This window comes from Molothrus ater, chromosome 2, assembly GCF_012460135.2.
Source record: "Molothrus ater isolate BHLD 08-10-18 breed brown headed cowbird chromosome 2, BPBGC_Mater_1.1, whole genome shotgun sequence".
NCBI lineage: Eukaryota > Metazoa > Chordata > Aves > Passeriformes > Icteridae > Molothrus > Molothrus ater.
In genome coordinates, this window is record NC_050479.2 from 30,955,015 (window position 1) to 31,026,507 (window position 71,493).

At 43.4% G+C, this 71,493-nt stretch overlaps 1 protein-coding gene across 2 annotated transcripts; it reads left to right on the top strand.

Moving 5' to 3' along the window:
* Positions 1-18,032: 18,032 nt before the first annotated feature.
* LONRF2 (LON peptidase N-terminal domain and ring finger 2) lies at positions 18,033-52,150 on the top strand. Of its 2 annotated transcripts, XM_036382057.2 has the most exons (12): positions 18,035-18,987; positions 32,647-32,765; positions 35,955-36,077; positions 36,996-37,157; positions 37,615-37,840; positions 39,824-39,920; positions 40,277-40,391; positions 41,613-41,734; positions 42,551-42,709; positions 45,648-45,810; positions 47,767-47,916; positions 48,262-52,150. In XM_036382057.2, exons 1-12 carry the CDS (start codon positions 18,228-18,230, stop codon positions 48,418-48,420), a joined length of 2,355 nt encoding a protein of 784 aa, XP_036237950.1. In that variant the 5' UTR covers positions 18,035-18,227; the 3' UTR covers positions 48,421-52,150. The 2 variants fall into 2 exon arrangements, 1 of the variants encoding a protein (XP_036237950.1); XR_004980102.2 differs by lacking the exon at positions 45,648-45,810 and having other exon boundaries at positions 18,033-18,987; positions 48,262-48,360.
* The last annotated feature ends 19,343 nt before the right edge of the window (positions 52,151-71,493 follow it).

A 71,493-nucleotide genomic window follows, 5' to 3' on the forward strand; every position in this document is an offset into this window, starting at 1 on the left:
ACTCCAAAGCAGACCTTTATTTATATGCTGCTTCCATTAACAGCATCTGCTTTCATTATCTTTTCAGTCTAGTTCTTTGCTGTAAAACCCATTGGGGTACATATTTGTGGTTAAAGCTACAGATTTCAAAATGTGTAAGCTGAAAGGCATTAGGAAGAGTGTTGCAGCAGGAAAGGAAGAAACAGCATGAGGAAAGGGCTTCTACACCCCCTTTCACAGTTCCAAAGCTTTGGGTCCATCTCGTATACTGTTGTTTGACAGCTTTTAGGACAAAGGTTCTTGGCCTTACAGGAAGGTGGTGTGTAGCATAGCTGCCTTTCTCAGTGTCTTGGTTGCATGCTTGCACACGCTTGCTCTTCCCTGATGGAATCAGGGAACATTCTCATAGGTGAGACCTTTGTTCCATCAAGTGTTACAGTACTGCATAGCAAAGATGGAGCAAAGGTGTTATTTCCCCTTTCTGAGCAGTAACAGTGTGTTCCTTAATTCTCTTGACTACCAGAGAGTATAAACATGTTTTCACCTTTCTGGAAGATGACCAGTGATAACAGCAGTGTTTTTAATCTTAGAATGCTGTTCAAATGCATCTCTGTGTGACAGCAAGGTACTGCAGTAAATTGTAATTGGTTTTTTTTGGGTTTAGAGTTGACTTAATAGATCATTGGAAATGCCATTCTGATGGAAAACAACTTAGGTGCATTGCTTCTGTCTCCATGTAAGGATCTGTCATATGATTGCTTACCAGTCAGAGGAAAATAACTTCATTAGATAGCAATGCTTTTTTATTGTAATCCTCTTACTTGTGGATTTGGATCTTAAAATACAGCATGGTAGATTTGTCTTGTGCACTCCCCTCCTGTTCTAAAGTAGTATTGGCAGCAATTTCATACCTCTGTTATTTTGGGAACTCTTTTCTGCAGCTTCTAGTTGAAACTGTTTCAGGTTTAAGCACTTTGAATTGGAAAGTGTGTAATTGACTGTGGGTACCCCTGAAGGACAGTGTGAAGGCTTTCATGAAGAACTACCAGGCAGCAGTGTAACATGGCTCTGAGAAAGCTACCACCTGATTCTGCATGCATCCAGGGAAGTACTTCTGGTAAGTATTATTGGCCACACTACTGAGTGGCCAATTAATTTGAACATTGTGACTAAGGCTGTGGAGAGGCCTTGCCTTGACCCCATTTCCAGTTCTTGTCAGCTGTGACTCTGGGGAGCTGGCAGAATTGCAGAGCTGCTGGTGTTTGAATGTCCAGAACTTGTTCAGCCTAGGAAAGGAGAAGGGGGTGTAATAGGTGTCCAAACCCCTACTGGGACAAATGAAGTAGCAAGAGAATGTCACATCCAGAGAAGGAGGGGAGCCAGAAGACAATGCAGTCACAAAGACAAACCAGTATGAGTTGGCCAGGAGCCAGCTGAGACTGGAAAATAGGAGGAGGTTTCCTACCCTGAGGCTGCGTGTTGTCGTTTTGGTATATACAAAAGGAGCAAAATAATAACAGGCTGCTGTGCCACTGCCTGTTCAAGCAGCAGAGGCCTTGACTTTGAGACTTGTTTAGGTTGGAAAAGACCTCTAAAGTCATGGAGTCCAACCAGTAACCTAACACTGCCAGGTCACCACTAAACCATGTTTATTAGTGCCACAGCTACACAGCTTTTAAATACTTCCAGGGATGGTGACTAATGTTTTCTTGGGCAGTCTGTTCCAGTGCTTGACAACCATTTCAGTGAAGATTTTTTTTCCTAAAATTCATTCTAAACCTGCTCTGTCACGACTTGAGACCATTTTCTCTTGTTCTGTCACTCGTTGCATGGGAGAAGAGGCCAACTCCCAGCTGGCTACAACCTCCTTTCAGGCAGGTGTAGAGAGCAAGATGGTCTCCCCGACAATCCCAGCTCCCAGCAACCCTCCAGGTCCCATCTCTTCTCTCAGCCCAGCGAGCTGTGGCTGTGAAAACAGCAGGGCAGGGGCTGGTGCCTGAGTGCTGGGTGGTCTGAGTGGGAGAAGAAGGATCCACAGAGGCAAGTGAGGCCAATTTTGCACAACCACATAGATTCAGCTCAGTTTTGTATGCCATGGCATGGGTTATATATATCTGGGGAGATGTTGCCATCTCCTGCCCCCTTTTCTTCTTTAGCACTTCTTAATCACATTTGGAGATGGTAAGAGAAATGTCAAATTGTGAAAGAAGCCAAGAGCAGTGTCAATTCTTTGACATTTTCTTGAATGAAGATTTATAGTTCCTGTGGAAAGCTCATGCTGCTTACCCCATCCGTGTTTGAATTGATGTTTGATACAAACAGAAGCAACTTGGTAGAAAACAAGATGGGAGGTAAAAAGTCTCATGGAGTAAATTCTTCATTAAAGCTTTTGGGATCCTTGGCCTCTCTCCCTTCCTAATCCAAGGGAGAGGTTGGACAGCATGCTGCAACCAGACTCCAAATCCAGATATTCCATCTCTAACTGGCCAGACCAACTTGACTGTAGGCGTGGCAGAGTGCACATAGATGTCATTGCTCAGAAGGACCTCTGCAAGGCATCACTGCTGCAGGCTCTGCTGATCCCACTCTAACAGGTATCTCCTCTAGAAAATGAACCATGAATCTTCAATCCACCTCCTCTTTCCTGTCCCTGAAGAGGAGATTAAAGAGCACTTTTCTGCAGTGGGGATCTGCCATCGTTATATATGAAGCTGTTGCTGGAGGGGCAGCACACCAAATAAGCTTTATTGATGACTGAGCCCTATAAACAAAGCTTTTGGTATGAGGCAAAGTCCTGAAGGTATTAGTAACACGTTTAGAAAATGTGAAAAGTTCCTGTAGGAGACAGAGCAGAACAAAAATATTTATGGCTTTATTATCAGCAAACACCTGTAAAGAAAATTGTAACCTCTGAGTTCAATCATGCAGAGTGAACTTAGCATGTAGGCTGCCAGTGCTTACAGCTAAAACAGGGTACACAGAATACTGTCAAGAGCTTATTTTGATGCATGATTTTAATTTTTCCCTGACACACAAATCATCAGGGATGTACTTGCAATCTGGAGCAACCTAATGCTCCAGACTGCGGGCAGTATTTTGATTTGCCATCTGAAACTTTAACATGTATTTGAGGGCTTTCTTTGTAATATATTATTCTGAAACATACTAAGTCTGCTAGGCATTTCACTTGAGCTAAAGGCACAGAAAGATCTAGTGTAGTCTCTGCTCCACCTGAGAGGGCAGAGTGTTAGGGACTTGGACTTCCATACAGTTACCTGAGTTTTGCTTCGTTTAACATCTGTTACTTGAGGTAAGTTCTGCAAGGGCAGATCACCCCATCTTCTACTTGGAGGAGCTTTCAAGCATTTTAGGCCATTTGGCTGAAGTAGTTAGTTTTACAGGCTGTAGAGCTGATACTGCAAGGTGCAATTAGGTTTCTGAAATGCTTTTTTAATAAACCTCTGGCTTTGATTACTTCTAATTTTGCTGACGGTATCTAAGAGCTAAAGTGATTATGTGATTTCTGAGAAAACCCTTAAGTAAAGTTACTTGGGTTGTGTTGTGCCCTTGATGGAAAAAAATCTTGTGCTACCCTGGTCTCTTGCAAGGGATGAAGGATTTAAAATTCAGTGAGAAGGTGAAGTCACTCTGGTGTTTGAAATGTCCCCTTGCTGTCTCTGGGATAGAACCCCTGGGAAAATGGCAAACTTTTGAAGAGTACAGGCCATGCAACCCAGTAAAGTCCTAGAGCTGGGTGGCTAAATCCTTTATAGAGGGTATGTCCTGTCCTGGCCTGCCCATGGTGAAGAGGGCTCTTCCATCAATCCCTGCTCCTCACTTCAGCAGCCTACTGCAGCCTCAGATGCTACACCCACTGAGCCACTGGAGAGGTAAGGATAATTCAGGGGAGTTCAGCACATAAGCTTGAATAAGGAGAATGAACACTTAAGGAAGCTTTTGGGAGGGAAGAATATTAGTAGCAAATTCCAACAAGGTGGGAGGTGGAGTAGAAGCAAAGGACTAACTGTGCAGGAAGTCTTGCAATATAAGAACTTGGAAAGGATCCTGAGGGTGATGGGACTTTCTTTGTTTTTTCCCTTTTTTTTTTTTTTTGGCCAGTGTCTAGAAATTTACATTCAGTAATTGCTGAGTTTGCAACAGTTGGTACAAAAGGCTGGGAAATACCAATATTAGGGAGTTCCCCCATTCTCTTCTCACCCACACTTCTTAGCATAGAAGTTAATCTCATGACATTGTCACATGCTATTTTTTCCACAGAATTCATGTCTAATTCATTGTACTGGAGAAATGAGGCTCCTGGCTTGAGCAGGTCTTGAAGATGAGAAAAATGGTTCTGCTTTCTTACCTCTTGCAGAAGACAGGAGGTGGGTACTGAGAGAAGGGAGAACTGCATAAAGAAAAAGAATAATCTTGTAATCTGCAAGTTGCCACAAAAGTTTTGCATAATGTCAATTATGTGACCAAACCATGAGTCTCACAAATCCTGTCACTGGTTACAGGTTCCTCATTCTTTAACTGCAGACCTTCAGCTATGACTTGTGGAAGTCCTGTTTGCTCACAGCTGCAACTGAAGTCTGAAAAGGCTGGAGCCTCAGTTGGGTGCTTGGGTTTAGGTACCTCAGCTGACAGTCCAAAATGGATTTGTATTTTTTCTTTAGGCTGCTGTACAGTAGCTCTCCACTTATAAACCCAGATTGCTCCATCTCACAGGCTTATTTTTTGAGAAAGTAATTACTGGCTAGAAAAAGAAAACATGGGGACTTTCTCAGTCTTTCTCTGGGTAGTGTCATATAAACATGCTCTGAAGGACAAAACTAAGCAGAGAAAAGCTGCTCAGCCATGAAGGACGAGAGCCAGGCACAAAACAGATATGAGGGGACAAGTTAGGGAGCCAGGATTAGCAAGCACATTTCCCTAGAGACCAGGGTTTCTGGTATTAATGTTGGCTATGAAATCATAGATTGTCCAGAGCATGCCTTCATAGAAGTTATGAGGGGAGGTCAGGAACATTTCTGTGAAATAAAACTCTTACTGGCCATTCCTTTGATGCTGTTGTTTAAATGTCTTGTTCATGCAGCATGAAAACTGGGGTCCTCACAGGAGTGTGAACACCTAATGAGTCCTGCTGAATAGAAACCCCTCAAGTGTGGATGCAGCATCCCCATTTAGTGATCCTGTCTTCTGCTAGACTTTTTTGTCCATCTGATTAACATTACTTTCTTCAACCCCTTGGCATGCAAGCAAGACACCTTGCAGAATTCCTTGCATTCCAAATCCCCTCTTTGATACACAAAGTTAGCTTGGTTGTACTCTTGACCTCCTTACCTTGTTTTCCACCAGCACCTTCATACCCAGGCAATGTGATCTCCTGCTCACACGCTGTTTTCCAAGTAGCATAGACTGGGTGTGACATGCAGGGCAGAACACAAACAGCAATTTCACTTGTCAGGGAATTCCTCTGGCTTGACAGCTCGTGCTGTTGACTCACCAGGAGGCTTTTAACCTGGAGCACTACAGCTGTGGGACCCAGTTTTACTGGAGGGCAGTTCCTCTGGCACACCTGAGTGGCTCTGTGCATGTACTGTGCCTTTCCAAGATACACAGTAAGTGTCTGATGGCTGCTACGCATTGCCTTGATTGAAGCCTGACACCCACGTAGCAACTGGGATGTTCAGTGTATGCTGGGAAGGGAACCTACTGTTAGTAATCCTTCTACAGCTGTAGAAGCCATAAGGTATTTGTGTGAAGGTAATGAAATGTGCATGGAGAAAATCCTTATAAATGAGTAATGATTAGTTTACATCATTATTGCTTATTTGGCCATTCATGAGGGGTTTTGGTAATTTTATGGTTTGGGGGGAGGCCAGGGTCAGACTTTAGAAACAAAGAGAGTATTTTCTGTTAATTAAGAAAAATATGCTTGAGTTCTAAATTAAATCAGAATACTCTTAAGCTGCCCTGCTGCGAATGCTTCTATGCAGATCTTCTGGCACCAAGTTAAACATTGTCACCACTCCTGTGCCTACTATTTGTTATTTAGGCATGTGTGTGGGGATTTCTGGTGAAGACAGGACAATATTAATGCTGCTGTGCAAGCCCTGGGTGAAACTTCATCCAAACATGGGCAAACAACTCCAAGAGAGACTTCTGAACCAGAATGAGTGCAGAGAAACTTGGAAAAAGATGTATTAAGGATCTGTGGCCTAGACTGATTCATAGGTTGTACAGAGACTTTGTAGTCATCTTTTCTGACTTTCTGTATTACACAGCCATTAAACTGCACTCCTGGATTTACTCTGTTTTGACCACAGGTGTGTGTTTATGAAATGGGAGGAGGAAGGAATTTGACCTGAATTTACAAAAGTTCATTGACAGAGAAGTCATCGCAGCTCTTGGTAAAAGGTCTTAGTCTTTATAACCTTCACAGGTAATTACCTTCCATTATCATCACCACAGTTAAATGCTTATTATTCATTTCTACTCTAAACTTTCTTCAGGCTCCATATGTTCAGACTTGGGATGCTGTAGTTCACTACAGCCAGGAGATTGGATGTGATGTCTGTTCTGGCACAGATGCCAGTGGAGGATCCAGCACCTTACTGGAAGAATCAGTAGAGGTGGGAAGAACTGGGACTTCACTTGTAGCAGTGGGGTTTATAGCCTAGTATTCTCATGTATGTCACCACTCCAGTAACCCTCATGGAACAAGGCTCTGTTCCTGGCATGCACTGCAGAAGCATGGTCAGCTTTTCAACTTCTTTGACCTTGTATGTCAGCCCCATGATACGTGGGATCAAGAGAAATTTGCTTTAAGAATCAAATCAAGCTGATGGAGCCAGGAATTAACAAGAGAGGCATTAGGAGCTCATTTATTTCCTCGTGGTGTAAATCTAAACCCCTGGCATGGTATCCAGAAGACATTTAATTTTGTAGGTGAATAGCAGTAGTCTGTGTCCTTTTGCAAATCATCTCTTCACACTTAACAGCACTGTTGTTTGTTCTCTTTGACCTGACACACCAGAGATGAGAGGATTAGGTTTCCAGACACTGTGAGTGTTAGGGACCAATTTGAATTTCAGGCTCAAGTGAGCCAATCGACTGCCTGGTGAGATATGGCACACCTTGGAACTAATGAGCCTTGACTTTAGTTGTAATTCATCAGTGACACCTGCCTGTACTACTTTCCGTGGTTAGCTGGCATTGACTCTGCGGTATGTGAAATCTGCTGGCTTTGTTGAAGGATTGGGCAGGCTGCCCCACTTAGGAAACTAAAGACACTGAAAGACACCATCTAAATAAGGTTTACAGAGGATCTAAGCCAAGCAGACTGGAAAGAAGAGACTGCTGGAAGAGATCACTGGTGTGTAGTCTGCTGATTACTAGTTTAATAAAACCAGAGAATAGGTGTGTGTATGTATGCAGGGAGAATTAAGGTAGACTGTGTAGACTATGTAATGTGCACAGCTTGTTTGAGAGTAAGCTGGAAAAAGATCCATTCATGTAATAATCAGTGAATTAATGGTTGGCTTTAGAGGTCAGCTGTGGCTATCCCACAACAGTACTTTATAGGGATGACCATTTAAAATAAACCTCCCTATAGGTCTTAAAAGTAAGTACCGTGTATTTCTGTGATTGGAAACTACATGTTTTTGTTTATGTCATATGGATAGAAAAATGTGCTTTATGTATAAGCTTCACAAGCACTTGAAAGCTATATCTGGTTCTGCATGATTCTGCTAGCTGTTCCAAGTACATTTCACTGGAAACCTTAACAATTTTCAGAGACCTCATTCTAAATATCTTGATGGAAGATATTCTTAATATGTTCTTACTCATTCTAATCATGGCTGCTTTTATTTAAAAATATTTTGAATGAAAATGGCTACAAACTCCCTACACCTATTTTTGTACTCTTGAACAAAATATTTTCTTGCATGCTAGCTAACACACTGCAATTGCAATTAATCACAGAAGTATTTTTCCCTTCTTGTCTTATTTCTTTCCAAATAATTAGTTTTAACTTGAAAGACGGTGATTATTACACAAGCACTCACTTTCCAGTGTTCTTTAGGTCCTGGACAGTGATTCACAAAATATACATTTGTTTGTGATGGAGCCAATACCTACATGTTGCTTCTGCAGTTCTTTTGATAGACAGGGATGTGTTCAGCTATTTCATTAAAAGGGCTGATCCTTTAAGTTTTACTATTGGCTTCCTTAGATCTGTATCAGTCTTAAAACGAATCAGTTCTTAGCTGGGTAACACCCAATGAATCTGGATGGTGAATAAAGCAGCATAAAGGGTATCATTTTCGCAACTGAGACAACCTACATGCACATAAGCTTATTTTTGGCTGCCAGCTCCTTAAGTGATTTTGTTTTCTTCAGTATTAATGATCATCAATTAATGATTAATTCCATTGACATAGGTTAAAAAAAATCTAAGCAAGCATTTTATCTTTTCCTCCTCTACTTTTTCCATCCTCCTGGTCCTGTGGCTGAATCCAGTCTTTTTTGCTCAAAATGCTCTCCACTTGGAATCTTGCTTATTTCTTCAAGGCTAAAAAACATTTGAGAATACATCCCCAGCTTTTTGAAAGAGCCTGTTCTCTTTCACCCCCCCCTACAGCACTGCTGCTGTAGAAGCTTAAAACTTCTTGCCTTCCTCAGCCTCTCCTTCCCTGGAGACTGGAGCCTCTAATCTCCTGCCTCCAGTTTCTTACCAGCCTCTGTGGAAAACATCATTTCTTGCAGCTGTCACACAACATAGTGCTGCCCTTACTGCCTGCCATCTCTCACCTCCAGATGCCATCAATTTGCCACTCTAATTCTGCTTTAGGTCACTCCAGTATTTTTTTGTGTCCTACCCAATGTGTTTTTCAGCAACATCCTGTCCTGTGTGGAGACCTTGGGACCATTGCCTTCTGATTCCCTTTCTTTCAGATCTTAAGGCAGAACAGTGCTGTCCCTAAGAGCTTTCCTCTCCAGCACCCCTCTGAGAGATGGGAGCCCCAAACACAGCTTCAGCTGTTAGCTTTGTTCTGCCCACAGCTAACTCCCACAAACAGGATTCATGCTTCTTGGTGGGTACCTAGCACTTGGCTAGCCCACTTGGTCACAATCATCAGTATCATTGTACTTCTTCAACATCAGACCTGGAATCTTGGTTTCCTATGGTTAGATCCTAATGTTCTCTAGGTCTCAATATTTTTATTCTGGTCTGCCCTGTGTTTTCCAAACAAGATCTCATGTCTCTTCACACTCCTGTAATGTTTTCTTGGTCTCAGCCACACTGTTCCCATATGACTGCATAGCCTGCTCTCTGTCTCTGGCTTCTTTTCAGATGATGCCTATTTATTAGTCAACTGTTCAAATCTCCTTCCCTTCCTGTTTGTTTTTCTCTTATTTCTCCTTCAGGTTATCTTACTGCCTCACCTATTCTAGAGAAGGAAGCCCCTCAGACTTCTCCATAGCTTTGTTCAGCCCCACTTGCCTGGCTTTTGGGCTTCTGAAGTAGTCTGCTCTGCTATGCTGACCCAAAATCAGCTTTTAATTAAAATATGAGAAACCACTATACTCCTCCAATCCTTGCCTCTCACCCCAGAAAACCAATGCCATTGAGAGGTTTCTAGTGCTTGAATTGATGAGAGTAATGTGGCTCAAGGTGATGGGTCCTCTGTGAGGGATCCACACTGAACTCTTTACCAGGAATCACTGGTAGCTGCAGCAGGGACTTCCAGAGCATTCCTTGAGTGAAGACAGCGATTAGCTGTCCCCTAGTTTCCAGGGGAATCAAGGCATGGTGCTGCTCCCCACCTGTAAGAACATGATCTCTCCTCTGCCTTAACACTGTCAGCTCTTCACAATGTTTTTCCCATCTGACCCAGATTTAATTTTGCTAGCATAATGTCTGGGAGTTTTCATGAAAATGTGTCATAGGCTGACTCACAGTAAAGAAGCAATCAAAACAGGACAAGAAAATCTCTTTCAGGCAAAATAGTATCTCATGTATGCATCTAACTGATGTTCTTTGCTTTTTTCACACTAGATTGCCACTGAACAAGAATTTCAAAGTTGGGAAAGAAATGTGTGCTTGAGGCTCAGCTTTCCCTTCAGTGAATCCCAGGCAGCACTCCCTAAATGAAAGCCGTCACACCTGTGTTAATAAGGGTAGTACCTGGGCCTCAGCACACAGAGCATGGGAAACTGTGACCACAGACAGGATGCTCAAGCACAACAGCAGAATGTCCTCCAGTCTCCTAGAAAACTCATTCCAGAGTACAGTCTCAGAGAAGACTTGCTGGCATGTGGTGTCATGCCAACACTGTAGAACTATAGGGAATTGCTTATTAAATGGATTAAAAGTGCTTCATTTCAATGGATACTTTTCCAACTAACAGTAGTAGCGAAAGAACACGATGAAAAACATGCCATTTGAAAAGAGAGATGTAAGATTATATGTACTCAAAAGTCAAGTGTGACATGGATGAGAGAAAACATCTGAGAACATGATGGTGTCCTAGCAGCACTGGAGAGAGAAGCTTGTGAAAGTTTCTCCCCAACCACATTTGTCTCCCTTGAAAAAAGCTTCTCCCCAGCCACATTTCCAGGGGATGCCATCTCCCTGAAAAATGTTAGGGCAGGGCTGCTGGAATGGAAGAGGCCCCCAGATGCCAATAGACGTCTCTTGTCCCCATGGAGATGACACCTGTGGTGCCTACCATCACTGTATGACCCCCCTTATGGATGGGTGGCACCAGAGGGGATTTGGGATGCCATGAACTGCAACATGCTATCCTGCTTTTCAAAATGAGCTCAGTGCCAGATGCCAGAAGAGTCCCTTGCCAGGGTATGTGTCATCTCACTGAACTCTGGGATGCCCTGGTGCAACATGAGGCAGGGTGACAGTGCTTTCCACCCATACAGGGTAAATGCAGCTGGCTGTTGCCTTTCAGCCTTGGCCAGGTGCTGCTGCACTTCAGCATCTGCAGCAGCTCAGAGGAGTGTGAGATGTGCTTTCCTAAGCCACAGCTCAAACAGGGATTGCAAACAAGTGTAACTTCAGCCAATTTCATCATGGATTTGTTTGCAGAACCCTCTCCCCTCAGCAGGCAAACTGACCCCTGGGTATCAAAAGCTGGACGGAGATCAGTCATTAAGGGGATATCCTGCTTCAACCCTGTGCCTGACAAAGGCCCTGATGGTGCCAGCCACAGAGGGAAACCCAGGTCTTGATGTTTCTTCAGGTATGTGAACCAGCACAGTGGAAAATATCTGTGTATTATCCTGAAAATCCAAACTGATGTCTACTGAGCAAGACCAAAAAAATCCCTGATTCTGTGCTGGGAGAAAGCAAAGCAGCTGGGACTGGGCTGTCCTTCAGGTTTTTTACTTAAGCATGAACAATATCACCTCATTAGAATACAGTGTATAATGTGAACTAATACATAAATTGAAAAATTAATCCATTTTCATTCTATAAAGACTGATTCCTATCATAGCTAGGGAAGGGGGTTTTCTTAGAACTGCTTATCTCAGAAGCTATTGGAAGGGAATCCGGTAGTACACTTTAATTGGCTGCTTTTGCATCATAAGATGTGTTAATGATTTGTTGGACAATTATTAAGCTGTTTAATCTTCCCATCAGCCCATGCAGGATGTAGTTACGAATAACATCTCTTGTACAGAACACACGTGTGACTCTGGAAAGATGAGATCCATCTCCCTCTTTAGGATCTTGCAAAGAAAAATGAGAATCTCTAGAAACAGCCCTAGCTCCTGCAATTCACAGCAGCTGCATTAATGTATTACATGTCTTCTGGGGGGAAAAAAAAGACCTTTGCTATGTTTAACATCAGTAGATTTTAGCTAGTACCTTTTTCATCACTGGCACTTCCCTGTAACTTTCTTACAAAAATACTTCTGAAAGAAGGCTTTCTTGAAAAAAAAAAACCAACAAAAAATTACACTATTGCTATTTCAGTTGGGGCAAATTCATTAAACTGGCAAAGACTTTAGTAGTAATAATTACACAGTGACCTTTTCTTTTGAAAGCTTGTAATAAATGAGTCAGTGATTAGGGAAGGAGAAAGCAGTTAGGTGCTGGCTGGAAGGACTGCATTCAGCACTCTGCTGTAGGTGTTCTCTGTGCCAAAGTGTAAGACATTTGCATCATGCCTTGGGAGGTGGTGGTGGTGCTAACTGTGTAGCTCTTGTTTGCAGACTGTTCTAGCTGAGGCCCAAACACAGACTGAAGTCTCAGCACCTCTGTCCAAGTTGCAGCCCAACCCAAGGAAGATGTACTTCTGAAATAATCTGCATATGTGAAAATTCATATTTGAAATTTCATCCACTAAGTCCAATGCCTCAGGTTAGTGGCCACTCTAGACCTACCTCAATTTCCCAGTTCTCAGAGGGTGAACTGTTATTCCTTTTGACTCATACTCCTGTTGAAAATATAAACGTGTGCATATTTGTGAATATTCCAGTGCTGTACCCTGAATTTTACAGAAAAACACACAAGGAAATTTATAATTCTGCTACTGCAGCAAAGTAGGACTAATGCAAATTAAAAGGTGCAAGGGGACTGCACAGTGACCAGGGAGAGCATTACACTTTGGATGCCCATTAATTATCTTCTTTCCTGTGACTAAACCAAGACAGGCATGCATCCTGTATAGAAAATAGTATGTAATTAATTAAAATCATATCAGGTTGATGCATGAAGGAGATATTAAATAAGCCTACACAGATTTAATTATACTGTACCCTAATTTTCATGTCTTTGACTTTACAACTTCTGTAATGCTTTAGCATGGCAACTGTATGTGTGCCTGTGCATTGATAATACCCTAATTAACTTATTCTGAAACAATAAAAGACAGATTTCCTCCAAAAAAATCATCAAAACAAACTGGAGTTTAATACTTCAAACTACCTTGCAACAGAAAAGTGTTAGAGGAATTAAAAATGCCCTCCAAATATGTAAATTCTGTCACTTCAAAGTTACTTCATCTTCTCATTTCCCCTTCAAGCTCCAAGTAAATTCTACCCCGGGGAAAACCCTGAGGAAGCTGGGCCTCAGGAAGAAGTTGAAAATTAGGCTATGAACTTAAAGGAAACCTCATGACAACTTTGAAATGTGTAACTGTGACTCATTGGAGTAAGTACCTGTAATTCCCCCCTTGGGAAGTGGATGGACTTCTACATGTTGCTTGAGAGTGCATGATGAGGCCAGTCCTAAGGGGAAGCACATTACTAACAGGAAAATAATATTGCTAAAGGAGAGAGCCTCTAACAGCCTTTCATGGAGAAGCCAAGTTTGTGTGATGGGGCTTTTTAAAAAATGATGAAGGCAGAAGCAGTTTTGCCTGCTAGTGAGTTAGTGAGTACAAGAGGTGGTCCTTTATTTCCTGTGGTAGGCAACATTTCAATCCTATGCAGCAGCTACAGGTTTTCTTCAAACAAAAATTATAAATCAACTTGGTGTCTTGTCACCTCTCAGCTCCTTTATGGAAAATCCATTCTGTTTTGTGGCTGTTGCAATCAGTTGCTTGTAGTTTGTCCAGCAAGAAGCCATAGACCACATGACCGTGTCATGGGGCACCTGTTCCACTGGTCTTTCTTGGCTGGAGTCCCCATGTCACGTTTGCTGTGGTAGGCATACTACTGATAATTTCAGTAAGAAGCATGAGCTTCTTAAGTATACATTTTTAATAATTTTACTTTTGTTTCTTTCCCCCTGGTTCTTGCTGTTTCTTTGTCTATCATTCTTTCCTGATAATTATTAATACTTAGAGGTGGCTCAAGTGGTGAGTCCACATTTTCATCGTCCCTCCAAGATCTGCAGCTCAGTGAATTCTTATCAATTTTGCAAAAGGCAGCTGCATTAAAGTGGCTTTTTTGCTCAGATAAGAAAAAAGCAAATACAAGTGCAGCCAGATGTACAAATGAACCATGTTCTGGAGCAAGAAGGCCTGTGAAAGAACACAGCCCCAAAATAGGCATCGGGGTGAAGAGTGACGCAGGTGTGCTCAGACACAAGGTGGCAAGCAGTTCTGCTCCTGGGAAGCAGAGAAAAGCTGTGCCAGTTGGAACAGCAGTGAGGTAATTTTGTTCTCTTACAAATAAATGTCTTGGAAGAAAGCAGAGGCTGCGTGCCAAGAGGCTATTGATCACGCTGCTAAATAAAGTAGTAGCCTCACTTCATGGGAGGTTCCTCTAGAAGCACCTGCTAAGCATTGATGAGGAAAGGGCTGGAGCCGTCCCAGCATGCCAGCCTGGCACGACACCTGCACAACAGCAAATGGGGGCCATGTCCAGCACCAGCCCCTGAGCCCCTGAGCCTCCCAAATCACCGCCTATCAGAAGGGACAGATGGAGCTGAAGGAGCATCACACAGCAGGCCAATGACACGTGGGGAAAAGTGGCATGACAGGATGGACTTGCCTGCTGTCTCTTTCTTCAGGAAAGCAAGGAGGGCTGCTGGGGAGTTCCCAGCCAAAGAGCCTAATCACCAGATGAGTGGGATGGGGGCAGTCAGCCAAAATGCTGCTCTTCCATATTGGAGTCATAGGAATGAGAAAATAATGCCATGAGGTAACTCTAGCACTAAGTCCACATTTTCATCATCTGTCCAAGATTCCGTGGCTTGTCCTTGATACCACAGACTAGAACGAGCCACCGTGTTTCTGTCCTCTCTATGCTGTGAATAATGTCCCTAAATGACTTAGATAAAATGGCAATGGGATTCCATCCCATCTTAACTGCAAGTTAAGAACGTGTCAAGAAAGGGAATGATGAAATACCAACAGGATGCCAAGGTCACCTTCTGGGTAGAAGCCTTGAGCCAAGGAAGTTGGTACAATTGTTGGAGAAGTGAGCATTGCCCAAAGAATCAACTGTTAGGAACATGAACACTGCAAAATGGATAAGTCATGGAGCAACTTAGTGCAAACGTATTACTGTTCTGAAAACCAGCAATACTTCTATAGCCATCATCCACCTGCTTCTTTATTGATCCAGACATCCCAGAGTCAGTCTTGCTACAGTTTCTCATCTATGATGAAAGTAAGGGGAGGGTTTTACAGAGGTGCTGGAGGGGCTAGGATGGCTGGTGCTCTCTTGGCAGTCCCCGGGTATCCTTTATCTGTCATGAATGGCTCTGAGGATCTGAGGAACAAAGGTCCTGTTCCTTGCTGTTAGCTGGGATCCTTTGGTCATGCTTACTCCACTGTGAATATTGATGCTTACTTAAGCCTGACTGTGCAGTATGACATCAACACCATACATCTAAAGAAGGTTAATACCTTAGTATTGTTATGAATGAAGTTCTATATGTCTAATTTAATAAACAACAAAATTGAATTTAGCAGGAATTTGAACTGAACAGCAATTTTATATAAATTAATACAATCAAGTGTATTAAATATAATGAAGCAAAAAAAAAAAATTTGCAGTGATTAATTAACTATGATTAAGGTTCATATAAAGCATAAGCAAAACCGACCGGGGCACAGGGAGGGCTTCTCACCCTGCCTCATGTACGAAACAAAGGAATCCAAACTAAACTTATATTCCATATGCTAATACATATTGATCAATATTTTTCTGTAAATCCCCTCCTATTTTTGATTCTTGAAATCTACGTCACTATACTGCTTACTGCATGCTCCACTTGTTGTTAGGGGGTCTCCTGGCTTTCTGGTGGTCTTTTCAGAGGAAGGCTCACTGTCTTCCTCTCTGTCCTCTGAATAATCTTACAGGTTGCACATGTGCACTAAGCTTTGTGTTATGTAAGTAAGCATTATGTTCTAAATAAGCCTTATTATTTCATAGATTAAACCACAACTTAGATTCCATACTTGGAATCGTCCCAACTTTGTTCATCCCAAGGCTGATTCTGCTTTGGGATCTTGCTTATCTCAATACTACATCCTGTATCCTGTTTTTCACATGTAACGTCTGCAAAGTGGTCCATCTGCTTTGTAGCACTAATCACATATACTTTTCCTTAATTATTTTATAACAATTATTTTCTAAAATATTGATATAGTTACAATTTAATTAGCACAAATCATATCCATTTATCACACACAGCAGTCCAAAGACACGTGGAGAAAAGTGGTGTGACAGGATGGACTTGCCTGCTGTCTCCTTCTTCAGGAAAGCAAGGAGGGCTGCTGGGGAGTTCCCAGCCAAAGAGCCTAATCACCAGATGAGTGGGATGGGGGCAGTCAGCCAAAATGCTGCTCTTCCATATTGGAGTCATAGGAATGAGAAAATAATGCCGTGAGGTAACTCTAGCACTGAGTCCACATTTTCATCATCTGTCCAAGATTCCGTGGCTTGTCCTTGATACCACAGACTAGAACGAGCCACCGTGTTTCTGTCCTCTCTATGCTGTGAATAATGTCCCTAAGTGACTTATATAAAATGGCAATGGGATTCCATCCCATCTTAACTGCAAGTTAAGAACGTGTCAAGAAAGGGAATGATGAAATACCAACAGGATGCCAAGGTCACCTTCTGGGTAGAAGCCTTGAGCCAAGGAAGTTGGTACAATTGTTGGAGAAGTGAACATTGCCCAAAGAATCAACTGTTAGAACATGAACACTGCAAAATGGATAAGTCATGGAGCAACTTAGTGCAAACGTATTACTGTTCTGAAAACCAGCAATACTTCTATAGCCATCATCCACCTGCTTCTTTATTGATCCAGACATCCCAGAGTCAGTCTTGCTACAGTTTCTCATCTATGATGAAAGTAAGGGGAGGGTTTTACAGAGGTGCTGGAGGGGCTAGGATGGCTGGTGCTCTCTTGGCAGTCCCCGGGTATCCTTTATCTGTCATGAATGGCTCTGAGGATCTGAGGAACAAAGGTCCTGTTCCTTGCTGTCAGCTGGGATCCTGTGGTCATGCTTACTCCAATGTGAATATTGATGCTTACTTAAGCCTGACTGTGCAGTATGACATACACCTAAAGAAAGTTAGCATCTTACTATTTTAGAAAATCTGTACACTTTCATAGTATCAAGACTGTTTGGTACAATATTTAATGAATGAAATTTTCCTGATTAGCTGGGGGCCAGAGGCCTAACAAGAGAGGCAAAGCCAAAAATCCCCTCTGCTGTCCATCTGCAGCCCAAAAAGCAGCTGGATGTGGGTCTCTCCCCATTGGATTGACAGGCTTTCCGCTTCTCAGAGTAGTTTGTTTACAGCTGTGTCTAAAATAAACGTTGCCGAACTTATTCTTTTTTCCCCCGCTCCTGTTATTCCTGCGGAGCAAGTTGGATTCCTCTCTGACTCACGCATGATTAACTAACTTCCAGCTGCATTATCTTTATTGTTGCTGCCGATACACAAGCCAGCGCTCAGCACGACTCGTGGATCCCAAGCTGTGCTGGCGAGGCTGCCACTTAGAGAAAAAGATTTTTTTTCTAACAGTTGTGGTGTTTGGGAAATGTTATTATTTTTTTATTTGTGTATTGATTTATTTAAGAGACAGCAAGTACCTGCTTTCTCGGGGACCAGAGAAATTAAAATAAACAACCGATAACGCTCCCTGACTCACACGGTGCGGTGCTGCTGACGGAGAGGCCGTGTCCGGCGGCGGGGGGACACCGAGGGGTCCCGGGGCGCGGCGGGACTGGAGGCGACGGGACAGGAGGGTCCGGCGGCCCCGGCGAGGAAGCGGTTAACGCCGGGCACCAGGAAACGGGAAGGAAGAGGCTGAGCTCGGCAGGAGCCGCACGGCGGAAGCCCCCCCGGCCCCGCTCCCGCTGCTGGAGCCGCCGCCGCCGGACTGGGCGCACGTGCGGGCGCGGCGGCGCAGGGGCACGTGCGGGGCGGGCACGTGCGGCACCGGCACCTGGCAGCGGCGGCCGGGCGGGCACCGAGGGAGGGAAGGGGGAGCTCCCGCCGTGCCGCCGCTGCCCCCGGGGAGGGCGGGCGGTCTGCCGGCCTCCGGTGCTTTTACCCAACCACTCGCCCCTTACATAAGCCAGGAGCCGGTCCGTCCCCCCCCGTCCCCCCCTCCCCATCCCCGCCGCCGCTCCCCGTTCCCCCTTCCCCCTCCCGGGAGCCGCCCCCCTGCTGCAGAGATGTGACACGCCCCCTCTCCCTCCCTCCCTTCCGTCGCCGTCCCCTCCCAGGAAGAAGCCGGAGTCGGCAGCGCCGCGGGCCCAGCATGGAGTAGGGCGGCCCGGGGCCGGCGGCGCCGCGCGGGCATGGAGCTGGGCCCGGGGCCCTGCGCGCTGCCGCCCGCCGCCGGGGCCGGGGCGAGGGCGGCGGCGGCGGGGGGACCCTGCGCCGAGATGCTGCAGGTGGCGGAGGAGGCCTTCCGCGGCGGCAACTTCGAGCTGGCGGCCGAGATCTACGGTTCCGAGCTGGCGGGGCTGCCGCAGCCCGAGCGGGGCCTGTGCCTCCGCCGCGCCGACGCGCTGGCCAGGGCCGGCCGCATGGCCGAGGCGCTGGACGCCTACGGCGCGGCGGCGCGGCTGGCGCGGCTGCGGCCCGAGGAGCTGCGGGAGCTGGCGGAGAGTGTCGCTCTCAGCATCCGCGACAAGGAGCTGCGTCTCCCGCCCTGGGGGAGCGGCGCGGCCGGCGGCGGCGGGGCGGAGGGCGAGAGTCTCGGCGACCCGGCGTGCTGCCGCCCGCCCGAGCTGTTCGCCTGCCCGCTGTGCCGGCGGCTGCTGTGCGAGCCGGTGACCCTGCACTGCGGGCACACCCACTGCCGCCGCTGCGCCGAGCCCGGCGACTGCGGCCGCTGCCACCGCCCGCGCCGCCCCGCCGAGCCGACCCCTGCCGCCGCCGCGCTGCCGCCGGCCGCCGGCCGCCCGCGGGTCAACGTGGTGCTGGGCAACCTGCTGCACAAGTGGTTCGGCGCCGAGAGCCGGGCGCGGCGGCTCCGCGCCGAGGGCGACGCGCTGCGGGAGCGCCAGGAGCTACCGGCCGCCCTGGAGAAGTACAACCAGGCCCTGGAGATGGGTGAGTGGCGCCGGCGGGAGGAGGAGGAGGAGGGGGCGCGGCGGGGACAGCGCTGGCCGCCGCCACCGGGCTGGCCCCGGAGCCGGGCGGGGAGGGGGCATGCGGTGAGTGGTGGGAGAGGGAGCCTGCGGGAGGCTACGAGCAGGAATCCTGCCAGCGGGTCTCCTCACGCCCGCCCCCTGCTCCAGTGAATGGCTATTTTTGTTCCACTGGTATTTTTGTCCTTGCTCTGAAGGTGCTTGGCGTTTAGCTGTTCGCTGCCGATGACTCATTATGCAGTATTTCTAGAAAACCCGCTTTCCTATTTATGGGGAAGCCATCATTCAGCGTAGGATACGCAGTAGTGGTCGTGTTGAGCCGCGCCGCGGCTTCCTGGAAGAAATGAGTGTGTGGATCAGATTCATTCAGCTACGTGCAGCTGCACCTTTAGCAAGATAAAAGCTTTGAAAACATCTGATGGTATATCAGTAGGTGTAAAGGCTCAGAAAATTTCCTTTGTCTTGCACTGTGCAAAATTCTCAAGGTTGGAGAGACAGTCCACTCGTGTTTTGAGCGTAGCCTCTTTGTTGACAACGCAGGATTTCTGTGTGCATGGTGTTCTCTGAAAAGCTTGGCTTTAAATAATAATGATGCCTGCCTTCCTCCTCTGCCAAACCGGTGGCAGCCTTAGTTTATCAAAACTAGCTTGTTTTCAGGTTCTGCGCCGAGTAGTAGGTGGATGCTGCTCGCTCGGTTGTAGCCCTGTAGTAGTGGATGTGTGCGTGCGCCCGGCTGTTTGCCCTGCGAGCGGTGGGGGTGGTACGGCACCGGGCATGGCTGAGAGGCGTGCGGCGGGGAGAGCCGTGAGCTCGGCACAGCCCCCGCGATCTGCCGCTCCTCCGCTCTCAGCGAGATGGATGTCCGGTTTAATCGAGGAGGAAGGGGGGAGAATGCCTCCGTCGTTTTAACACTGACGAAATCCTGCGGGTAAATGTCTTTGAAAGACAAGCGTAGGGAAAATTGTGCCGCTCCTCTGTCAATGAGCTCCTTCCCCGCATTGACTAAAAATCACGTTCCTTGATCCTAGCTGTTACATGCAGGGATAAATGGCTCTGATTATTATTTCTTTTAATTTCTTTTGTTGTGGAGAGAAACAATTTCACCGTTATTCCAGTCCTTGACTCACTTTCAGTTTTTTGCCACGGCTTAACGATAGGCATTGGAGATAGAAGAGTTTGGGATGGGATAGCATAACATACTATCTACTCACAGCTGGTACTGGCTGTGGAAAGCATTACTTCTGCTGTTTCTTCCACTTTCCCAGCTAGATGTGACAAGTTTTCAGTCCTATCTGAAAACTATCCTATAAAACTATTATGTGGTTTAGCTGAAGTAATCCCTGTTAAAGTAGGGCAGGATGGAGCCCAAGAAGGAAGGTGAAGCAGAGGGAGAGGAGAGGCTTAATGTAGGTCACTGGTGGATACGGTGAGTTTTCAGTAGGGAAGCATCCTAATATTTTGGGTTCAGGGTCCTACTGCTGGGAAAAATAGCATCTCATCAATGAAATTAATGTTTGAAGAGTTTTTTAGAGAACTATTTCTCACTGTTGTCTCTGCTTCTTGCTGTGTCTGCATGGGGGTGAAAGGAGAGGGAAGACTGTGGTGTGCTGCTGGTGTTCTCACACAGCATGTGTCTTTCTCCTTCCTCTCCCTGGGGTACAATCTCCAGCCATGGCTGTTGTGCATCAGGGCCTCAAGGGCCACTCCTTTGCAGTGTCCTTATTTCTGTCTTCAGTGATTTCCCAAGCAGCCTGGGAATCCATTCAGAAGGTCCTCACTCTGTCAGTGAACTTGAATCTTTTCTTTTTAATAAAATTGTAATTGGAAATAATAACAGGTATCTTGCTAGCTTTTGAAATCCAAATTCCAGAGGCTTACATGTTGAAACTTCCCTGTAGTGGATCCAAATTCCTACTGATGAAGGGCAGCCCATGCCCCCAGCCCATCATCTTTTTTGATGTTTTGTGCGTGCTGGTGCTGTTCCTCACAAATTGAACTGCTGTGTATGAGCCTTGTGTTCTTAAATTCTTGCCACACGTTCACTGCTCTTCTGCATGCTGAAGTTGCCTTCTTGTTTTCCAGCCAAGTATCATGGTAAATAAGGAAAAACCCCACAACTCTTCCAACTGTTCAGTGTTGAAATGTTAGCATGTGAGTGACTAAAAAGCACAGGACAGCCCTAGGAGTCGCACCAGGTGCCTGAGAGCATTGTCCAAAAGCTTCCTGAACTATCAAGCTTGTGGCTATGACCATTTCCTTGGGGAGCCTCTTCCAGTGCCCAGCCACCCTCTGGGTGAAAAATCTCTCCTAAAATCCAACCTAAACCTCCCCAGACTCAGCTTCATGCTGTTTCCTCAGGTCCTGTCCCTGGTCACCAAGGAAAAGAAATCAGTGCATGGGCCTCCACTTCCCCTTGTAAGGAAGCTGTAAATTGTGATGAGGTGTCCTCTCAGTTTCCTCTACTCCTGGCTGAACCCACTTCTGATGTGTGAGAAGATAAGTGCCTTTTACAACCTCCAAATGCTTGTGTATTGCACAAGCGTGTCAAGGGCCTGGCTATTTGAATTTTTTTTTTTTTTTTTTAGTGACTGCAGGCTCATGAACACATTGATAATACAATTGTGATATAAAGTTAGGTAAAATTCCAGGTTTCTTGGCAGTACACATACTTCAGTGGGATTTTTTTACTGGTGTTTTTTGTGAAATACTTTCCTACTCTATTTGTTACAGCTAGCTTTGTGTGATGCAATATTAAAGCAAGTTTTCCTGTCATTTTGCTCGTTTTGATTGTGACCTTCTCTCGATTGACACTTTAGTTCTTGAGGTGCTTCAATTCTTGAATTACATTTCTGGTGCAATCTGGAATGTCTGGTACATATTTCAGGCCTGGGAAGAGATCTACATGCCTTCAAGTTGTCAGCTTTTTCCAGTTGAACTAGTTAGTCTTACAAACTCATACTGTCAGTGAGTATGTTCATCTTTTATCCTTAACTATCACATTTACAACAGCAGTGCTGCTCCCATGTTCACTACTGTAGTCTGATATGGATTCAGGTGTGGTTGAGTGGGGTTTTTTGTTCTTAAGAAAATCAGCTTTGCTATTTGATCCTTCCAGTCCTCTTGAGAGGTGATCTCTGCTGTATTATACAAAGTCACTACCTTTCTTTTTTCCTCTGCTGTAGACATTGTAATAGATCCTCCATTATTGTAAGGTATCTAATTACCACAGCTTCAGAGCAAGCACATGTCAAGCTGCTTGAAAGAAAGCATTTGTTTCCAGATGGATCATTTTTTGTGCCAAGCTTTATGCTGTTCAGCCATCATAATATCAAGTATTGTCCAAATGTTGCTCTCATGGCTGTTACCCCAGCTTTCTGAATTTCATTTGTGTGGGGTGGGCTTCCTCTCTGACATCCCTTCTCTTCTAACTAGCCTTTTGATTGGACTCCTAGGTTAGTTAAACTGAAATATATGATATATGTGTGTGGGATTGCTTTGTTTGTGGGGTTGTTTTCTTTTGTTTATTGGTTGGAGCCTCTTTGTGCAGTATGTGCTTTCTGCACCCTTTTTTCTTTAACCTGCTGCTCTTGCTGATGGAGGTACTCTCTGAGGGACTGTGCTTGGGAGGAGTAGTTATTTCCTTATATCAGGCATACAGACTCTTTAAGCTGTGTGCCTGAAATTAAAGTAAGCTAGATTTCAGTGACAAATAAATTTATTTTGAGGATGTGCTTTTGGGAGTGTGTTCTGGTTTTGTTTTTGTTTTTTGTTTTGTTTTTTTTTTTAATTTATTTCTCCAAAGCAGTTCTCAGTTACAGAGGCAACAGGTAGCTCTTGCTTCATTGGGAAGATTGTGAATAGAGCTTTTCCCAGGTACAGCTCTAAAAGAGATGAAGCTCTCGTTGGGATGAGGGTGCATTCATTAGACAGCATTCATGTTACAGGTCCTGGGTGGTCTCTCAAGCCTGCCCACAGGGCTGTGGCTCTGCTGGGAAGGGCTGTGACCTTGTGCCCACCTGACCCTAATCTCAAATTAGCTTCTTGGGGTGTGGAGGGGTGACCCTGCCCTGGCTCCTGTGATGTGATGTGTGGATTTTTTTTTGCTTGCTGTGTGCTGTACGGTTGGGTCCCAGCCCTGAGGGTGGCACACATCCTATCTGAATGCTGGTATTCTGGGACAGCTTGTTTCTACATGAGACATGTTGCTTCAGTGTGTAGTTACCCACTGCTGCAGAGTTTTATCAGGCTCGAGAAGATCATTGTTTCTGGAAGGCTGTAAGAGCTCAGCAAACACTCAAAGTGATTGTGTTTACTTCTAGTGTGATGGACTCTTTCTGAGCAGAACTATGTTTGTCCTGGGGCAGGGGGGGATAGCTAATGCATGCAGCCACTCACATTGCTCAGGATTTTAGTTCCGCCCCTGCCAAGGTTTCCAGAATGAGCATATAGGAGATGAAGCTCAGCTGTATCATAGAGTTTTCAAAACACAGTGACAGATTGAGGCCTTAGGAAGAAAGGGCTCCTTTGCACATACATCTGTGTGGGTCTTTGTTTCAAGTGGATAAAGGATGGTGTAGGAAAGGCCAAGGAGAGGAGGTGAGTTTGTACCAAGCCCAAAGTAGTGTTAGAGGTAGCAGTGCTACAGGGCAGGCAAGGGAGATGCTGCTGTGTGCCTGCTGGGGATGCTCTGGTCTCTGGGAGTGCAGAGCTGCTCACTGACCTCTGGCCCACAGCGTGGTGGTTGTGGTGTTGCTAGGAACAAAATGCAGATGCTTTTGTGAGCTTTGGTGGAAAGAGGAGAATCTGCCTCTCTCGGCCAGACCTTGGAGAGCCCTCCCCTCTCATCCCAGTGGATGATCATCATAAATTGGTCTGATCCAAAAGAAAGCTTATTGTGGCCACTCAACACTAATTACTTTTGTGGTCAAGCAATTAATGGAAATTTATCTGATGCCTACCAAATTCTCTCTTTGTAAGAATTGAATTAAGGGGGTGGGGCAAGCCAGGAGGCAGTAGAAAAAAGACAAAAGGAGCTACAGACCTTCAGTGTGAGTTGATTCAAGAGCAATTGCTGTAGATTTTCCTGCCAGGTAAATGCTAGATCGTGGGGTTGCACTCCTTCCTGGAGAGCATGGCATAGGTAAACTTCAAGCCAAGCATTCTTTGAGTTAGACTGAGTGCTTACAGCCATAAGATGGGTGTTGGCAAGTGTTCTGCCATGCCCCAGGAATAATTTGCTTGGGCATTTTCCTTCTATGTCTGTGTCTAAGTTGTTTCAGATAAGGGTGGGAAAGGGTGATCAGAATTTCTTGGTGGACTGGTGGTACACTCTTCAGGTGCTTTCCTACTGCAGCCCTGACTAGTGATGGATTTCTCTGTTAATCCTGGGTCAAGGTCAGAAGAAGCAAAGATCCCCAGTCTGTAAAGGGACTGAATTGTCTTTAGAGAGAGCTGTGCTTAAGTTTTTGTAGAGATTGTTGATGCCATTGTATGCATTTTATTAATTCTGCCATTTTCTAAGGTTGTACCCTTGTTAATGGTGCACCAAAGTCTTATTCAAAGAAAACTGCTAGAGAGCATCCATATGCACCTGTATGTGCATTATATATATTAGAATACTTTAACGGTCTCTTCTTTTGTATACCATCTATAGAAGGCTGCTATTAAAGATAAGGTCATTTGTCTTTTCCTGATATGATAAAAAAGATGTTTGCCAAATCTTCCTTCCTCACAGGGTCTTGGGTATACTTTCCTGTTTGCAGTAGTAAAGAAGTAAGTCTTTGATATTGTACCAGCCATTTAGCAAAACCAACAAAAAAGTCATGGTAGACAGCTGTCATACCTCCTACAACAGCAACTGGTTCAGTCATTTTAATAATTTATCAGAAGAATATTTAATTTTTTACCTCCTGATGTAAGGTGACTTTAACTGAATAATGAGAGGTAGTGTTTCTGAAATTACCTGCTACAAAAAATAGTAGTTGCTTGCTGCTTAGAGGAGTTGTGCTAAAAAAGGAACTTTCCCATCCCTCTGTAAAATCTTGGAATCCCTCTGTAAAGTCTTGGAATCCACTTAAAGTGTGTGTCCAAAACCTCTTTGCCCTGTTCTACATGGACAGAAAAACATGTAAAAGTAGGAATCAAGGTTACTTAGAGACTGTTGCAGTAATCCCAGAGTTATTTTTAAACTTGAAATATTTTTCAGAGTTCTGCCCCACAGTGCCTCCCCCACTTCTACCCCCCCCCCCCCCCCCCATTTTACTGTGAATTAGGGCTTGGAAAATAGTAGTAAATACTTCATGTATGTCACTACTGGAAACATGTCAAGTCATTTGGAGGAGAAGCTCATGTTACTCTTGGTTTGTACAGAGCTTGTGGCTGAGTGCTCAGGTCCTGTACTTGGATCTCTGGAAGGTTTTGCCTGCTTGCAGAGGGTCTGCTGAAGGCAGAGGCATTGCTGAGCTGCAAGACCAGAGCCAAAGTGGTCAGGAGGCTTATTCATCACTGGCAAAGGGGAGAAGGCATCATGTTGTACAGTAGACAGTCTTCCTTTGGGTTTTTGGGGTTTTTTTCTGTGTTTTTTAAAAAAGTAATTAACGTTGCTCATGTAACTTACCCCATCTTAAATGGTACAGAACTGTATTTTCCCCTCCCCCTTCATGTATGTAACCCAGATGTAATTTCCTATAAATAATTGAACTGCTTCAGCAATCGTTGAGAATGAACTATACCTACTTAAAGTCTGAAGATTTTTTGAAGTCTCTTCAAACAGCATACTCTTTTTTTTTTCTTTGATTAAGTATAACAGAATGTCTCTTGCTTTTGAAAGACATTTATAGAAGACTTGTGCTTCCTTATCTTAAAATTAGTAGGGTTTTGCAGTACTCTTTTCTTTTTTGCAAATGTATTGAGGGACCTGCTTGTTTTGAGGACAGAAGAAGTGAGGTAGTAACAGAGAAACAAGAGGGTCCTTTTTTGCAAAAGTCAGAAATTCTGAAACAAGCTTTAACTGGAAAAAGAGGTTACAGAGACCTGAAGGGTAACTTCAAGAAATGTAGCTTACGTAGTGGTTGTGTCAAAGCAGGCAACTATGTTGTCACTGGTAAGGTAGTTTTATGATAGAATATCTGGCTGTAAACTGATCTTGTTAAATAAACTGTGACTGTGGGAGATCTACTTGGCTGGTCCCGCCTTGTCCGCAAAGTACAATGGTGTCTTTGGAGTCTCCTTGCAATCACAGGTTCTTTTGCACCTAGCATAGGTCCCTGTTTCTTTGGGAAGATCAGAACTTTTCCTTGGGTGCTTTGAACATCTGGTGGGGGGTTGACCCCTTGATGTTTTTTGTTTTGGTTTTGAATCTTTGCTTGTTATGTCATACTTCAGTCAGTAGATGTCTTGATTTGGGGCAGTCTCTGTACCTGCTGTTTGAGAGGATAATTCCATTGTGACTGAGGCTTTGGTAGGAAACCTTTCCCAGCCTTGAACTAAATGCTGGGTCAATTAGTAAGCATTGAAAAATGAGTCATATTTGTGTACTTACTGTTTTTAATTATATGATGGCAAGAGGCCATAGATGACCTTGGGGTACATCATGTGAAGCAGCCCAAATGTCCAAAGGGTAGGAGTGGGAACTGAAAATACAGGGAGAGTGTGTTGTTTCATGTTGTATTATCTGGAAACAGTAGCAGGCATCTAGCAGAGTGTTGAAAGATGAGGATTTGCATAGGAGGGAGCAATGATCTCATATATTGTGCTTAGCTCCATGTTGGGACTTTCTTGAGTTTCGGACTTCTGCTGCTACAATTCATGACATGAATTTGAGAGGAAGGTTATCATTGGCTTTGGAGTTGTGGACATGGAACCTAAACTGTAGGTTAATGTAATTGGTAATACATTAATTTGTAATAATGTAATGTTAATGGGCATGCTTCCTCATGAGGCCAGAGCTACAGCACAAAAGCAAGGATGCAAAATGAGCTGCATCATCTGTAGCAGCTCTTCTGGGTAGCATACAACTTCCCTTACAGTGTATCTCTGAGTAATAATGGGAACAGTGATTAGCTGTGCTTAGCAGTGATGACAGTCCAGCTTTAAATAACATATGGAGCTTCCTAACTGAGGACTTACTGAGCCTGAAATAAGACTGCTGAGAATCTAAAGCATTTTGTTCAGCACACTACAAGAGCTGGGTTTTTAAGCCTAGACTTTTGAGCAGCAAAATACTGGGACCTGAGAGAAATTAGTATCATTCTTAAAATTAAATCTTCCTTAAAAATTGGTGGCATAGGCTCCAAGTGGAGGATGGTGGTGCCCTGTGCTCCTCATCCTCACCACAACCTATTTCAAGGGTGCCTAAGGCCATACACTACTGCCTGCCAGTGTTGGTCCCTTGGTCCCCCAGGGAAAATGCCTGCAGAGTCCTGTTCACAAGTGCCTGTCTCTAAGTGCTGTGGAAGGGTGCTGGGTTGCACAGGTAGATTTCTGGAGGAAGAGCCATCTTTTATTGCATTCTCTGTGCACTAAAAGCTCTTGCACATTTCCTCTGGGGTCTTTGGTTACTCCACTTCAGGAAAATGCCAGTGATTTAAATGCAAGAAGGAAAAGCCACGTTATTCAGAAAATATGTATACCTTTCAAAGTCCAGTTGTTAATCCAATTAAGGTGGACTGATGATTTAGAAAACATGGGTTTGCTGATTGCAAGTAGGTGGTCATAGTCATTGTCCCTCTTAATCGGGTTTGGGAAGCTGGTTTTCATCTTTGTTGTGAAATGAAGTTTTATTTTAAAGTCCTGAATGTCTTTACTACTTCTGCTAATTATTTTATCTAAACTGCACCTTTCTCTTTGCCACCCCCTCTTTCCCTACCAAACAATCCTGTGCATCCATTTTTTGTGTGTGGACTTGTCATGCTTACATGAAGTTGGAGGTGAAAAGCTAATTTGCTATTCAGCTAATTACTAGAACTTGCTTATTTCTCACTGAAAAAAAAAATATTATATTATTTTTCAAGCTTATTAAAAGGCTTTCAATACTGAATTGTTCAGAATTAAATGCATAATGTAGCAAAACAAACCAAGTTTCTTTCTCTCTCCAGGGCAGAAATTTCTTTAAAATGTGAGAGAAGTTTCTACTGAAATACTGTGCAGGCTGACTCTTACAAGCAATACTGAAAGGTTTCTGTGATGACACTTTCAGTTCTGTTCATGCCTTCAGGAAATACGCTTAGTATTGAAATAGGTTTGAAGAAGATGCAATTTTCTAGGAAGAATTATCAAATAAGGAGAGTTAGAGAGTTCTTTAAATTTGTTCTTTCTGTTCTGAGTTCCTGGAAGAAGTCACTGTGTAGTTTATTACAGTAAAACTTCTATCATAATCTATGGTCAGTTGGGCAAATTCTCATAATTCCTCTAGCTGCCTTCCAGGCACAAGGAGATTTTGGGGAGCCCTGTTCTCCTACCAGCCTCCCGAACTCAGCAGAATAGTTTTTTAAAAAACTTGAATTCTTGGGCATATCTAGAAAAGTAATTCTGGGTGATAGCTTCTGTAACATAGTATAAAAAATGTGCAGATGAGCAAACACACAAACATGGTGTGAGAGGAGAATTAATGATTTTGAAGAAATCCAAGCTGACAACCACACTCAGGGTAGGCAATATTTGGTGGTCCATAGGAGAGTCCAGGAGGCAAAGACCCAAACATTCCTCTGCTCTGGGCCCTGTATGGGCTAGGGTTTTGTCTGTTACAGTGAAATTATGGCTGGGGGGAAGGGAGATGCTTGGGAAGACTTCCAAGACTTGTGTCTTGGAGGAAGTCCCTGTGTTCCAGCTGCCCGAGCCGCAGATCATGGGAGCCTCAGTACTGCATCCCTGATGCTGACAAGGACATAAATTTTGCTGTGCAGCTGTAGATTCCCAGGAGGAGATGGATTCACAAAATGCCATCTGCTGGTATTGTGGAAACAGTAAAATTTTCTATGCTTTTCTTTTTTAATATGGCCTGAAATAATGAGCCATTTCATAAAATAAATCTTTTTCTCTGCTCTTTATCTCCAAAAGAGAGAAAGGGTGCATTATTTTAAAACAAACTTTTAACTATTGTGCAGCTTTTTCTTTTAGGGTTGTTTCTTCAGGTTTGTTTTGTTTGTTTGTGGGTTTTGCTTGTTTTTGTTTTGTCTTTTGTTTGATTCTTTGCTTGTTTGTTTTTTAATTAAAAAAAATAAACTTGACAGTTCTTATAGTGTAGAATCAAAATGTTAGGAGTTGGAAGGGACCTTAAAGATCGTCTAGTCCCATGGGCTGGGATGCTTTTCACTAGGCAACTGGATTGAGTTGCTCAAGGCGTTGCTGAGCATGGTCTTGAACACTGGCATACTTGTATACTGGCATCCAGCAGCTTTCACAAACTCTGTACATCCTCAAGCCCTCTCCTTCCACCTTCTGTGACTTATTATTTTCACCACAGCATTTGCTGTGGCATGGAACAACTCAATATCATGGTGCTCTGTAGAAACCCTGTAGTTATTTAGGCTGTGGGTGGGTATACACTTTTTCATCCCACTTCCATGTGAGCCTTGAGTTGGACAAAGAATGAGGTTTCAGTCCATCTGGCTTTGCCCTGATGGTATGCAGACCCTCTTGGGACAGTCCTGCTGATAGCAGGAGGCTGGGAACTAGGGATGCATGGGTTGGGTGTAGAGCCAGCAAGATTTCAGGCTGCACTGCTTGCTCTGTGAGTGAGGTGAGCCTGAATGGAGGTGGCTAGGCACCACTCTAGACTAGATGCTATGGCATCTAGTCTAGAGGCTTCCTCTCCCTGTAGAATACTTGTTACACTATAGTCTCATAAATACTGTTGTCTTTAGCAAAGTTGTTTGATTTGTTGGGTTTTTTTATCCTTTCTCTCAGTTAACTAAACATTCCCTGCCAGTTACTCATCAAGATGGGCCACACCTTTTGCTTGCTGACTGAGTCTCAGGGAACAAGAGGTACTAGCCTTGAATACATGTAGCTTTTCTGGCTTGCCTCCAGGTTGGCTTATTTTCCCTTTGTATTGTGAGACCCTTTGGACTGTGCTTCAGGAGGATCTGCTATTCTTCCCACACTGTTGTGCTCTGCAATGGCTTTTTTTTTTGCTTAAAACTCTTGCAGTGAAGATAAGTTCCTGAAAAAGAGCTGATGAACCTGTTCTCTCTCTGGGTCTGTTGGCACTGAAGAGTGCTGGAAAGCATCAGTGTGGTTAAAATGTGCAGTAGTGAATAGAAGCAGCAAGCTGACTTGCTTTGTCCCCTAATCTCACACTGCTTCCTTTCCCTGTGATGTCAGAAATACCCTACCCTGCACACTGCTTTCCTATGGAGGTGCCTAACTCTGCTTGCTGCTTCTACCCACCTCAGCATACCCTGCAGCTGGATACCCTAGAGCAGTTACAAAGATGGAAATATAGTATTAATTCCTTACTGTTCAAATGCAGCTAAATAATTTTGTATTTGAGCATTTACTAAAAGGAACAAAAAGCTTACTTGAAGATCTTAGGTTAATTGCTTTTCAGTTTCATTTAACTTGAAGTCTTTTTAAAAACTATCAGGTAGAAATGTGGATCCCTGCATGCAGCAGTCTGCCTGTGTAATAGTTAAAAAAAACCACAACAAACCACCATAAAACCACACAAGCAGAAACCAGCACAGAACCCCACCTTGTGAGCTTTTGCAGAGCTCTTTAAGTGTAGTCTCTAGCTGTCACTGTCTGAGAGCAGTTGGAGAAGCATCAGCCAGGGTATGCCATGCTGCAGTTAGTGTATCTGGCGTCAGTCCACGCAACAGCCAAAAAAGGCAGCGCTCCTTGCTGCTTCTTTCCTTCTCATCCGGTGTCCTGGCACTCAAGTTTGTGTGGCTGGACAGTGAACTAGTTGAGGGGAAACTGATCCTCTTCAACCTTTCTCTTTATTTGTTGCTGTTGAATTAACTTCCAGTCAATTGATTCTTTGCTCTGATTCTGCATCAGCCCAAGAGAGGGGAGGAGGTGGGAGGGGGATGTGATCTTGGGCCATCCCTCCTTGTAGGTCCTTGAACTTAAAGAGTGGTGGCACCTGCAGCAGTTGTGCTTGCTCTGTGTGTCCATGCATATGTGCTTGTACCTGGGCTGTGTATGGGTGATGTGTTCTTACTGAGGGTGTTTTTAGGATGCTGGTGCTGAAGTGAGATCCAAACAGTGAAGCCAAAGCAGGCCGAAGAGAGTATGGAGACAGGAGCCCTGTGTGTGAACACGCATAAGGGGATATTTGTTGGAAAAGTTTAGATGTGAGCTAGTTTGGATGTGAAGTTTAAAAGTTACAGAAACGTGGTACTGTCTTTCAGCACACCTTGAAGCCTTTTTAAAGATTGTTACCAGTTCTGACAGTTTTAACCAGCTCACGTTTGGGAAAGGATTACTGCACTTAGCTGCCAGCAGCGCCCTTCCAGCCTTCCAGAGGCCTCTCCCAGTACATGAAGGTCACCAGTGACCAAGAGTAAATCTCTCATAAATCTCATTACCTATGATGACATATCTGTTCTAGTGAACAAAAGCAGAGCATTATTTGGGATTTAGTGTGTATTTTGCAAGGATGCTGCCACAGCCTGCTACAGTGTCCTTGCCAAGCTGGGGACGTGGCAGGGAGGTGGAGAATTGACTGGACCATGGGCATGAGGTGATCCCTAGTGGCTTGGGAGCTGCTGGGCAGATGGCTGCCAGTGACGTTGTCCAGGTGTTGTTGGTAATGGGGTTGACACAGTTCAGCACCTTACTAACAGCTTCCATCACAGGAAAGAGCACATTGTCAGTGACACCAAACTGGGAGAGGAAGAAGCGATTCATGTGTTGAAGGGCAGGGCTGTCATCAAACCAACAACCTGGAGTATGAGCTGACCAGCAGTGCCTACTTCTGCAAAGGAAGTACACCTGGGACACGATAACTCTGTGCAACAGGATGGGCTGGACTAGACAGCAGATCTGCAGAAGAGAGCTGAAGGTCCTGGTGGACAGGCTGAACATGGATCAGCCAGTGTTTCTGTGAAATTAACATGTGTTCTAGAGAGCTTAAGAAAGGACAGATTAATAATGCTTGGGAACTTTATAATCCATGTGAACTGAATGATTCATGAATTTGTGGAGGCAAGGTGTGTGATCATGAGAGGTTTGCTTGCCCTGGGGAAGGCAAGTGGATATGAAGTGTAAAGACTGCATGCATTTTTGTTATTTAATGGCTTCTGGTAACGTTTTAGCTGAAGGTCTGCTCTGGTGATTTCTTTCTCCATACTGAGAGTAGAAACATTTGCAGCTTTTTTCTTTTTGCTTTCTGAAGTGCCCTGTAAGCAAGACAGGTAAATAAGCAGTGGCATCCTGTTTGTGGATATGAAATATGTCCTGTTAGATAAAACACAGCGATTGCTTCAGAGTGAGAAGAATATATTTTAAGCAGGAAAGAATGAAGGAATTGCCTTTTTTCCATTACAGGAGAGTATAAATGCAGTGGGTGGAAAGCAGTGACTTTTTTTGTTACTGTGGCTGGATATGAGGTTATAGTATTTAACATGTCCTGGTACTTCTTTTAATGAAGTTCCTTGCGACTGTTTTTGTTTTCCAGCTCCTTGCAAGTGTTCATTGATAGCACAGCGGGCAGAGCTCTGTACGCTGATGAAGAACTACCAGCAAGCTCTTCACGACGCCGACATCCTGTGCCGGAGCAAACCCCACTGGCCTGCGGTACGGTGCTTGCCCTTTGTAAAGATCAAAATGAAAACTGCTTCTTCTCGGAGTTCTCTCTGTGGTGGGCGTGGTGTTGAAAGAGCATCGTGGCATCAACAGGGCCAAAAACGTCTTAAGTTCTTCAAAGAATAAGTCTGGAAGCTCCTCAGAATCTCCCCGGCTGGTGGGATTTTGGTGGTGGGCAGCTGGTGGTGTGGTTTTGGTCATGGTGCCTATTATCTGTGACAGCTTGTGCTGCAGCTTGGCAGGAGAATCAGTCTATAAGGCTCCATCAGCCCAGGATGGCCCTGCAGGTCCCTCTGGGATGGATGTGTGTCCAGGAAATGGGTGACTATGACAGCCTGCTGGCCAGTGTGTTTTGCTGAGAAGCCACCTGCGTTGTATTTCAGGGATTATTTTCTTTCCCTCTTCAATCCTAAGATTTCATATCTGTGCTGTCTATCTGTGTCATGGTGTTTCATAGAGGGGTTGGGATTTTTTTCATAACCAAAGCATGTGCTACAAGGAGCAGTGGGCAGTTTGAAGCAAGTATCAGAAATGATGTTAGGAGGGAGAAATGGAAGAAGCACGTGGTGCCCCTCACTACTACTGGTTGCTTGAGGCTGGACTGAGTGTCCAACAGTTCACCCCACCTAGGATTACATCTGCAGTCAGTCTCTCTCCTGTCAGCAGCAAAACTGCAGCACAGGTTTGAGCAGTGGGGAGAGCATAGCGTGGGGAATTGGGGAAGGATTTTAGGCAGAAATTGTCTTCCTGTGGAGACTAAGGAGCCTCCTGCCTGAGCAGGCAGGACTATGCATCTAGTGCTCCATTCCCAGTCAGGGCTAATACAGAGCAGGCAGAGAGGTGCTGTCTGAAACACCAAGTCTCTGGCAAGTTAGGTAATTTTCTCTGAAGGCTATCTGTGCTGTCACCCATTAAAACCTTTCATGTTGCAAGGCAGTTCATAATCTTCCCTTGCATCCAGTTTGCTTCTCTGTCTTGGATAATTTCTCATCAAGTCAGGAATCCCATCTTGGTTGATGCTGGCTGGGTTTCTGTGCAGAGGGAGAAAAATTAATAATGTACATTCAGATATTTTTTTGAAGTGTCTTGTTTGCCTGAATCCATGGAAATGTGATGTGTGTCAGTCGTAGGCGGATAAAGGTTTCATTAATCACATCTCTGAAGAAGTAATTGAAAATGAAATTTGTCATCATGGCGTAACCAGCAGTGTCTCAGACATACTTCACTTGTGCTTTCATGTTTGTGAGGACATCAACAGAAGCTGTGCTGACCCAGAATCCATGTTCTCCAGGAGTTCTGGGCATCTGCTTTGTTTTCTGTATTGCAGCATCTCATCCAGTAGCAGAGATTAGCTCAAACATGAGCTGTGTAGTTAAAAAAACCAAACCTAACATAAAATTAAACTTAATTCTGGGAGTAGCTCCTAGGACGCAAGTGTTCACCTACCAGTATCTTTTGGCTTATTGGTAACAGATGTAGTGGCTTGCTGAGTTACTGGTGAAACTCCTTGGTGTGCAGTAGTCATTGGAGCTATTGATAAGTTGGTTCTTTTTCAGTTGCTATGAAAACTAAGACTCTGTAGGGCAGGGAGAGTTTTCCAGTTGTGTTTTTATTTAGAGGCAGACAGAACTGCCCTCCTGTCTGCTACTCATGGTCCTGCTTGCATCTCCCTTTCAGTCTGATGCTTGTCAGGGGTATATGAAAATAGGAAAGGGAAGGTGGCAGTGGTAGTCTCTGAAGTATAGGGGCCTCTGGTTCCTGGGCCTAACTTCTGGTGTTGGATCTTTAGATACTTTGTGGACAGCCCACCTCAGTCCTCCCTTGCAGGTCAAATAAGGCCATTGCTCTTACAGCCTTGAAGGACAAGTCCAAACAAGCTTGTAGGCTCCCCAGTGCAGTGCAGTAATGCTGGCAGTGATGGCAGGCATGTAAAAGGTTATATGGAGGCTGTGCAGGCATCCAGGCAAGAAGGTCAGGGTCAGGCCTCACAGTATCTTTTCTTACTGCATTGAGGAAAAGAAAAATGTATCTCTCCTGGAGAGAATTGATGTGTACAGGTCACCAAATGATAATTGGTAAATTCTTGTACAGGTCACCAAATGATAATTGTGTTATTAACCTGGCCTATGCAGTGCTTGCTGCTTGCTTTTGTCATAAGCTTCCTTCTTCCAATTCCAGTGGGATGGTAAAGATCTTAACAGGTCTCAGCTTGGACAGCAGTATTGAAAGAATGAGGGAGTTACCTGCTGAGGAAGATTGTGTGATACTGGATCTTTCAACATTATTATGAAGCAAGAAAAGTGGATCTGCTCATCTAGCCAGTCTCTTAGATGCATGAAGCTGTGCTTTCAGTACAGCCCAGAGATGTTCACATGGGTCAGGAGTGGACTTGTAGAGCACACTTCTGTCTAATAAGCAAGGGAGAAATGTTTAAATGCACACTTCGTTTCTTTTCATTGAAAAGGAAGTAATTTCTGAAGTCAAATTAGAACTGTAGTTTGATACTTGCAGGTAAGTTCAGAGGTGAAGCATTCCACTCTTGGTACTAGTAACAAGTAAAGTAGGATTTGTTCCCAAGCTGGCTACCGTAGCTGTTGGCCATGGATGTGTTACTCCAGAACACATGGGAGAGGTAGGGTGGGCTAAAATGCTTCAGGTTAAGCATTGATACATTGCCCTAAATTCATGATGGTTTTGGGCCAAATTAGACAGGTGAAAAATTCTCTCTGTCCTAGTAAAACATTCAGGAGAACTGACTCTCATGAAGTCTCTCAGTTGACACTGCCAGTCTGCCCTGTGCCACTGCCTTTTCTGTGCAGATGTCTTACTTTTTAAGTTTGTCCTGGTATGTGAAACTGTTCTCTGGTGTATCCAAGCACAGTAGGATGTGTAGTAGACTTTGCCCCTGGGGGGAAAAACACCCCTCCTTATTCTCAGCTCTTCTCTCGGAAATGAGCAATGCCTTTGGCAAGGGATGATGCAGCAGAGGGTTCCTGGGGAATCTTTTTTCACCAGAAGGTACTGAATTTCTTTCAGTCACACATGTCAAAGAGGTTGTTACCTGAAAAGCATCTTGTTCTTCACCTGCAGAATGACTTGGACTTTCAGGTTTGTTTTCAGGTGTATTGCTGCCACTTCAGAAATGATCTCTAGATTTGTACGTTTCCTTTGTGTGAACAGGGCCATTATGTGAAAGCAAAAGCTCTTTCTGGATTGGAAAGGACTGAGGAAGCATTGAAGGAATTTCTTTATTGTGTTGCCTTAAATCCTGAATGGAGCTCAATGAAGAAAGAAGCCCAAAAGGTATAAAATGTATTTACCAACTATTTGGCCATTGTGCTGCTTTTAATCCCACAACCAAGTAAAATTCATGGTATTTCAGGTGATAGTAAACACCCAAAGGATAGTTTGATTCAGGAGGTTATCCAATAAACCTTTTTAGCATCATGCTTTGTGAGGCACCTCTTGGTTTTGGTTGATGCCTCAGCTGGAGGGATTATATATTTGTGAATTCCACTGCGTAGGCTTGAGGCTGCTAATTTTAGGACCCACCAAAAAATGACTTTTATGTGGGAAGTGGCAGAGGATTGAGGAGAGGAAGCTGCGTGCTGCCCTGTGTTGGAAAAATCCTGCAGTCTTTGTAGCATTTTGTTCCTTATGGGAAGTCAGACACATTAAGTGCTAACAGCCCATCATCAGGTTCTCTGGAACCATCCACACAGGCAGCTTTTTATAAAAATGAGATGAGGACTTGGCAAGATGCTTGGTGTGGACTGGTGAGAAGAGGAGCAGGCTTTAAGCTGGGGGTTAAATCTGCTTGAGGATGGAGGAGATGGATGAAGAACACAAGGAATGTTTAAACACAACTTTGTTAACTGGCTTTGATGGGAAAGCATGATCTGAAGAGTTCTGGAGGCAGGGTCAAAATGGAGATGGGTAGGATCAGGAGAAGCATGCAACAAACTGCTGCCCTTGTTGCTGTTGGGGAGCAGGATCCTTTGGTAAGGGAGATGGGCACCAGAAGAGCACCTTGGAATGTGACTGTGGTTGTGGTGGGCACTGCCATCCAGGTTTCCCATGGGCATTGGGGAATGTCTTGGATGTTGCAAGCTTCTTGGCATCTAGAAACAGTGAAGTTTGTGGCTCTGTGTTCACATAAACATAAACATCTATGTTGTAATTATTACCTTTTCTTTTTTTTTTTTTTCTCTAATTGACTAGATAATGTGTGAGATGTTTTTCCCAGCCTTTGAAAATGTGCATGATAGTCTAACAGCACCTTTCTCTAGTCGAACATCCCATACAAGATTGAAACCTGCATTTCTGAGTAGCATAAACACACAGTCAGCTGTGGAAGATAACTCTGTTGCTGGGTCCTCAAAGGTAAAGCAAAAAGTGTTCAACATAAAAATACCAAAAATAGTATATGGATCTTTCTGATTTATGTGCCATTGTCTTTGTCTGCACCTGAGTAGGCACTTACTTTAATGATAAGCCTGTTCTCTCCATTGCTGTTGGATCTCTTATTGGGATGTACTTCCTCAAAAAAATAAGAGTGAACCTTTTTCTTCAGAAAACAATGTGATGCCTTCATGTGGGGGTCAGTTGTGTTAGTGGTTTTTTCTACTGAAGATTTTAGTATGACAGGAACATAATTTCCGGAGACAGGAGCTGTAGGGAGAGATATGGCCTTACTTCATGCAATTGGGAAGTGACCTTTGATACAGACCTTTCTCCATTGCTAGGCTCCTTGTGGGAACATTGATCTATTGCTGATAAAATTAATAGATAAAAGCAAACCAAAATTGTCTCATGCTGTATATAACTTCTTCTTTTCTAGGATACTATGTTCAGGTTAACAAAAACCCCGTCCCAAGAGTCTGATGTATTCAGAAGCACTGATTCTTCTGTTACCCATCATGTTCTGGATCTCTACTTTGATGACAACAAGAAGTCTTTGGGAGCTATTCTCTCCAGTTTACCTGGGGTTGGCTTAAAAAGAAAGCTGTCCAGTGATATGAGGGATTTGCAGAGTTTGGATGTCCCCAATAAGATTCTTAAAAAAGGTTTGTGTTATGGCTTAGAAAAGTGATTTCTCTTGCACATACTGAAAAACTGTAAACTTTTTACTCCTCCCTTTTTATAGGGGTCAATAAAACATTCCCTACAGGAATTGGGGTAATATTTTGTTCTCTGGTGTATCTGTTTCTGCTCTAACAACCTATTTAACTTATTCCGGAGCAGTTTAAGTTCACTGTCTGAAAACTGTATTTTGCTTTCTCAAATGGGCCATTTCCAGTGTAATGTGTGTGTAATCCACTTTCACTTAGTCTTCATATTGGTGGTGCCATTTCCATTTTCTAGGTCTCAGCTATAGCTGAACTTCATTGTCTTTCTATATGATTGAATGATGAAGTAAGCCCAGAAACTAATCTTTAACTGGCATTAGAAGTGGTCACATGCAACTTTACATGAAATATTCCAAGCAAACAAAGAAGCCTTTTCAAGGGTACTAAGCCCCCACCCCCCAGTTTTCTGTTACTTGATAGCTTGCTTACAATTTGCTTCTTGCTTGTTATGCTTCTCAAGCTTCTAACAAAGACCTCCAGAGTGGCTTTAAATGCTGAAGGCAATACTTTACTGAGCAGTGTAATAATTGGTTAACATAGACTTTGAAAATGTTGCTGTGCTGGTGTGAATTTTTTCCCCTAAAGAAAAAAAAAAAAAAAACAACCCACACCTCCAGGAGTTTGACTTGTTCCTTGCAAGTCTTCTAGTACAGCTGTCTGTCTTTGACCTCTACAAAAGATACATATATATGGCCAGTTTCTGATCATGTTGCTATGGAGGAAAAAAACCCCTGTACTTGCCTGTGAACTGCAGACTCAGTAAATAGATTGTGAAATCTGACCCACCTGTATCTTCACAGGGAAGGCCAGAGATCGTGTTTTACCCATAAGCACTAATTTCTGGTGTGTTCTAGGTCCCAGTGCCATGTTACTATTTGCAGAATTAACTCAGCCAGGTTCTTGCAATTACTAAATGCTAACATGTGAGATGTAGGTTAGAGATAGCACTGTTTTTCTTTGTAGGCCACACACCACCTATCCTGTCTGTGCTGGAGATAAACCAGATGCTGAGCATAAGTTACTCTTTAACAAAGCATCCTAGTATTTTAACTTAACAGAAAAAACAGGGCTTTTAAATGATGAAGAATTTGGTTAATAAAAAACATGTGGAGGCAGCAGTCACAGCTCTTTTGCAACTCATCACAAAGATGAAAATTGTAAAAGAAGTTCCAGGATTTGCTTGTGTAAATGTCAACAGAAGCTGGAGCTGATAGCTTTTGAGCCTAAATAATGCTGCTGTGAAGTCTGAAGTGCATACCCTTAAAGTGAGTTTAACCCAGAGATATAAACCACCCCCAAAAATCAATCTGGGTAGAATTTTAAGTGAAGTGTTTTGCCTCTCTGTTTGCATATTGTTGAGCTAGTAAAAGCTGTGTTAGCTAATGTAGCTCCAGTAGTCCTTTTAACTTTTAAGCTGTCTGAAATTTGGGATTTCTAGAACAGCCTAGTCTAGAAAAATGTAAGCCTTTTTATATTTGTAAGAAAAAATACCCCTGCTGAGAAATCTATAATAAGCAGTGATGAAATATTTTGACTGTGTGTAAACAAATTAAATTCTGGACCTAATGTACTTAAAAACATCTGGCCTGGCTGATGTGAGGGTGGTGGTGGGAAAGCAATAGCAGAATATTTTAAAAACTAGCCTAGAAAAACCCACAAAACAATCATTTTTGGAGAAGCAAATAATGGGTATTCAGCTCTAAAGTGTATTCTCTGGCCACAGACGTCATCCTCTGCTCCCCAAAAGATCTCCTGCCAAAAAATTTAAAACTTAGATGGGAGGTATGTTTGTTAGAAACAAAACTTCAGAAAAGAAAAGACACAAATCAGGTTTTTTATGGAAGAGTTAACAGTGCAAAGAGCATTGGAAAATGCAGTCATGCTTTTGACTTTACTAAGATAATCTTCTTGACTACTTAGATGGAGATGTTTTACCTGAAAACACCACTGACACTTCAAATGAAATACCGACAACTCTGGTGGATGCGTCGGACTTTGAGTGTTCCCTCTGCATGAGGTATGACTGTGTTGACCTGGCGTTAACATAACAAAGCCTCTCTAGCTTCTGAAAAAAGTTACCATGGTGTAAGAAGAGAAACCTGCCAGAGAATGTCAAAGTCATTATTATGTTCCTTTTTGCTGAACCTTACATCTGGTGAATCTTTACAGATGTGGTTTTTTTCCATTATGTATGCAGTTCTCCATTGTTTACCACTTGTAAAAAGGAAAACCTTTTTTGTATCGTTGGGTAATGCCTGTCACCTGTGCTTTATACAAAAGCAGGAAAGAAAGAGTTAGGACTCTTTCCTCTCCACACATTGGGAATTGTTTTTGTTGCCAGCTTAGCTTTCTGTTCGATGTTTTCACGTTAAGGTTGTTCTTCGAACCTGTTACCACACCCTGTGGACACACCTTTTGCCTCAAATGCCTTGAGCGTTGCCTTGACCATAATCCACTCTGCCCACTCTGCAAGGAAAAGCTGTCAGAAGTAAGTATGTCCTTGCCCCAATTGAACTGCACAAACTTCTGTTCTTCTGAAAACATCTATGTGGAGATTTTCTATGCTCTACTTGTGAGTTGCATCCAAAGCAGTGTGGCCAGCAGGGTGGGGGACGGGATCTGTCCTTCTACTCCTCTCTGGTGAGACCCACCTGGAATGTTGCACCCAGCTCTGGGTCCCCAGCACAGGGGTGCAGCAAGTCCAGAGAAGGGCTATGAATATGGTCTGGGGCTGGAGCACCTCTCCTGTGAAGAAAGGCTGAGAGTTGTGGTTGTTCAGCCTGGTAAGGAGAAGGCTCTGGGAAGACCTGCTCTTGGCCTTACAGTACCTCAAGAGGGTTTATAAAAAGATAGGAACAGGCATTTTAGTAGAGGACCAATGCTTTTAAAGTGAAAGAGAGTTGATTTAAAGAGATTAGATGTAAGTAAGAAATTTTTTACCAGGAGGATGATGAAACACTGGAAGAGGTTGCCCAGGGAGTTGGCAGATTGTCCATTGCTGGAAACATTACAGGTCACGTTGGATGGGGGGCTCTGAGCAATCTGATCCGTTTGAAAGTGTCCCTGCTCACTGAAGGAGTTGATTAGATGACATTTAAAGAACCTTTCCAACCCAAACTTCTATGATTCCTTGAAAACAGAACAAGACAGTACCGACAACATCAAGCTGTGCACAGACCTCATTTACTCAAGGGTGTATTTGGCATTCATTGGAATACAGGTGGTTTAGCTGGTTCTTAAAAAAATGGAGGCTTCTGGTATCACATCAGGCTCATGCCTGGGGAACCCTTCCATAGCCATGTTCATACCAAATTTCCAGTTTGTGTGGAAACTGGTACATGAGGAATGGTTGCCCCTTGGTCAACACTTACTAGCAGCAGACATAAGGTATCCCATACATAGTGCTTCTTGCCAGTAAGCTGACAGCTGTAGATGAAAAAGATGCTTGTATCTTTGCAAAAGTGAGGATGGACTGCCTTTTCTTCCTGCTAGTACAGCTTTTCCAAAAAAAGGGGATGGGGTTAAAAGGACAGTGGCATGAACCACATAGGCTGAAGTGGAAGCTTTGGTGCCTGGAAGCTTAAAAGGGTAAGGAATCTGTACAGTCCTAGCTAATGTGCACTTGGGCCTCAGGGAAGAATGGGCTTGGGAGGAAGAGATGTTACTTGTTTTCTTGTTACCAGACTTAAGAGTTGACTGTTCCTCGTAGTTTCTGGCAAGCAGAACTTACAAGAAGACCGTCCTTACAGAAGAGCTGATCGTCCGTTACTTGCCAGAGGAATTATCTGAAAGGAAGAAGGTTTATGATGAAGAAATGAAGGAATTGTCAAAGTAGGCTCTCTTTATACTACTGACAGCTGTTACAAAAATGTATTCTTCGGTCTAAATTACTGAAGAAGATTAATTTGCTTATGAAAATGCACCAAAGGAATGAATTTGTAAATGAACCCTGCCAGATGTTTTGTATTTTTGATGTGTATAATGCAGATAAACAAGTTACAATGTGCTTGGATGGTGGAGAGGCAAAACAATATTCTTAAAATAAAGATAATTGCTCTTTCCTATGAAACAACATATAACTTTAGAAGTCACAGTGGGGGTTTTCTGGGAGTAGAATTCAAATTATCAATGGGTTATACTTCAGGTCAGGAAAAGTTCAAGGATCCAGCTTTGTCAGTGACTTGCAGATGTTGTGCTATAACTCAGCTAAAAAGTAAAACAAAACATGCAGTTAATCCTGAAAAAAATTAAGTGGATTAATGGCTTTGAAATCAAAGGGGTTTACTGAGTTTGGGGATTCTCTGCCATCTTGCTTTGAACATGACTGGGTCCTAAGTACTTTATTACTGTGAAAAGTTGTCACCAAAATCTTGCCATGTGTATAAGATGTGTCACTGTGCATGTTTTTGGGAAACTGGCTATTTCTTGACTTTTTTTCTTTATGGAAGTAGGTTAGAGGGATTGTTTACTTAATGTATTAAGGAAAAGAGTCCTGAAATATTGTTTGTCTTGTGAAAATGGCAAACCTCAAAGAGATAGGCATTTACAAAGATTGAGTCTAAGGAAGCCATTTGTCTTCTATTAAGGATATATGCTGAATATAGCAGCATCCAGAAAAGTGATTTTTTTTTAACAATTTTCTTACAGTTTGAATAAAGATGTTCCCATCTTCGTATGTACCATGGCCTTTCCTACCATCCCTTGTCCACTCCATGTCTTTGAACCTCGCTATCGCCTAATGATAAGAAGATGCATGGAAACTGGTACCAAGCAGTTTGGCATGTGCTTAGCTGATGAATTAAAAGGGTAAGGAGATGAGCTGAGAATGTCCTGTTGTTGCAGAGGCTGCTGTGAGCTAATGGAATACTGCAGCACAGTATACTTGTCTCCCCAAACCACTGTGGTTCCTTCCAGTCCTGTATGAACCAATATTAAAGTCGCTTGCTTCTTAGTTTTGAACTTTAAACATTCCTTTTTACACAAAGAAGTAATTTTATTACTCTCCTGTTGGTTAATAGCAAGAATGCAACTCATCCTGTTACTACAGGCTCCAAAAATAGCATTTAATTGGCTGCGTGTTTGGAAAGCTTGCTGGCCTGTTTGTTCCAGTGAAAACTGACTGTCTGGGTAAGGTTCCCCCTCTGTCTACTCAGTTTAAAAAAAGGCAAAACAAAAATAAGACAAAACATTCAGACCTCCCATAGCTTTCTTGAAAGAGTGGTATCATTTTAATGAGACAAAGTATACACTTGGCTGAGAAGTCTGTTTTGCTGCTGGATGTTGAATTTGAATGTTTGTCTTTACTGCTGTGTTGCAATGTCTAAACTATCTGCAGTGAGTGGGTTACATTGTCTTTCTATATGATCATACCTTTCATTCATTTTTGTGAATTCTGACACTGATGTGTTCTAGCTCCCTATGAAGAGACTGACTAGATTGAAGGTCCCTTACAAAACAAAACTATCCTCTGATTCTACTAAGCCTTCAAGTTTAAATGTTTACAGATAATGGGGTTTTGCTACCATGCTCATGGGAGAAGCATGAGGTGATCTTGAGAGGTTTGCCTTATGAGATGCAATAGTTGCTGACTTCAGAAGCTACATTGGCAGGCTGTAGAATGGATCATGAACATGGGAATTTTTAAGAACACATTAGACAGGCATCCTCAGGAACAGCATTTTTGTATGTGATCATCACTGGAGCTGAGAAGGGGTCAGTCATTACTGAGGCGTGGCAGCCTTTCCTTGTCCACTCCATGCTTCTTGGGGGGAGGGAAATTTTATTTTTCTCCCAGACTGGACAGTAAGGTAGCTGTAAGAGTACAGGAGATGCTGCAGCTTCCAGTTAGCCGTGGCTGTGCTGCAATGCCATTTGGCATGCTCTCAGTACTGCACTCAGTGGAGTTCAGACTCCAGCAGCAGCTGATGTTCCACAGGCCCTTTCAGGTCTATTACCAATTTCCTGGAAGCGAATACTTGGGAGAGTGAGGACAGAATTAAGCTAGGACTTCGGTGATAACTCTCCTTACATCCCTGCAGGCTTGTGGAAGAGCCAAATATATTTGGAATCAGGTATAATAATACAGAGAGCCATGGCATTACAATCCCCAAAACACAATAATTGGTTTGTTAAATAGCATCATGAAGGGTATTTTAAAATGAACAGTATGGTTAGATTTCTAAGTCATGTCTGTTTTGAGTTACTGAAATAATTAAACTTTTTGAGCATGATGACTTAAATAAACCACTGAAGTGCAGGAAACCTTAATCTGCAGACACCTGCCAGGCTGTTCCAGCTTCTTACACAAGTAAAGAAGTTCTTCTGTTTATTCAAAATTGCGAAATCAACTTGGGAATACAAGAAGCGGGGAAACTTGTTTTGCCTCATCTGCTGAGACATGGATACATACCTCCCTTTAAAAACACAGTGACAGAGCATGTTTAGTTCATTACCTTCCTCTGGTTTATGTCTCCATTTTAACTTATAATTGGTAAAAGAATATAAGCTCTTAATGTTGTCAGCACATTTTATGCCTGTCTCCAGGTGCTTTCTTGTCTCTCTGATTCAGGTCCCCGTCTACCCAAAAGTAACTCCTCTAAGGACAAAAAAGACAAAATCATCACTTCTGTATTAATTTCAAAATCCAGTATGAATGTCACTAAAATCCTTAATTAAAAACAATAGTTATGTAGCTGTTTAAATAGTGTATAGTGTAATATTGCTGTAACAAACTAACAGACTTGCTTTTATTAATCAGTTCTGTTGGTAGAGCACCAGGACTTAGCTGTGTGCAGCTCTGCTCCTCCTGCTCTTCCTGATTTTTTCCTGTACACTGGCTGGGAGAGAACAGTTGTTCCCCACCCCTCCCAAACCCATGATTTCTGATAGACCAGAAACAAGAGTCATTTCTTCATCACTCCATTGTAAGAAATGACCAAGCCCTAGTAAAACAAGCATTTCCATGATGAAGAATTTATCAGACCCTGTGGTTTGGTATCTTGAGATTGAGACTACATACACTGCTTTCTCCTGCTTAACAGTAGGCTGAGTTGTAGATGTGCAAATGTATTGTGGTGAAGAGTCATTGTGCAATCAGCCTCTCTAGTGAAATCACTGCCCCACAAAGGTAGAGTTAGGTAAGCTTGATAAAGTAAAAGTTAATTTCGTGCCTGTTTCCAGGGTGTGATTAAAACACACTACTACTTTAAATATAGTGGATGGAAAAGTGTTTTTTGAAGAGGGTATTTTGAGTTTGATTTGCCTTTTTTTTAAAGGAAACAAATGCAAGAAAAGACTTGTTATATGGAAAACTTTTTTCTTCTAAAGCCTGTAGTCTTCTGCTTACACCGTGGAGTAGGGGGATAGCCCTCACAGCCATGCATTTGTTCCTCACTTTCTGTACTTTCCTCACGGTATCTTTACCCATCTTGTTTTCTTTGCAAACCAGATGAATTTGCCACCAGCAGCTGGAAATTCCCAGCATGAAACACGCTTCATTTAGTTTCCTGTCCCTTTCCAGCCCTCTCACCCCATAAACCTGCCCTGAAAATGCTGCTGCCCAGGTCCTCTGAGGGAAGGCAGAAAGGGTGGGGGTTGTGTGGCTTTTGTGAATAAGCAGAAATGTATTGTCACCAAAGCAAAATCCTCTTTCAACTAAGAAATGGTGAATTAGGCCCAGTATTTGTCCTGATGTCTATAAACACTTGTTGATGACTTCCACTTTTATGCCCTTCTGTCATTTCAGATTTGCAGATCATGGCTGTATATTAGAGATCAGGGACGTAAAGTTTTTTCCTGATGGACGCTCAGTTGTTGATACAGTTGGTGTCCGTCGTTTTAGGGTCTTAAGCCATGGCCAGCGAGATGGATATAACACAGCAAACATCGAGTATCTTGAAGATAAAAAGGTGATCTATGGTGCAAAGTTATTCATACCCATGTATTGCTGGATTCACTTAAATAGCCTTTCCTTGTTGCATTTCAAGCTAGCTGTGCATTATTTTTAAGCCAATATCATTACAAATTCACTAAAGCTCTGTTTTAAAAACCGTGGAACAAACTTTGTATCTTCTTTCCCTTTCTTCCTTTCTTCCCTTATAATTATCTCTGCTTAAAGTGTTACACTCTTTTCATGGATCTCAAAGTAGCTTCTAGGATGCTGAGGTCATGGTTTGTAGGTGAGGTCAGAGTAACATTTTAAAACTGGTACAGAATTTAAAGCCTTCTAAAAGCACATGCTCCCATTGGTAGAGAACTGAGTGTTCTCTTGCACTGAACAGACAGTTGGCACACTTCATATGTCCTCCAAGTTCTCATTTACAGAACAGGTCCTCAGATAAATGTGGGAATCTGCTCTTAAAATGAGTTCTTAGGGACACGTAGTTAACCATGCCCTGTACAAGCATCCATTAGAGCTGACTGAGAACAGAAATGCAGAGAGGAAAGTAGATTTTAAAAACAAGTCCTCTTAGCAAAGCTGCATCAAGACAGGTGTTTGTGATGGGTGTTGACCAAAAGTTGAATTTTTGGCCATGCTTTCTGGATCATCTTTAGGCTGTGTCTATAAAACCTTGGTAGCTGTTAACATGGAGCTTAGCAGTAATCTCCTGCTGATGCATGAAGTCAGTTCTGTCATACAGCTCTAGAGTACTCTCACAGTTGAAGTGAAAGTCTGTAAAGCCTTAGCAGTGCTTTTCTAACCTGAGTAGGGTGATGCAGTTGTTTGCCAGGACAGGAAAGGTTGAGCTCATGGAGATGCCTCTGCCTGTGAAAGGCTGGAATAGGCAATCTGTTCAGAGTGAGGGTTGTGCTCTGTTTAAATCCCTAGTGAAGAGTAGTGGAACTCAGGTATACAGGCATTGTTTATAGATGGTGCCAGAGATCCACCTCTTCATAATTAGAGTGAGATTCACCTTGTCTCACAGTGGAGACTGGTGTCTGTTCAATGCCCTACATCCACATGTCTGATGGTCAAAAATCTCAGTCCAAAGCTACCTGTTTTATATGCTCTTAGATACTTATCTTAAGATGAGATTAATTGTTCTCTAGAACTGCTTCTCCTTGATTGTGAAGGGCATCTAGAGCAGGTGGATCAGATGTGTACCTGAGTGGGTAGCATAGGTGAAATCACATGTGATGTGCACATGTTAAAGGGGAAAAAAAAAAAACCCAAAAAATCCAGAATCAAAACCCCCAAAAACCTCCACAAATCAGCAATTTGTAGTGGTTTTTGCTTATGCCTTTTTTTTTTTTTTCCCTAATAGCTAATAGTAGGCCTGTGCAACTAAAACACTCTGCTTCAATAAGGGTGTTTCTTCATGATTGTTTCTGATATTGGGAAAGCATCACTTTCCCTGCTTCCTGCCTGCTCAGGTGTCTACCCTCCTCCTTCTCCTTGGCTGTCCTACCATGGCCTTACCACTTCTATAATATAGTGCTGGTCTCTTAAGTGCTGTAGCCCCCCCGTCTCTGTGCTCAGTGGCAGTAGTGTTTGTTTTGTTTTGCCAGATGATGTACCACTGTCCAGAGGTCATTCTGTGACAGGGACTTAAGGTTGTGGGTTTGAGATTATAAATATGTCCCAGGATTAGAGAGCATATTCTTCTATTATGCCAGCATTTAGGAATGGATACTAGTGAGGCAGTTACTGCTCCAAGAAATATCACTTCAGGACACCTAGAGGAGGGTAAAAAGACTCCAGCATCACAGGTTTGAAATCTGAGACTTAGGCACAGTTGGTTTACATAAGGACATTTGAACAGCTGTAGTCACTGCATTATTTTGCTTCGTTTGCTTCTGGGGAAGCACGTGGACTCCACGGTATCAAACCTGTTTTGTTCCATCTCCCTTCTTTTAACAATAAGGTTGAAGGACCAGAATATGAAGAACTTGTCCGCCTTCATGATTCAGTCTATGATCAAGCTGTTGCCTGGTTCACTTCACTTAAAGACAATATGAAAGTGCAAATTCTCAATCATTTTGGATCTATGCCAGGAAAAGAACCAGAGCCACAGGTAATAAAACCTGCCTACTTATGGAGCCTTACTGTAGACAGAATTTTAACACTAGACTCTTTTCTGACAGATTGTTGCTGTGGTATATACATTCTAGACTCTTATTTACTCAATTTTGGTCTGTTGGCATGAAGCATGGTAAACAATATACCTGTGTAATTTGGTAGCTGAAGAGATAAATCTTAATGGTGTATACAGATAAAGAGAACACCTGCAATTAAGTGTTCTCTTGTTGCTTGTTTTGTGGTGACTTTCTTAGCAAATAGAAGGTGAGAAGGAGGGTGATGTTCTTTGTGGAGCTGGGCTGGTGAATACATAACTGCTTGTTTTTCCATCCTTTTGCAGAGCAACCCCAGTGGTCCTGCCTGGTACTGGTGGCTCTTGGCAGTGTTGCCTCTGGAAAACAGAGCTCAGCTGGCTATACTAGCTATGACCTCCCTGAAGGATCGTCTCATCGCCATCCGGCGCGTATTGATATTTGTGACTCGCAAAAGACCCAGATAACATGGACTTGTGTTGTGAGTGGGCACCAAAAACACCTCATGACAGGTTGTTCTGGGGGAGGGCAAAAGGGGAGGGGTTGTTTTTTGTATTTTTTAAAGATTCCTTCAAGAAGGAACAGCCCTTTCTGACTGCGTCCTGCATCCATCGATTGCATCGGTTTGTTACCTGGGTATTCACCAAACCTTGCACACTCTCCTGTTGTCCTGGTGAAAATGGAGCCTCTGCAGAGCTGTGCTACATTTAGAATGTAGCTGATGGATGTGGATAATTGCTTCAAAGTACTTTGATAGAATTGATGTTTCTAGCCAAGAGAGTTAAGTACTAGAGTAGTGCCATTGGCCTGCATGTGATCTGAATTTTCACTCAGTAGGAAGAGGAAACTGGACAGTGGATTGAAGAGGTGTTTCCTAGACTTTCTTGAAGGTAGTGAACAGAAGAGGAGTTATGCTGCCCAGCAGAAGTATGCACAAGGACTATAACCAACAGTACTCTCTGTTAGTGAATTGAAAGGCAGTCTGTCATACACCCACATCTCCCACTCTCTCTCTCTTTCAGCAAATAACAGTTTGAGGGAAAAAACAGGTTAAGCCGTTTGTAGTCAAGGCATCTGAGGATGTTTATCTGAAAGAATAATAGCTACTGAATAAGCACACTATTTGGTAGCCTTAGGTAATCCCTCCTTTGTGATTTACATGTTGTAGCAGAATAAGTATATACAAAATGTTTGGAAATACATACTTAGGTTTCTTTGAAGAGAAAACCCAAAGTAATCCTAGCCAGTCTTACTGCTAAATTCAAACCTAGCCACTCACTAAAGTATAATAAACACTGCTGTGAAATAATGATTTCACCCCAAGTATGAGGGAGGCATGCTGCAGTTTACTCTGAACACCTGCTCTGCCAGTGGAACCAGCGATGATGAAAAGTGGGGAGCTTTCCATCTCTCTCCTTCCTGCAGTGTCATGCTGACCTCCTGTTACATTGGGGTGGTCTCTACTGAACGTGTTTCAAACCGAAAGTATTGTAGTTTAGTACCAGTTGCTGTATGTGATGGAAATCAGCCCACAGTGACACCATGAAAGGAGTCACAAACCGAACCTATAAAGGCACGTCTCAATGCAAGCTTCAGTCAGGTGTTAAACTTCATTTGTCTCTTTGATTATTTTTTTATGTATTGTTTTGTTAATATCTAACTTTGATAGCTGTTAAATTGATCGCTTGTCAGTCAAATGATCAACATATGCTCAACTGCCAATGAAATAACTCAGTGTTACCAATTCAATTGGCATAGTTTCGTATAAGTAGAACTGATACTACCAACGGGGAAAAAAAGTTGACTTGAATCTCCATGTGCTGCAAGCATAGCAAGACCAATGTAAAGACTTGTTCATGTGCAGAAGTCTGGTAAGAAGAAATGGCTGCTTACCTAAATGGTCAAAGTGCCTGGTTTCTTTTTTAGTTCTTTTCTCCTTATTTGTCAATGAAGAGGTATTTAAACTTTTTTTTTCCACTTTGTACATGAATTCTGGAAGAAAACTGCATTAAAATGCAGTAATTGGGATATATTACCTGCTCTCTTTGGGTATTGTAGTTATAACCTCTGTGGTCTGGGAAACAAAAATTCCGTTTTTTTTCCTTTCAGCAAATGGCTACCACAAATGGTTTCTGTAACATACCCTGAATGTACTGTAACTGCCTCTACCTTGAACACGCCTTTTCTATTTAAGTGGTTTGTAAGTGTATTCTCTGAATTGTGAAGTGCATAATGTACAACCAATGATGTCATAACCTCTACAGTAGCCTTCTGCAAGTTCTGCTGCCACCACCAAAATACTCAAAATTCAAGTTGAATGCATTTCCTCCAGGATTTGAAGATGATGAAGAGGAATTCACTGAAGTATAAGGAATTGTTGTATTTGTGGGGAGGAAATGTCAGAAGTCAGTAGGTCTTCAGCCGACTGTCAGCTGAGCTACTGAAGGGTGATTTCACAAACTAATTCTTGGACCAGAAGATGGACTGTATTTGATCTCGCAATCCTTTCTGTTTAGCTTCCTGTTCTTCCCATTCCTTTCCATGCTGTGTATTTCTTCAAGACTCATTAATCTTGCTTGTTTGTGTGTCTGGCCTAGTTTTGAGTGTTACTAGTTTAGCTGGAAGAGGATGCTGATGGTATTTGTATATTGCTGGTCCCTGATCTTATATGTGCTTAATTTTACAGATAGGAGTGCATTTAAGAAAAAAAAAATCAAGGTGCTAGTTAGTGTCTTCTTGGCTTTGCCTCAGTAAATGTTAATGTTAATATTCTTCTCTGCAAAAGTGATTTTTTCAAGATATCTACTTTTGAGGTACTTCTGACAGAAAACCCTATGAAATGAGAGGTTGTTTACTGCTGTTCTGTAATGTGTAAAGACATTCTACATGGGAAATGACATTACTGTGTTCATGAAGGCCTGCATAGTTAATAGAGTGATTGTTATTGAAAAGAAAGCTGAACTGTAGAGGGATTTTTTTTTAGTCAAGGTTTAAAGCAGTTTGTGAATATTTCAGTGGCTGATGTTTTGGATAAAGGATAACAACAAAGGAATTGTCTGTGTATGGATGCAAATAATAATATTAGCAGCCCAAAGCTGACATTTCTTCCAAAACATTGAATGCTGATCAAATAGCAAAGCTTTAATAAATAGATAAAATCACCACTGCCCTGTGGTACTTGCTTTTTAAGGGAAGTACCAGTTTCATTTTTACCAAATCACCTCTGCCATATAATATCTGCAGCATCCAGTAGTACCTCATGGGAAAAGCTGTCTCGTTGCTCTCTAGAGGAAATGTCCACGTTACAGCCAGTCTGTGCTTAGGTGTAACTTGTTGCCAAGGTACATGTGGAAGCATTGGAGCTGAGCTCCTGGAAGAGATAGACAGGATTTGTTGCCTTTCTAGCTCATTACACTTTTCTTGCTTGCTGTCCAAGCAAGGATGCTGGGATATATGATGAGTCTTTTCACTGTGGTGAATGTGGCCCTTCTTTATACATCGTAAAGAGGCCAAAAAGAAAAAAAAAAAAATCCCTCTACCTCTACACCTGTTGTTCACCTGTAAAATTTCAAGCTACAAAATTATATATATATATATATTTTAACCTTTTTTGTCTTTCAGAAGCATACTAATTGTTTGCCACTGAGGCCTTTTATCTACTGTATTTTAATATGTTCATTTGATAGTCATCGAGATCTCTTTGTACTTCTAACCTGTAGAACTTGTCATGTTTCTTACTGCTCCTTTTTCCTTCTTCTCCAGTCCACTTTTAAATTGATAAATAGAAAGCTGTACACTCTATTCCTGTTACATTTTACACTAGTGGAACTGGTATTTTGGTAGCGCCTTAATTTTGCAGTTGTGAAATGATTGTATCAACTCTTATCTGGGGCTTCTGACCAGATGTAAATGAGTATGTTTAATGTAGATAAACTTGAAACCATTTTTTACTGTTTTAAAGCTAGAAATGAAATGGAGTGTGTACATATGTATAAATATAAATTATTAATCTGCACCTTTTTGTATCTAGTAAATACAGGAGAAGTTCATGTTCTAACCACATTTGGCACTTCTTGTTGCATAAACAAAGCCAAAACTTTTTTTAAAAATTGCAGTGTTCATTTCATGTGTATTTGCAATATTCATGGGAAATGTGTTTAATTTATGTGATATTTGGAATAAACCAGGTTGAATTTATGCGAGTGTAAGTTCATGGGGAAAGCTTTATCACTATGAGGACCGAGAGCTAGAGCCGAGGTGAACACGGTCTGAACGAAACAAGCCACTGATGTGCTGCTGTCAGAAGAGGGGTGGTAGTTTGGTTTTCCTGACAGGAGCCCAAGGGCTGACAGTTGGTCTGATGAGGCTTTAGGAAGCAGATGGCATCCCAGAAGCAGTGGTTAGATGTTGGGGTTCATGAGTTGCATGGCAATTGTTTTAGCCCCTGTGCAAGGAAGTGGGGAGGCTGCAGAGGCTGTGGCACAGTGGGGTTTGCTGGGCACACAGGGCAGACTGTGGCACTGGGTGGGAATATGAGGGGTGGATTTGAAGGAGGGTTGGAGGGTCTCAAAATAAGGGAAAGATTAAAGGACTTGAGCCCTCAGCAAGGGCTGGGATGGAGGAGGTAAACCTTCAGCTTCCTCAGAAGTGGGTTGTGACAAAGATGGGGTATGATTGTGAAGTGGGCTCTTCCTTTTGTAGTTTATTGGATTATTTTGTAGCCCTAAGCATGACCTGACTGGCCCGGTAAACTAAGCTCTAAAAAATACATGGTTACAGTGAAGAACAACAAATGCTTTATTGTCTTAAGCCCAGTGAAATAAAATACCTTCAGGGTGCTGTGAGGGAGGCAGTGTTCCAGAACAAGGCAACTGCACATGGCTAGCATCAGTGTATCAGGGGGTGGGACACTGTCAGCAGCAAAACTTTGATGACCCTCATGGGTTCCTTCCAACTCAGGATAGTCTCTTCTGAAACAGAGTTATGTGGAGACAAAAGCCCTGCCAGATTGTGGAAAGCACATCATGTTCCTCAGTCACATCTTCCTGCCAGCTAAGCTGTGGAGCTAAACTGCTGTGAAGGCATTTTTGTAAATACTATAGCGTGGTTTTTTTTTTTTTCCTTTTGGTGTTGGATTGACTGACCCTTGTATGAATGTCCAAGCATACAAACATCAGTTACGGGACTGCTCTTTTAGGTTGCAAGTGTATGTGGGAGTGTCTGTAAATGCTGCTTGAGTTTCTTCAATAGCCTGGACAACAGCTTTTTGAAACAACATACCTTTCAATGAAGAAAGGAGGTTTTCAAGGTTTCCTTTTTATTAGCCAGATCCTTGTGCTCCTTGAGACTTGAGAAGAATAGAGGTAAAGTAACTGCATGAAGTTGTAAATAGCTTTTTTCCCCCTTATTCTGCATGTCCTTTGCTAGTAGATAGATACCAAGCCTTGGAAAGGCAGCATCTCAGACTATGCCTACTTCCCTGAGCAATGCTGTTCTTAGAGTTTTGTCTGTTGTCTTGCATCACTAATCAAACCAGGAACCAAAAATAATGCTGCTTAATTCTGTCCAACAGCACTTGCTTGAAGCTGTTACCTATTGAATAATAGAATAAGAAAGATCAGGAGAAAATCTGATACTTTCAGGTGCAAAAAAGAATAAAAAGAAAGTGAATCCGTGCCAGCACTTTGCTCAGTTCCTCTAACGACTGTGCCTACTACACTTGCAGCTAAAAGACAAACATGTTTTCCATTGCATTTACGTTGCATGGTAGGAACAAGTTGTTTCTAAATTGAGATGAATATCACTTGCTGACAACTTTTATAGCTGTGTTCTGCCATATGTGGGGTTCTGCCTTGTCTGCTAAATTTGGGACTTCATGCATCCATGGAAGAAATGTCTTCACTTGTAAATGTTGCTTACGTTTTTTCTCATAAACATCTGCTGCTCTTTTTGTGCAACAGCATATTGGAGCCTTGCTCCTGGGAGGACCTGGATTTTGAACACAGAAGCTTTTGTTGGGGTCAGGCTAGTTAACCTTACCACAAATTTACAGAAACAGCTCTGGTCCCCTTTTCTCTGTGCCAGAGGCAGAGCTGGAAGTTTTAAAGTTATAGGCCTGTGTCCTTGCAAACCTGAGGATGGCATGTGGAGAATGGTATACAGCAAGTGACCAAGAGCATAATCTGTCTTTACCATAGCAAAAGCCAAAGGGAGGCACCTCTCTGTAGCCCCCTCAGCCCATCAGCCTGTTCACAACATCTTAAAATCCTCCTACTCTCAGTTCAGCTCACAAAGCCCTCAGGATCCCCACTACCCATCATCCTGAATCTTGCCTGTGATTCCCTGCCTCTTCTCATCACAACATCCTCTTCCCTTGCTGACCCACTGGCTTTCTTTTCAAGGGAGAAAAGAGAGAAAAGGTAAATAAACCAAAAGCCTGGGAAGGGTTTGCTGACTGGTGGCTTCAGTTGCAAGTTCTTTGGCCAAAGCTATAGTAAGAGAGCAGGTTCAGGCTGCATGACTTCTTAAATCAGAGTAGATCTAAGGAGGAGGAGGAAATAAAGTGTCCATCATCATAAGTGGAGAGATATCCAACCTCAGTCTCAGCCCTGCCCTGGAGCGAGTACCTCATGTTTTCTGCTAGTGGCTGGGGTACCTCACAGTGCTGGCTGGTTGCCCTTGTTGGCTAAGAGAATGCAGACTTGCTGTGGCTAAGTAGTCATGGTATCAGAAAACACCTAACTGCTCTGTGCCAGCTTTATTTTCTTTTATCTGGAATTATTTGGCTTGGGCAGAAGGAGGAAGATCATCCGATGCATGAATGGAAGTTCACCTAGCAAGTGCCCAGCACCAATGTGATTTCCCTGTCTGTTCAGGGAAGATCTATCACCATGAAGCTGCATGGAGATCTGAAACTGCCACCAATGTCTTTCATCAGTTCCAGTTAAACCATCAGTGATGGTGTGTGTTACAGAGAGCAGCTCTTATATTGAGAGGGGTACCAAAACTGTCAAGGTAAATTTGCTTTCTGCCACTTAGGTACATGTCACCAGAGCCTAAGCTGCATCAGGGGCATTGCTGAAGGGTGACTTCATTCCTGATACCTTCATGCACCTGCTGGGAGCTCTGCCCATACTTAGAGAAACACTGTGGAAAGGACACTGTTGTCTACAGGCACATCAAGAGGTGCTTCTTCATGTGGAGCACTCTCAGATCAACTTTTTAAGTAAATCTGCAAAGCCTTATGTTGTAGACCCAAAGTTCATTTGCCAATGGAAACCAAGATTCAAATAGAGATACTCAAAGAAAACAGAAGTTACTTACCCAGAACCAGAAATCACCTGGTTCTTTCTTTCCCTGCTCTCTACTGGAAGTGAAGGGCAGGAGGGCACGTGAGGGAACATCCAAACCTCAGGCACTGGGCCTGTGGTGAGACCACAGTAAATTCCAGAGGAAGAGTGAACACTGAAATACCCAGCCTGGTTTGCTTAAGGTGCAGTGTTCCCAAACCTTATGTGTACTTGTGGAAAATCTGTTTGGAAGATAGGAAGTTACTTTGGAGTAAGTTTTTATTCTCCCTTGCTCGCTGCTCTTATGAGAGCCCCCACCCCAGATTTGACTCTGCCCCCCACTCCAGGTTGACTCTGCCCCCACCCCAGGTTTACCTACAAAGCTCAAGATTAAGCTCATTTGCACCCAGGCAGACTAAATCCTCCAAAGAATTGGATCAGTTTCCAAGTAGTCTAATGTTCTTTCTCAATATTGAATACTAGCAGACACTTGGAAAGTACAAGAAATTCTTGAATGGGAAAAAATAAAAGAATCTGGCAAGATGTTTCTCCCAAGTCCCTCAATTTGATTCTTCTACACATCCTGGAAAACTTTTTATTTTCCAAATTTATATATAGAATTTGAGAGGTGCTCTGAGTTTGAGCAAGTAATGTGGCATAATCATGACATTCATAAAAAACAATCGATTCCTTCTATAATTCTGCAATATTGTGACCTTGGTAACAAAGTGTATCAATTCCTCAGATTAATTGTGCATGAAGATCTTCCATTTTCCCTCATTTTGGATTGTTTTGTCTAGGCTCAGAGCTTCTGTTATTTCTGGTACGTTTTGTTTTGCTTAGAGAGGCCCAAATTGATCACACTTTCCTAAGTAAAGGAACTGTACAAAAAAAATGTTCCTCCCACTCTTCACACACTGAAGTGTTTTGTTTGCTGTGTAGACAGTTACAAGGTTGTGTTCAGAACTCTTTATCTGAATCACGAGCTTCTCATTTCACAGAGGTGCCTCCTTACCAGATGGTGCTTTCAAGAAAGTAATTTTCTTGTTTACTTTGCAGCAATTGACTCTGCCTAAGTGCTGGCTTTGGCCAGTTATTTTCAAATATTTTCAGTACGTGCTAATTCTGCAGTGCAGAGGCTTCTTCGTTTTATTGTTGAGAGCAGTAAGAAGTAATTCCTCTTTGAGAATGTGTACTAAAGCATTGGTAAGGGTTGATGTTCTTCCAGTTGTAAGACAGCCTGGGTTTACATCCTTTTTTTAGCAGCAATATCTGTTCCCCTTTAGACAGACAGCTGCTGGTTGCAGTTTGCCTTTTGCTCAGCACTCTGCTCCTTCTGCGTCTGGTGCTGGAAAATCTCCTGGCACAGAGGAGTTAAATATTTCTGAGCTCTTGCTTGAGTCATCTGTCCCCGGGTGGGGAGGGGGTTTGCTGCAAGCACGTCCTGCTCTGGAGCTGCTCCTGGAGCAGGAGCAGGGCTCACGTCCCCCATGCACCGCCCGGCAGAGCCGAGGCAGCGGTGCTGCAGGTCCCAGCCAATGGCACTGTCACTTTGCTCCGTGCATTCCAGGTGGAAGAGGGAATATAGGGAAAGCAGGTTTGGGCTCTGCTCTGTTCAGAAGCTGTGAGATTGTTCTCTGGCTCAGGCACTGCTTGGCACAGAAGAGATGTGTGTGGCCACAGTGTGAAATCCTCTTTGCCACCCAAAATGTGCAGCTTCACACAAACTACCTGCTGGGAATGGCTCCTGAATTGGACAAATTTGAGGAGCTGGTGGGGGGAGAGGGTGTAACACTATCTGGAGCCCAGAGAAATTCTAGTTCCTAAGCCAGATGTGACGTCTGTGTGTTCCAGAGCCCCCAGTACATCTCACACCTTTATTTTTTATGGCACTGTTTTGAACCCATAGACTTTTTTGGCAGGGATGTCCACAGGCTGACTGGAGGGTGTGTAAAGGACTGCTTTTCATTTTGGACTAGGCTATTACTAGCTTCCCTTTGCACTCCCTAGCTCTTGCATTGGCAGATTGGAGTAAACAATAAGGAACTTGGTCTTTAGGGGGCTCAGGTGAGTGAGGATGGGCCAGTGAAGGCAGATTTTTGGAAAAAGCCATGGGCAGGTGGCCTTAACATCTCATAATTTCTTCCAATAGAGGAAATCAGGGGGCACCAGGAGCTGAACAAGGAAAGGGATTGCTCTTCCAAGCCAGTGACCTCTTTTTTTCTCCACTTCTGCTGCACTGCTAGAACTTTATCCAGCCAGGGAGTCCAGGCTTAGTCTCCCACTTAGATCCCTTCTGTAATTTCCCAAGGTCAGCCGTCACTGGTATAAACCTGAATGACACAGCAATATCAAGGGAATAGTCCTGTGAGGGGTGGCTGAGGGGGCTGGTGTTGTTTAGCCTGGAGAAAAGGAGGCTCAGAGGAGCCTCTTCAGCTCTACTCTCCCTCTACTCTCTCTCTACAGCTACTCAAAAAGAACTTGTGGTGAGCTGGGGCTTGGCATCTTCTCACAAGTAATAAGCAAGAGCACAAGAAAATACAGCCTCACTTTTACATCAAGTGAGGTTTATATAAGGAAAAAAGTTCTTCACCAAAAGTTTTGTCAAGCATTGAAGCAGGCTGCTCAGGGAAATGGTAGAGCTGCCATCTCTGGAGGTATTTGAAAGACCAGCAGTTGTGGTACCTGGGGACATGGTTTAGTGGTGAACTTGGCAGTGCTGGGGCAGGAGTTAGACATGTTGACCTTTAGTGTAATCTCAACTTAAAATATTCTATTATTCTATGGCTCATCCAAATGCTTTCCTTCTAAATCTTCTAAGTTGGCAGTCCTTTGCTGAGTTTTCCTGTTCTTCTTTGCCTAGACCTTTTCTGTCTACCTTTCTCTTTCCTGTACTGGAATACAAAGGAGCTTGAGGGTACCATGGGGAGCAGAGGGAGCCTGAAAAGAAGCTAGAACTTGGGTATTTTTGCTAAAACACCTCATTGACTTCCCAGCCTGACTCACTGCACTCCATCACTCACTCCAGCCCCTCCTGGATGATGCAGGAGGTCATGGAGTTGTGTGTAGCTGTTGTAATGGTGTGCTGGTTTTGGCTGGGATAGAGTTGGTTTTCTCTGCAGTAGCTCTTTTGGGGCTGAGTTTTGATTTGGGCTGGAAACAGAGTTAACAACACAGATGTTTCAGCTGTTGCTGAGCTGTGCTTACACAGAGTCAAGGCCTTTTCTGCTCCTCACCCCACCAATGAACAGGCTGGGGGTGCACAAGGGGCTGGAAGGGGACACAGCCAGGACAGCTGTCCCCAACAGACCAAAGGGATGCCCTACACCCTATGGACTCAGGCTATAACAATGGGGAGAGAAGGAGAAGGGGGGGAAGCTCAGAGTGCTGGCATTTGTCTTCCCAATTCACCATTATGTGTGATGAGGCCCTGCTTTTCTAGAGCTGACTGAACACCTTGTCTGTGGGAAGGGGCGAAAGAATTCCTTCCTTCACTTTGCTGATGTGTGTGGCTTTTGCTTTACCTGTTGAACTGTCTTTATCTGAACCCAGCATTTTTTCCACTCCTACCCTCCCAATTCTCACCCCTATCCCACCAGGGAGAAGGCAGTGAGTGGCTGTGTGGTGCTTCACCGCTGTCTGGGGTTGAGCCACGTTACACAACATGCACACAAATCCTTTATTTTGGTTACCACTGGTTACCCAGCTCCCCTCATTGCATAACGTCCGACAGGAGCACCAGGTGACTTGTCACCCTATCTCCTCTCACCTCCACTCACCTCTTGGCTCCTGCTCAGGCAAAAAGGCAGCAGCCTGTGCTGCTCTGAGCCAGCCCAAGGGCTGCACCCTCAGCCTAACCTGGAGCCACTTCCAGGCACCACAGAGAGTGGCCCTACAGCAATCCTCTGTGCCATGCCCCACCAACTCTGTTCTTGACCATAACTTTATGCCTTCAGGGCTGTACAGATGCAAGTATTTTTCCTAAGCACATTTGTACGTCCTGCACCCCTCTGGGAGTTTTTAGTATAATATTTGTACTTTGGGAAAATGAGCATCTTTACTCCTGGGAGCCAGGAGTTCCCTGCACATTCCCAGAAGAAGCTTAGGAAGAGCCCTGTGAACCTGTTTGCATCCACACATCCTGCTCAGAGAAACTTGGCTCCCGATTGCTTCTGGAAAGAGGCACTGAAACTCCTCCTTAATGCCTCATTTCTCTTGCTAAATTTTAGACAGAAAACCCTTCCTGGGTACAAGGTTGTGCCTCTGTTGTAAGCCACATCAGTGCAAGATGACTGAAACCAGCTACCTCTCCCAAGAGCTACTGGGAGGTAATTACATTATCCTGCCCCTGCAGACTGCTGGGACTGAGCCATGACAACCATTGACAGAGACAGTGTTATGTTGCAACCACTACTTATTATTGTGGTTAAAATATACCCAGAGCACATAAAACATGAAGTAATCCTTCCCATCTTTCTAGAGGGCTCCAAGTGCTGCTGCCAGCTGGGACAACACCAGTGGGACTCTGTAAGGTCTCCTGGCTGGAGCAGCAGTCCCTCCCTCCACAAAATGTTAAGCTGCTTGGTGATTTCAGCAAGATTTTCCAGTGAAAGAGAAGCCTCAGTTTTTGTAGTGGTGGCCACACAGAGGACAGAGACGCTAATTTTAATTCCTGTTCCTGCTAAGGAAAAATCTGCATTTTAAAAGATTATTGATCAAGCAGAAGAAACAAATATTGAGAAAATAAGATGGATGGTTCTGAGAGCCCTGGGAATGACTTGTTTTAGTACTAATCTGCTGTGTTGTCTTGTTCCCTCAGAGCATGACTAATCCTGCAGTACACTGCAGGGGTCTGGCTCTTGCTCTGCCCAAGTGTGACCAGAGCAGTGCTTGGCCTCTGGACTTGTGACTAATTCAGGATTGCTTTTATTTTTGTCGGCTTCCAGGCAGGAACCTGGTGATCTTGCCCTTGTACCCCTCCTGCCCCCTTACCCAGACTGCTGTGGGTTTCCCCTCATCCTTTTGCTGTGCTGTGGGACATGGTGGTGCTTCTCTCACAAACGTGTCTTGCCTGGGCTGCAGCACCCTGCGGCTGGCCCCGTGCTGGTGGAGCACTTTAGCCCAGGAATCACAGGGATGCTGTGCCTCAGCTTCAAGGAGAACCCCATGTCTCAGACACTGGCCAGGAGGGCAATTACATTGCTGTGAATGACCATGCAACACTTCAAAGGGAGGTAATTAAACATCTGAAGGCCAGAGACCTGCATTAATGGCAAGAGATATCAATCAAGAGCTGTGGGGGCAGTGTCACTGCCCAGGTGAAATGATGATCCCTGGCTGTGCTGCTACCAGTCTGTTGTTTCTGAAACTTGAGAAAGAGATTTGAGACCTATGGAAATTTGGAAATCATATTAAGTGATGAATCTTAGAAAGTAATTACAGAGAAAGAAAAACAAGCAAAATGAGTAGTGGGGTTTTTTTTTCCCTTCCTCCCCCATGTGAAATGGTAATGGAATATGGTTTCCTGGTGTGGTGCTTTAAGTACAGTGTGTCCCAGTTTCACAGTGTTCAGTACAATGTGTACAAAAAATAATATGAGTGTGTTGTGGTTAGGCTGTTTATCAGCTATCTACTTTACTAAGTTGCTATTTCTATAAAGGTGGTGTTTTCACTATGAATTAACTATATAAGTAAAGAAAATGAAAAATCTGTTACCAGAAAATTAAATCTCACAGGATCCTGAAAAGAAGCTGCAGGGAGCAGTCAATGTCAGGAAGGTAACCTCCTGGGGTTTTTTTCCTCCCCTTTTTAAAGTATGACATAGTTTGGGGCTTTTTTTGTTTTGGTGTGGAGGAGGGGGATGATGATATTTGTTTTAATAAATGGTTCCTGGATAAAGAAAGCAACTACACTGTCACTTTGCAAAATTTGCTGTGTCTCCTATCCTCTGCTGTAAGTCCTCTGAATATGAAATTATTGTGTAAAGTTGGCATCATTCAACCATCATTCTGTGCCAATACCTGCAACTGACAGCATGTTCCAAAAGTCCATCAAACCCTGGTTCACATTTCTAATGACTGGTCATTTCAGCCAAGTGTGTGCTTCTTTTTATTTGCTCTTCATGGAAAGGCTTGTTTTCTTTAAAGGTAAGTTGATGTTTTTGTCTCTTCCATGATGTACATGGAAGGGGTGTTTAAGCTTCCTTTTGCTCCCCATCCTTCTCTTTGTGGTCCCTTCAGGCTCCTCACATGGTGGTGGGACTTTGGTCCTTCACCTGCTGCAGACACTGACTGGTCAAAGCAAAGACTGCAAAAGCTGCTAGGCTCACTTGTTGGTGTGTGCTCTGCAGATTTCCCCTTTCATGTCCTCCAGCCCAACTGGAACTGTGCAGAATAATCATAACTTTCTTCTCCTTTTGCTGGCAGGAGCAAGATAGCTTTGTCCTCTTCTCTGATAGTCAAAGCAGCCCATCTCTTCATTAGATCAACTTTCAAGTTCCTATGCCCTTAATACACATGCCTAGAAATTCACACTGTATTATATTCCAATATTTCCCCTTGGATGGGACACACCCCTCTCAAGACTGAATCTTCCCCTCAATGGATCCCAGTGCCATTGATGGGTCATCATAAGCTCACTCCTTTCTCTCTCTCTTTTCAGCATTTCCAGGTTTCTCTTCGTCTTCCAGATAATTTTTGTTGCTGCTTCCAAAAATGAGTTTTGCATTATTGAATTTCATTTCCATTCAGTTCAGTCCTATGGGAGTTCAGACACATTATCCTTTTCCTCCTCTGTGCCAATGTCTTTCAGCTTTGTAAAACACTTCCATGGGTATGTTAACCTCAGGAGTTACCGGACAGGAAGGATTTCTCCCAAGACTAGTCCTTGGGAAAAAAACACTAGGTATTTCTTCCCCATCTCCAGCACATAATTCCTTTTCAACTTGAAGCATGGATCACCTCTCCTATGAGGAAAGGCTGAAACAGTTGGGTTTGTTCAACCTGGAAGAAAAAAGGCTTTGGGGTGACCAAACTGCATCTTTGCAGTACCTGAAGGAGCCTACAGGAGAGCTGGAAAGGGACCATTTACAAGGGCATGTAGTGATAGGATAAGGGGGAATGGCTTCAAACTGACAGACAGTGCATTTGGATTAGATGTTAGGAAGAAATTCTTTCCTGTGAGGGTGGTGAGACACTGAAACAGGTTGCCCAGAGAAGTGTTCTCTGAAGTGTTCAAGGCAGGTTGGATGGGGCTCTGAGCAACCTGGTCTAGTGAAGTGTCCCTGCCCAAAGCAGGGAGTTGGAAATAAATGATCTTTAATGTCCCTCCCAACCCAAACCATTCTGTGTTTCAATGAAAGAGATATTCATGTCCTGTGTTTATTCATCCAGCCTTTCTGCAAAAACCTACCAGCCCTTGACCAGAGCGTAGATGAGACTCAGTCGCTTTGGCATAAAGCTCAGGCTCCTGGGTTCAAACACTGCTGAATGCTGACCACGGGCCTGTTTATGACTTTGAGAAGGGCACAGTAAGGGCTAAGCCCAAGTATAAGGTGGCACAACATGCAGCTGGAAACAAAAAAGAGAGGTATGGTGCAGAGCATCCTGTGACACTACTCCAAAACTACATTTTGTGTCTGAAGTCAAAAGACAAATTTGTTAGCCCAGGTGAAGTTACTACTGACTGCTTTTCTCAGACAGATGTAACATCTTTAATTGGAAATACCAAAGTCTGTCCATGACTTCTGGTTACAGTAGCTCACTTAATTAGTAAACCTCAAGCCCATCCATTTAGTTTTTAAACCAACTCTCTTCCTGTTCAATATATGTACTATTTTCCTTTCTAATGTAAAGATCTGGTACACTGAAATCAGGGATCTAGTAAGAAAACTTGATCAAGGGAGAAATTGTTTCTTCTTTTATTGAGTTACAAATGTATTAGAAATGCCAACAAACAGATCCAAAACTACCACCGGCTTAAAATAACTTGAATGAGAAAAGATTTTAGAAATATCCACAAGAGGTCACTGTTATCATTAGCAATAACTAAACAGAACTTCACACTTGAGAGCTGAGCATCCTTTCTCCCTTAGAGGAAACATAAGGTCGTTCAGAATGAATGTTCCCCCAATACAATCTCTCTCATCTATCTTACAAAACAAAATGATTGAGGTAACAGTTTGTTATTACTAAATTAGTCCTAAGAATCCTAGATTTTAAAGAAACTAAAATTATTCAACAATTTCCTTGTTGAAGAATGACCTTTGCAAATCAAGATATTTTAATTGGAAGAATTTACAGAGATGTGCACATGGTCTGCTTTATGGTTTCCCAGGGTACTAAAGCAGAAAACATAAATAAATAAGCCTCAAAATTTTGTCTTTCTTAGGTTGGTGGAGGATGGCAAACTCCCTTGGGGGAGAAAGGGGAGAAAGGCTGGAGCCTTTTCTTATCTTAAAAGACATGCAGACTGAGGAAAATGCCAGCAGAAATAAAAGCATCCTTCTTTTAATCTTACAATGCAAGATCCATACATTTCTTTAGGTTAAATGAAATAGTAACCTGATACTCTGACAGTTAAATTTGGTGGTAAAAAAAAAGGGCAATTTTGAACTGGGACCTCCAGAATGCTAAATTTTCAATCCCACAGAAATACAGTGACTGCCTGTAATTTCCACCATGCCAAACACAAGGGGAGAGTAGGATCCATGTTATTTGAGCATTCTCCTTTTTCAACGAAATTGCTTTCTCTTACCTTGAAAGAATCACTGAAAAGCATCATATTTGAATGATTACAATGCAGACAAAGGTGCCTTTCCTTTCTAGGTCCTCATATGAAATGGAAAAAGAAAGTAGGGAGGTCACCATAATGTGCTGTAGACAGTAATTCATAGCAGCAGCGTTGCCTACTTAGCGTGATTGCTCCAAAGTATTCTGCTGTCCAATGGAGGCAGCCATTCCTCACAAAAGCAGCAGTCTGCTTCCTCAGAGGGAAACAAACAGGATGGAAAGGGCAGAGGGATATTACTTTAGGACAGATGCAGATCCAATGAAGCGGTGCTCGACTCGGGCCTTGTGCCCAAATGACAGTGTAACTGCTGTGTTAATGGAAACCCTGGAGCTGGAATGAATATGGGCCTTTCTCTGGGCAGGCAGTCGCTGGACCAGAGTAATTCTATACTGTGATTGAGGTGCAGATGACAAGAGACAAAAATAGGCTTTGCTTTTTTTTCAGCATCAGTTTTGAGCCTGCTGAGTAAAATCTTCCATTCTGCTCATTATTGTTCCTTAACCTCTGGGCAAGTTGGTCCAAGAGGATTTCTAGTCAACGCCTCTCCTGACCTTCTCTACCTAAGCAAATTTGCTATAATAACTGTTACAGAATACATCATCTCCCAGTAGTTGCTTGAGAGTGGTTCTCACTAGGTTGTGCTAGTTGAAGCAAAGCCAATGTATTTCCAGAGGGCAGTGATTATTCATGGGAAATAATCTTTTTCAGGAAAGCAAAGCCACCAGTTGAGCCATTCTAGAGCAGCTATTGCATTGTCTTTGTTTTGGAACAGCTATGCTGGTCTAAAAAGGCCAGAGGATTACCAGATAACCTGGTGTTCACACACACCCACACCCTGCATCTGGCTGGGAGTGTGCAGATGTGCACCTGTCCATACAATAATGGGGACATGTTACATGGCCAGGCACTGAGAAGCCTTAGTGGCCTGTGGCCCTTCTTGATCACAAAAATGTGTTCTCTATGCAAGGGGAAATATTGTTGTAGTTTTTCATATCACAGATTCATAGAATTGGCAAGATTGGAAAAGAGCTTTAAGTTCATCAAGCCAAACATTGCTCTTGCACCACCATGTTCACTACTAAGCCATGTCCCTGAGTCCTCTATCCACATGTTTTTTGAATGCTTCCAGAGATGGGGATTCCACCACTTCCCTAGGCAGCCATTCCAATGCCTGGCAACCCTTTTGATGAAGAAATTTTTCTAAATATCCAGTGATGACTTGGCCCTTGGCCATAAAATATAAGGCTGTCTTTGTGATTGAGGTGGACAACTTCAATTTCTCCTCAAGTATCTTAAAAATTTTAAACCTCCCTTTTGACAAAGATCATTGGTATATCTGGCTTTTTCCTTTCCATTCAGCACTATTACAAATGGTGTCTACCACTACAATTACTTGACAGTGGCATGAAGTAAGGCTTGTTTGTGAGCTTGCTCGTGAACCGTTTTTGCAGTTGATGGAAAGCACAGCAGCATCTGAGCCCAGGCATTGAAGAGGTAAATCCTGTGAGTGAGAGAGAAGCAAGGATGGCAGCACAGCATAGAGCTGGAAATCCTTTTGTGGTGGTTTTCCTGTGGGAAGTGAAAAAAAGTTCTCTTGAAACACAATTAAGTGAAAGGCAAATGATAAAACTGGTGCTTTGAAAAATGAACATAGACTTTTCTAGGCCATCTGTTTCCTAAATATGGGAGGCAATCCAGTCTGGAAGCATGTTCCCAAACACCTTTCATGTACAGCAAGGGGTTTCTCCCACCCAAAGCTGATATTTCTTTCCAGGGGTAGGTGCCCTGTCGTGTTCCCAAGCTAATCATATTGCTACCTTAGATGATAACTAAAGAACAGGAACTGGAGTGATTTTTTTTTCTGATTCAGCTATAGTTACTATGAGGAAGGGTAATCTGTGGGGTGCACTCAGATATACCTTGTGATTGAAGTCCACATCTGTGACACAGTTTGATTCACACTTGCTGAATATTAGAAAGGCAACATTCATGATAGTGATCAATATATGTGCTGCATGTAACAATGGCAGTTCAGGTAATTAGGAAGGATGCCTAGAATGAAGCTGGCATCTGAAACCTGCAGGTTTCCCTTCAGAGAAAGGCATAAAAGAGTAAAGCAGGAGGAATTAGCACATTTGGCTTTCAAGCCCTGTGGAAAAATTCTCTTTGCCAGTGGCAGAAGCTCTATCAATCAGAGGAGGAAAAGGATGCTGCCTTTGAACCTCTTTGCTTTCTTACCTCTTAGAGCTTTGGCTCATATCAAAATGAGGGACATTGGCAAGGATGTGTGCACACACAACAACAGCAGGTAAGAGTATTGTAGCCACTAGAAAGAAAGGTTTCTTCATTCAGCCCTTGTAATCCTTGGGCAGGGCTTTATTTAGATGTTTCTAATTACCACAGTATGTTTAAATAGATACCCAGAGTAATCAGCAGGGAGCAACAGCTCTCCTCACTGCCTGGCAGGGCTGATGATGACAAGGGTCATGTAATGGTTTAATACGATGCCACTTAATATCCTACTTAAGCAGTGTAATTATGGGGTTTATTTGATAAAGCAAGAAGGTTTATCTCCTGCAGAAGGAGTGAATGAGATTGCCAGATGCAGGTGCTGCTGCATTATAAGATTCATATTTTATATCATATAGTTTTTACAGCCTTGTCCACTTGGGTGATTTTGATTTTCTAAATCCAACACAGTCTGTCTCTTCAGTCTGTCTCAGTGGTGCCCCTGTATAAATAAGCCACTTTCCTCTAGTAGTTGGCAGCTCTCATTACAAATATTTTCTGCCAGCTGCTCTTGGAAGATTCCTTTATTTTAGCTTTTCACCACAAAATGGAGATCTCAGACACTCATCCCATGTTTTAACATAGTATGCCTCAAAGGAAGTGATTCAGTCTTTGTATACAGTCTTGGTCGACAGCAAAGTTTTCATGCAGAAACATAAAAAAGAGATTTATGTAACTAATATAACACTGAAAACAAACAAGCCCTCCAACCAAGTTCAAAGCACCAGGTTAACGTGTACTTTCTAAATAAATATGGTGCTTTCAAGTTCGTCTAGACCTCATGATCTAAATCTTAAGATGCTCAGAAGAACTGAGGGGGAGGGAGGGGGGGACTGTGCTAAAATTTCAGAGCCATTGGGGGGTTTTCTGTAAGAATTCACGAGTGCTGAGCTCTTGCCACATCTTCTGAAGACTGTAACAGGAGAGGAGGGTGCCTGGCATTGAGGGCAAGGGCAAGACCCTCTGGGGAAGCGTACCCCCATCAGAGCAACACTGCTTCCTGCAAAAAATACTGAAACAAATAATCTGACACCTGGAATGGAGCAGGGAAGGAGTAGCTGCCAATGTAGGCTTGTCAAGCCAGCCTTATTTCTCTGTGTGACAGGGTGACAGATCTGGCTGACAGAAGCAAATGCATGTCTGGTCACGGCGGCTCCCACAGAGCGCTCCCAGGCAAGCGCAGCGAGTGTGTGGTCTAGACAGAGCTACTGCGTGGTGGGCACAAAACAGCCTGGAAAACATTGCTCAGAGAGGAACAGCGATTAACTCATTATCAAAATGGAAGTTTTGATCAAGAAGGGCTCAGTGGGAGGCTGCTGTGGCCCTGTGATTGCTCAGAGTCCTGGGCAGTGCAGCCAGCAGTGCCAATGATGGACTGGAGAATGAGAATGGTGCATTTACAGACAGCAGCAAGGAGTGAGCACCTCAGGGGTGCTGGGGCAGGCTCCAAAAGGCTTGAAGTATTTAAGATATGTCCCTGTAAAAAAAAGAAAAAAACAAAGCAATTTAATGCAATTTGAAAGGAAAGTGTCCAAAGTCCAAATGCCAGAGAGGGATCAGCTCTGCAAATAAGCAAGTCTATAAAAAAATTTAAAAACTCTAGTGGACTGGTTGTTTAAAGTGAGTCTACTGTGTCATGCTGCAGTAAAAAAGATAAATCTCCTGTTCCTACATGTACATAAGAATATGTAAAGTAATGCTTTAACTCTGTTCAGCTCAGGTAAGGTCTTAGCTGGAAGGCTATGTCAGGTTTGTGGTACTGCACTTGACAGAAGGTGAGACCCAAGAGGAAACAATGCAGAAGAGACCCCTGGAAAAGGCAGAGCCAGGAAAGCAGGATCAATTTCCCAGGTCTGAAAGTCATGGGTTTGGTTTAGCCTGAGGAGAGGCAGCTAATCTGCCCTTCATGCCTCTCCTGGAGGAGACAACTGAACCAGTGTCACAGCAAAGATGGTAAGGTTAGACATTATATAAGCCTCCCTTGCTGAGGCAAGAGACATTGTCAGGCCTCATTACCAGTGGCTGAAGGAGGGCTGAGACAGGCATTGCTGTGGAGCAGCCCCCATGCAGCAGACACCAAGTGCCTGAGGGTGGTGGTGGGTGACCCTGCAAGGAGGGCAGCCAGCTCTGCCGGAGTGGCACAGCTGCCTCCAGCACCCGCACATGGGCTCAGACATCCATGATTTTGCTGAAACAGCTGGCCAAGGTGGTCTCCCTTCTTCCAGCCTTTAAACTCTGCCTGCTCCCTCTGCTAAGTGATGAGAAAAATAATGGAAAACATTGCTGAAAGGCATAAAGTTGTTCTTGGAACCTAGGAAATATATGCAAGTGACCTTGATGTGCTGCCTGCCTGGCATGGGCCTGTGTATGCATGCCTTTACCTTGAGGTCAGTGAGACAATAACCTGTGTTTGGGTCAGCACCTCTCTTCAAATTTCTGCAAGATTCATCTGTATGTTACTCAAATGGCACAGTTTCAACAAGGTGTTATTTTACAAATGCTATTTAAAGTATTCAAACTTCTGGAGAAACCAGTGAGTCGTGGACTGTATAGAGTACCGTGGTTTGAAATTCTGAAAGACATGTAGGTATCTGGTGGTGAGCTGAAGTGCAGGGCACTAACATCTAACCTTTCTTGAAATAGGTAGTCTCTTGCTTTGCTTCCTGTCCTCCATCTAGTACAAGGGCATGGCAGTCACCAGACATCTTAGGCTTTGAAAGAAAATGAAATGAAATGGAAATGAAAATGAAAATCAATGAAAGGAGCCTGCAACCATTCTTACCTCAAGAAGAAACAGCTTTTTGTCCCTGGGGAGAACACAGGTTTGTGACAAACTGAGGGGAAGGATATCCTGCTCTGCCTGCCAGCTTTTGAAAGCCGTATGTATCATGCCCTCTCAGCTGGCACAACCAAGGAACTGGCTCTCTTCATGTCCACGGGGAATTAAGGCTGGCTGAAGGAATGTAGAAAATCTGAAGTGATTCAGACAAGCATGACTCAGCCACCCTGTCACAGTAAGTTTATAATGCTGAGGAAGAAATTTACTCTTGAACATATTTTAATTGACACACCAGATAATATACAGTGAAAGAATATCTTTCAAAATAAAAGATGACAGACTTTCAACATCTGGTCTAGTTCCCTGCAACTATACTAGCAGATGTAAACTGTTATGTATTCCATTAGCAAATATCCTTCCTTTATTTCCTTTCTCTAAGTATATGAAAGCAGATGTATATATTTTTATTACAGCCATAATAATCTATCTTAATTTTATATATTCATGCTTGAATTCTGGATTTAAGCAAAAACTGCTCATGGTGCACAAAATTCTGCATGCTGAAATGGCAAGGAATTTTGCTAATTGCTTATGTGAGGCTAGGATTTTGCTCAATGAGATTATTCATGTGTCGGGAGTTTCCAGAAGCGGTATAAACTAACAGTATAAACTGTGAGTCTGAAGCTGAAGTTGTGTTTATAGGAACCATAATTGCACCAGAAAAATTCTGGGGGTTTTGTTGTTGTTGAGCTTATTTGCATTTTTTCTTCTGGAGCTGATTGAATGAGGACTGCTTGCAAGTCCTTATTTTGGCTGTCTCACGGTGATCAGAGAATGACAGAGTGGAAGAGCTGTGCCAGCCTTGCTCACTGCGCCCTGTCCCAGGAGCCCTCAGGGAGGTTTTGCAGGGATCCAAGAGGGGCTCCCAAGAGGGGTGCACAGGCCAGGGAAGAAAACCTGCCAAACTACTGGTTCAGATGATTCTTTATTTAATTTTTATTTTTATTTATATTTTTTCCTGCCTGCAGTAGTTCCTCACAAAGAAGATTCCCAGCTTTGGCTGCCCTTAGAGCTGCCAGCTCTCTGCTCTGGTGCACACCACCTAACCTCTGTTAGTTCCAAAAGCTAACTTAGCACAGACCCACCATTTCTCCCTCATTTTCACATGGGCAGCTCAGCTGCTGAATTCAGGGGGTAGTAACTTCCAGCAAAGCTGTAGTGGCAAGTAACTGGGGGAGGTGACCTCAGCCACTGGAGCAGAACCAGCTGGGACAGGATGTGTCACATCCTGTGCCCCACTGCCCACTACAGCCAGTGTTAAAATCCCTGCTTTTATTGACCACACAGAATTGTTTTGGTAGGGCATTGTTCAAAGCATCTAGCACAGCATCTTCCCTGACAAAGCGTGTTAAAGGAATGGGAGGGGGAAGCCAGCCTCTGAAACAGCAGTAGGCTGTCAACACACACAACATAGTGCTCATTCATCCAACATCAGCCTCTCCAAATATCTGAGTTAAAAAGTAAGCTTTGAAGCCAGCCTGGGAGGTAAAAATTGAAGGAGATGAGAAATTTGCATCTTTTTGTGCATTCAGTCAAAACTGCTCCTGCAAAAACACATAAAAGCCCCTAACCATTATGGATTTGTATATGTAGATTTAATTTTTCAGCTGCTTTACAGTAAGACAGAGAAACCTGCCAACAGAAGCACTGTCACTATGTTCCATTACCATGTATTCATTTACATGACTATCAGAGACCAGCCACTTAAATACATCATTGTTAGGGAAGTGGTCTACTTAAAGAATGTGTGGCCCATTCACCCATAAAACACTAATTATCACAGCAGCACCTCTCCAATGAATCACTGGTAATGAGACACCATTATGGAAAGTATCAATTTTCAGTGCAACTCAGCCACACTGTAGATGGTCAAGTAATTGTGCTGAAGTGCCTAACAAATAAAACTTTTCCATGAAAATACATCGCTCTCTGAACAAAATCATTTTCCAAGAGGGCTTAGCAGGGTTTTTTTGGTATTTATATTAGGAGCAAATAACACCTTGGTCTGTGTGTTGCCTGTTGCTCTTAGGAAACCTGGATAGGTCATTACTAACGATAAGAGGAAATCTGTCACAATCTATTATCCTCAAGTATAAGGTCACATTTGTGCTTCCTATCAGGAGGGAAGAAGATTCACAAGGCCTTTAATCAGAATCACAGAATCACAAAATGGGAAATGAAGGAAGGGACCACAGTGGGACATCTGGTCCAACCTCCCTGCTCAGGCAGGGTCATCCCAGAGCACATGGCACAGGATTGCCTCAAATGGTTCTTGAATATATTCAGTGACAGGAAACTCCACAGCCTCTCTGGGCAATCTGTGGCAGTGCTTG

Coding starts and splice junctions, on each gene's coding strand:
- LONRF2 (XM_036382057.2), top strand. CDS start 18,228: ATGGAGCTGGGCCCGGGGCCCTGCGCGCTGCCGCCCGCCGCCGGGGCC. Junction 37,158..37,614: donor CTGTTGCTGGGTCCTCAAAG/GTAAAGCAAAAA, acceptor CTTCTTTTCTAG/GATACTATGTTCAGGTTAAC. Junction 47,917..48,261: donor GAAAAGAACCAGAGCCACAG/GTAATAAAACCT, acceptor ATCCTTTTGCAG/AGCAACCCCAGTGGTCCTGC.